Consider the following 72,089-nt stretch of genomic DNA (forward strand, 5'->3'; position numbering starts at 1 on the left):
TCAGAGGGACGACAAGGCCCAAGGCCCAGTAGGCCGGTTCGTATGATGGTGGGCCGGCTTAAGAGGAAAGGCATAAGGAATATTCTCCTACAAAGGAAGCAAGACTAGAACTCCACTTGTAATAGAGTAATCCTAATCCTACTAGGACTACTCATGTAACCCGCCCCTTCAACATATATAAGGAGGGGCAGGGCACCCCAAGGGGGACAAGAAACAATCTCTAGGGCTAGACACAACTAAAGGGGAGCCGGCTTATGCGGCGTCTCCCTGATGAGCGTAATGAGATCTAGTCACAAACAGCATGTAGGCTATTACCGGATGATGTTTCCCGGGGCCCGAAGCTGTCTAAATCCTTGTCTTGTGTGTTGATCCGTCATGCGTCTCTCGTCCCGATCAACCCCTCTCAAGTTACCACATAGATGCGTTGGCCTCACGACTAAGTCCTCACACTAGGACATCTGCCGTGACGTTTCCACGACAAAACCCATACCTCTTTAACGACGGCCCGACCGTGTCTTCGCCTGCCTTCCTCTTCGAAGGCTTGCCCGGTGTGGGAGCCGCTCTCTTTGGAGTCGCTCCTGGAGTAGCACGGTATGTCGAACGCCTCCCCTTCGAAGCATGAGACAGTGCGGTGGGTGAGGCGGAACGAGGGAATCCTTTCAGGGAAGATGTTTCCTGACTACTTACGTGTGAAGCGGGGAGAAGACCAGGGTAATCGGCGATGATGGCCACTTCGGTGTCGTCGTACCTCGCCTGGTAAAACACGCCATTCTCCAGCACCACAAATATATCCGGATCCTCTTCGAATCCGGGGTCAAGGTCCCGATTGTGGCCCTCGGGCTGCGGGGCGGGGCTGTAAAGCCCCTCGAAAGTCTTACGCCAGTGCTGTTATAAATGGGCGGGTTAATAAAGCTCAGGGAGAGGAATGAGTGGAGCAAAAAAGTTGGGGGCTCACCCAGCTAGGAGGATTGTACAAGGAATATCCTTCTCTGTGCGTGATGCGCAGGAACTCCTCTTCCTCACCCTTGAACAGTTCGACCAATATTTTGGCTAGGGCGGCGGGGGTGTCTGGACCTTTCCTGCTATAGCGGGAGGCGTCATCTTCCCCATTGTAATTCCACATGGGAAGTCCTCTGTATTAGAGTGGCTGAACTCCCCGTACTATGGAGGTCGCCATCACTTCAACTATCGTATACACGGACTGGGCAAGCGTCTTGATCTTGCTTAGGAGTTGGCGAACTTCTGCACTATCTTCCTCCTCGGGGCTTCGAGGGCGCCAGTTGTGGCGCTTCTTCAGAGGAACACTCGCAAACTCGGGGAGACCTCTCCAGACTGGATCTGGAAGTACGACGTCATCTATGTAGAACCACTCGGAGGTCCACTCTTCGGAAGCTTTCTCCGGTGTGTCGGATAGTTATCCGGTCTCAGCAATACGCCATATTTCGGCCCCGCCCACTTCGAATATCGATCCCTCGTGGTTGCGTGGGACAAGGCAAAACAACTTTCTCCACAGATCAAAATGGGCCTCACAACCCAGGAATAGTTCGCATAAAGCGACATAACCCGCAATGTGCAGGATGGAGGCTGGGTAAAATTGTGCAGCTGGAGGCCATAATACTCCAGAAGCCCTCGGAGGAATGGGTGAATGGGAAATCCCACGCCCCTCAGCAGATAGGGGACGAAGCACACTCATTCCCCCGCGGATGGATTGGGAAAATCCTCCACCTGGGTCTTGCCGTTGAAGGAATCCAACCCTGCCCGAATAGGGACCAGATCTGCAGGAGGGAGAAACCCTTGCGTTTGCAGCTTCTCCAACTGGCCATGAGATACGGAACACCTCTCCTACTCGCCTTTCTCTGGGCTGGAACGGGAGGAGGAGCGGGGGATGCTAGCCATGTTGGAATGGTCTTTCCTAGCAATCTCCGAGGATTCTCTCCGCGTGGTGCCGAATGGGTCTGAGATCCAATCCCTTTAAATAGACGCTCTTCCTTGCATGTTCGGGGTGTTATTTGCAAAAAATACCCTGACCGTCCGCATTCGCCCGACACATGGAAGCTGAAGACATAGATGCACAAAAGCCGAGGGGTGCGGCATTGAATTATAAGCCGAATACATTAATTGGAAGTCGTCAAAGGAGGAACCCGTCTTGCAATGTCGAAGACAATCTGCGCGCCGAACACCTCGTCATTGAAGCCCGGTTCGGGGGCTACTGAGGGAGTCCTGGACTAAGGGGTCCTCGAGCGTCCGGCCTGTTAGTCATGGGCCGGACTTATGGGCTGTGAAGACATGAAGACCGAAGACTGCACCCGTGTACGGATGGGACTCTCCTTGGCGTGGAAGGCAAGCTTGGCGACCGGATATATAGATTCCTTTCTTTGTAACCGACCTTGTGTAACCCTAGATCCTCCCAGTGTCTATATAAATCGGAGGACTTAGTCCGGAAAGGACAGATACTCATTACCATAGTCATAGAGGCTAGACTTCTAGGGTTTAGCCATTACGATCTCGTGGTAGATCAACTCTTGTAATACTCATATCCATCAAGATCGATCAAGCAGGAAGTAGGGTATTACCTCCATAGAGAGGGATCAAACCTGGGTAAACATCGTGTCCCCTGTCTCCTGTTACCATCGACCTTAAACGCACAGTTCGGGACCCCCTACCCGAGATCCGCCGGTTTTGACACCGACACATGGTTATTGGCATTTGTTTTTCTTGTGATGATATTGATATGCTCCATTTGCATCATTTATCTCATATACCATGCCAAGAACGCCTAGCTTCGAACATGCATTGTTTGCCATGTTATAAATTTTCTCCATATTATGCTTCCGCTATTGCACATGAGGAGACCCCCATAGTTTCCTCATACATTTTAGGAGATTTTGATCCATTCCATCCATTGCATGATCCTCACACTTGTGTGCACAATATGCTTCCCATGAATGATGTGCCATATCATTGCGTGATCAATTCGTGTCCCCATCATGTTATACATAACAACTATTCTTTCATGATGGATGACATGTTCTTATACCATGCATCAAATTTCTTTGAGCGATGTTTATGTTGTGCTACACGCACACATGCACATCATGATGGATGATGTGTACAATTACCACATGCTTCCTCATCAACCTCGCAATCCCATGAGTTGACGAAACGAGCTCTAGAGAGCAATGATGATTTGGGATCTCGTGGCTTGTCCTTACCACCACTCCCTTCATGCAAACACTACGTGCATTTCTTCTACATGGCCCTCACATGGTTATGGGTTATTGTCCATTATGTCTCATTTGCCCATATTGCCATGTTCACTTTGCAAGATATGCTCATTTCTATGCTCTTGCCATGCATTTGTGACCCATGCTTTGCATCTCACATGACACTTGATTCTAGTACTTGTATGTGTATTTTGCAAGCTTGGTGGAGATATTTCTTGTTATTGCCATGTTCCTTTAATGGATTCCTCTAGTATGTTGCATCTTTGAGCTACTAGTTTGCATGCTATGATTTCTATGCTTGCCTATGTTGCATCACCAATGATTCATACTTGCTCTTTTCATGCGGTTGATGGCATCCAGTTCCATGCTTTGCACATGATTGCTATTACATGTCGTCATATGTCTCCATATGTTGCCTCTCTCAGGCTAGATGATTTGTCATGTATTGAGTGCAACAATGCTTTTAGTCTTACTAATGAGATTGCGCCCATAGCTTTCTCGCATATGTTTGGAGCTTTTGACATATTTCTTGTGAAGCATGCTTGTCTTCCTTCTTTGCACCATATACCTAGTGTCATGAATATAGCCATTGTTGCATCATATTATTCGTGCACTTTTGCTACTAATGGTTATGTGCAAGAGAAGAGAACCATCATGATGGCTGATGTGTTCATCTACCATGTGCATACATTCTTTGCTTTCATTTGTGTATGTATAGGATACTTGGACTTTGTGTCAACTTCCACGTCACGTGAGTTGACAATCCGAGCTCTTGAGAGCGAACCACCTTCTACCACGATGAGTCTACATCACACTTGCTTGTACTTCGGTATTGTGAAGGACGCACGAGGACATGCTTTTGAGGTGATATCCTTCTCTTTCGAGAAACACAAAACCATGAGCATGGATATTATGGATCATACTACTTGTGTTGCTTGCACCATGAAACTTATTGTTCATCTTGGACCACTTGATTGCGCACATGTTAAAGATATTGCTTCGACTTGCCATTTTCACATTTCCATGCCTCATTATATATGCCTTGTGTTTTGCATCCAGTTCTTGGATAACTTGCTCCTCTCATATGCTTGGTTGCAACAATGTCATTTCTTCACATATACGCCATGTCCCATTGATTGCAACATGCTTACATTGATTGCCTCACACATGATGAACAATTGATCTTTCTATTGTGTTGAGTGCCACTAGATTTTCACTACACCCTATGCACATTATTCTTGGATTGACTTGCCCCGTGTGTTTAGACATTTCATCTTCTTTGGTGTTGTGAATTTATCATATGCCTACCATAGACCTTTCATTGATAGCTTTGTGCACGCTTGTTATGCCCTTGAGGTAGATGCTTACTCTCTTGTCACACATCTTTGCAGCTCTACCTCCCATTTGCATCCTTGTTTCCATGATGACCTTGATTGTGCTCAACTTATATGCTTAAATGACATGCCACACTTCTTTGCCAAACCATATGCTATGCTTGATGACGACACTTGTTGGGTGAATCACCTCTTGAATGCTTGATTTTGCACTAACGCTAACCACATTTGTTTTTCCAAGTGTTTGTTATCTTTGCTCCTTTTAAAGGAACCACACGATGGTGCGACATTGGAGAGTGCCCATTTCGAGCTTCACGATGAAGAACGCTTGGTGATCGTCCACTTCTACACGGCGACAACATCTCTTTCCCATGGTGATTTGGATTTTGATCCGAGGATGGATCTTTCCCAAGGGGAAGGGGATGATGCAGAGCATCCTACGGACTTAACCATGTCAAGATTCTGTTTGGCAAGTGACACCTACCACATCTACTTCACATACATAAAGGTGAATCATCTCCTTTACACATGTTCACTTGTGCCCTTCGAGGATGGTATACTACTTGGCCCCTTTCTCATGTGCATACATAGGTGTGAGCGGAGCTACACATTCACCGAGGAGGAGTCCAAGCTCAAGAGAACAACTACACCATCCAAGAGGGAAGCCTGGAAGCGGAGAAGGAACCGCCAAGAAAGAAGGCAGCAGCTCCCAGGCGACCCCTTGTGCACGGGCCTCCCCAACCCCGTGCCCATGGGCCTCCCAGGTTGCATGGTCCTGAAGACCCCGTGCACACGGGCGTGTACCACGCCCACGGGACCCCCGTGTCCATGGGCCTCACTGACTCAGTTCTCACGGGCTAAGTGTGTCAGGTTGCTGGATACCCCGTGCGCACGAGCTCCACTTAACCCGTGCACACAGGGGCCCCTGTGTGTAGCTGCGGGCTTTGCCCATGTAATGTCCATTTCGCCCCTGCTCATCCCTTCATCACCTATGTCTATATATACTTCTCCATCTCCTCCATTTATACTTAACTAAGAATAGATCTAGACATTAGAGCTTAGCTTGTGTACCTCCCCTTTTGGGATTCCACTTGAGAGAGAGAAGATCCCTAGTGGATATGAAGACCCCATCTAGGGAAGGATCTATCTAGATCATCAAGACCTCACCTCCTTCATAGGATTTGGGATGAACTCTACCATGTACCTTGTTTGCCTTTGATTGTTCTTGTACCTTGTGAATCTCATGTGTTTGTTGGTCTAGTGGATGTGTTATTGGACTTGTTCTTGAGTGTTCCTCTTGTGATTTCCCCTCTTGTTCTTCATGTTCTTCACGTTCTTCGTGGATCCCCCTCCAATTCGTGAAAGATCTCCACTTAGGGTCTCCACCCTACAACACCCTAGAAGATCATCCATCTTCATTACCCCCTTGTGTACGCGACGATTCACTATTCTTGACTATGGTGAAGCCCAAGGAACTGTTAGCAGATCGTCGATAGCCAGAGTTGGTCGATTGTCAGAACCTTGTGAAAAGAGACACCATGCCGTCAATGAATTGCACTGAAGCAACACTCAAGGGAAGCATAGCAAGAATATCACCCTCACATCCACATATGATCTAGATCGCAACCTGCATCTACTCATAGAACTGCTCATGATGCCACTGTTGGGAACGTAGTAGAAAACAAAACAAAAATCGGCCTACGATCACCCAGGAATAATATGAAGATGCAAAACGGGTCGTAATCAATGATCTTTACCGAATCTGGGAGTGCATCAGAAGTAGACGAGTCGGTGTAGATCGTACTTGGAGTCCCTCGAACATCGATGATGATCCTGCGAACGTCCCACGAATGATCCCTCAAACGGAAGACCGATAGCACGGCCTCTCTACTTGGTTGCAAGCGTACGGTCTTCACGGTCTGGCAGCGCTTCGCTGTCCAGAGCTAATCGTTGCCAGACAATTAGAGGGAGGAGATTAGAACCACATGGGGCTTCTAATTATGAGGATTAAAGGTGGCTAGGGCTGGCTCTAATTAGTCAACTAGGACCAACTAGAACATGCACTAGATCAACTAGAGGAGGCTCCAAAACTTGTGTTTTCTATTGGGAACCAAACCTCCACTATATATAGGTGAGAGGGGAGGAGGGCTACCACCAAGGAGGGAAATCCTCCTTGGGACATCCAACCAAGGGGAAGAGGAGTCGAACTCCTCCCCTTGTCCAATTCGGGGCCCCCGCAAGGAAAGGGGGCGCCTTCCCACTTGGGCCCTTGTGGGCCCAAGTCGCCTTCCACCACTTGGCATTTTTAGGCCCATTGATATTAACTTAAATATATATTTGTTCTAAAAAAATTCAGAGCATCATATATATAATTTAACATCCCCGGAAACATTTTCCACCTATATATATATATATATATATATATATATATATATATATATATATATATATTAATCGGTAATACCCGTATTACCCGATATTCACCGAAACCCTTCCGGTGACCCTGAAACACTTCCGGAACCTCTCGGAACTATTCTGGATATTAATGACACAATTCCACAAATATATTCTCATCACTCCCGTCCTACTAACACTCAGCAGATCATGATTACCTTAAGCTTGTGACCTCGTAGGTTCGGTAACCATAGACATGAACGAAACCCCTTCGATTCAATGACCGATAGCGGAACCATGGATATCCATATTGATCCCTATGATTACAGGAATGACATTCGATTGAACCTTTGGTTATCATGTGATGTTCCCTTTGCTTTGCGATACTTCACAAAACCCGGTGTGCATCCGTATCCTCCAGAGTCATCACCATGCTCACTGTACCGTTGCTCCTGTTACTAGTTTTGTTCTTCTTTCTCGTTGACGTGTTCCGGCATCCCCGTGACGTAGTCACCTGTGTCTGGCCAGACGATGATGGATGCCATCACACTGAGAGGGCCCTAAGAATATCTCTCCATCATTGGAGTAGCCAATCCCACTCTCGAGTTGCCCGGTCACTTGTCAAAATTTTCGGTGAGCCTGAAAGTTGTCGTTATGATCACCTTGTTACAAATGACGTTTGAGCAACCCCAAATCCCATCATATAGTAGGAAGTGACCGATACACTCTCATGGTCTGAGGCACTAAAACACATGGTGACACTTCGTCTTATAACAGATGATTTTAGACAATGTAATCACATAGTATAACAAACAAGTATTGGGTCGATTCAATATGATCGTCCTTCTAACATCGTACCCTCAATGTTGTTGTAGGACTATCATTACACTTAATGATATCCATAGATCCAGAAAACGTGATCACCAACAACACTTGAGCCGGTCTTAGAGGCAAGACTGGGAACCTATTGTTTACCATTTATCATTTCACATGTGCATATGAGTTTTCCATTGAATCGCATATTCCAGGAACATAGCAGTTATAGCATGGAATATAAACTCTTAACTATGAATAATGGAAACATAATAATACAATATTACTACCTATAGGACATATTTCCAACAAAAAAGGGTCTACCAAGGATAATCAACATCTTGTCGTCCTCGAGCATATCAAGTATAACAAAGTCTGTCAAGATAATAACATTTGCAACTATAACAGGCACATCCTCACAAATACCGATAGGTATGGCAGTTGATTTATCAGCCAATTGCAAAGCTATTTTTTGTAGGTGTGATTTTATTCAAATTAAGTCTTCTAGATAAATAGAAAGGCATAACACTAACACCGGCTCTCAGATCACATAAAGCAGTTTTGGCATAACTATTTAATGGGGCATGGTATAGTGGGTATTCCTGGATCTCCTAGCTTCTTAGGTACTCCACCCTTAAATGAATAATTTGCAAGTATGGCGGAAATTTCAGCTTCAGGTATCTTTCTTTTATTAGTGACAATATCTTTCATACTTAGCATCTGGAGGCATTTTCAAAATATCAGTTAAGCGAGTGCGCAAAAAACAGGTCTAAGCATTTCAACAAAGTGCTCAAAGTGCTCTTCATCCTTGTTTTTTTGGAGGCTTAGTAGCAAAAGGCATGGGTTTCTGAACCCATGGTTCTCTTTCTTTAGCATGTTTTCTAGCAATGAAATCTCTTTTATCATATCTTTTGTTTTTAGGAGGTGGGTTATCAAGACCAACAGCACGTTCTGTTTCTACATCATTATCAGGTTCTTTATCATTATCTGGTTGAGCATCAACATGAACATCATTATTATCATTATCACTAGCTGGATGTTCATTACCAGATTGTGCCTCGGCATCAGAAAAAGAAACATCATTATGATTCCCGGAAGGTTTTTCTACCACAGGTTCACTAGAAGCATGCACGGTTCTATCATTTTTCTTTTTCTTCTTAGATGAATTACGTGCATCAATATTAATTCTATGAGAATGTTTGCTCAATTCTTTTAGGATGAACTTCACGATAAAGTGGTTCCTGAGTCATTCTACCTCCTCTAGTCATTACTCTAACAGCATGATCATTCATTTTATTATTCATCTCATTAAGAAATCATTTTATGACTTAGCAACTTGGTCTAACTGAGTATGAACCATGGATGCATGTTTACCTAAACCTTTAACATCATTAGCAATTCTAAACATCAAGTCACTCAAGCGAACGATCATGATAGCATTTCGTTTCAATTGATTCTTAACATACATATTGAAGTGTTCTTTCTTAACAATGTAATTATTAAATTCATCCAGGCATTGACTAGCAAATTTATTATAAAGGTATATCACCTTCATTGAATCTATAAAGAGAATTTACCTCTACTACCTGTATCGGGGTATCGAGTCCATGTATTTCTTCAATAGGTGGTAAATTTTTAATATCTTCAACTCTAATACCCTTTTCTTTCATAGATTTTTTTGCATCTTGCATATCTTCTGGACTGAGGAATAGGATACCTTTCTTCTTCGCATTTGGTTTAGGTGGTAGTTCAGGAAGTGTCCAATCATTTTCATTTCTGAATATATTGTTCAATAGTTCTTCAGGCTTTTCAACAGTTCGTTCCCTGAAAACACAACTGGCATAACTATCTAGGTAGTCCCTAGAAGCATCGGTTAGTCCATTATAAAAGATATCAAGTATTTCATCTTTCTTAAGAGGATGATCAGGCAAAGCATTAAGTAACTAGAGAAGCCTCCCCCAAGCTTGAGGGAGATTCTCTTCTTCAATTTGCACAAAGTTAAATATTTCCTGTAAGGCAGCTTGTTTCTTATGAGCAGGAAAATATTTTCCAGAGAAGCAATATATCATATCCTAGGGACTACGCACACAACCAGGAGCAAGAGTATTAAACCATTTCTTAGCATGGCCCTTTAATGAGAAAGGAAACAACTTAAGGATATAGTAATAGCGAATTTTTTTTCCTCATGAGAAAATAGCGTGGCTATATCATTTAATTTAGTAAGATGTGCCACAATAGTTTCAGTTTCATAACCATGAAAAGGATCATATTCAACCAAGGTAATTAACTCAGGATCAATAAAGAATTCATAATCCTTATCGGTAACAAAGATAGGAGAAGTAGCAAACTTAGGATCATATTTCATTCTCCCCATCATAGATTTTCCTTTTAGCTTACTCAATAGTTTCTTAACATTATCTCTATCATTACAAGCAAGAAATTCTCTAGCTATCTCCCCATCCATAACATAACCCTCGGGTATCTTAGCCATTTCGGTTCTAGGAGAGCTAGGCCTAATAGGTGAATCATAATTTTCATAGTTTCAATAGTTTCAAGTTCTTTAGCTTAGGAAGTTGTTCATCAAGAAATTCACCTAGTGGCACCGTTTCATTAAGCAGAGTACTAGCATCATCAATAACATCTTTCATAACAGAAGTAGCATCATCAATAACTTGTGACATATCAGATTGTATAGCAGGTGTTGGTGTCGCAAGCCTACTCAAAATAGAAGGTGAATCAAGTGCAGAGTGTGATGGCAGTTCCTTACCTCCCCTCGTTTTAGAGGGTAGAATCTTGGTTGTAGCGTCTTTCAGATTCTTCATAGTGATCAAAAGATATAATTCCCAAGTGACTCAACAAATAGAGTTATGCTCCCCAACAACTGCGCTAGAAAAAGGTCTTGATAACCCACAAGTATAGGAGATCGCAATAGTTTTTAGGGTAGTATTTCACCCAAATTTATTGATTCAACACAAGGGGAGCCAAAGAATATTTGCAAGTATTAGTAGTTAAGTTGTCAATTCAACCACACCTAGAGAACTAAATATCTGCAGCAAAATGTTAAGTAGCAAAGTAGTATGATAGTTTTGATAACAGTAGTAACAATAGCAATAGCAACGGTAATAGTAACAATAGCAGTTTTATAGTGATTGTAACAGTAGCAACAACAAAAATAACTTAGCAAAGATCAATATGCAAAAAGCATAGACATTGGATCAATGATGGATATTTGTGTTGGATTATATTCATCATATAACAGTCACAACCTAGAGCGATGCACAATAGCTCCAATTCATTAATGTAATGTAGGCATGTATTCCGCATATAGTCATATGTGCTTATAATAAGAACTTTCATGACATCTTTTGTCCTGCCCTCCTGTGGCAGTGGGGTCCATAAGGAAATCTAAGGGATATTAAGGCCTCCTTTTAATATAGAACTGGAACAAAGCATTAACATATAGTGAATATATGAACTCCTCAAACTATGGTAATCACCGGAAAGAATCCCAATTATTGTCACTTTGGGGTATGCGGATCATAACACGTAGTGACTTGCAAGATCGGATCAAGAACGCAAATATATTCATGAAAACATAAAGGGTTCAGATCTGAAATCATGGCACTCGGACCTTAGTGACAAGTATTAAGCATAGCAAAGTCATATCAACATCAACCTCGGAACATATTGGATACTAGGGATCAAGTCCTAACAAATTGACTCGATTACATGACAAATCTCATCCAACCCCATCACCGTTCAGCAAGCCTACGAAGAAATTACTCACTCCCGGTGATGAGCATCATGAAATTGGTGATGAAGAAGGGTTGGTGATGATCGGACTCGAGATCTGACCTCCCGATGAAGAATAGGAGGTGGCGGTGGCTCCGTATCGTAAAACGCAATGAAACTTCTTCTCTTATTTTTTTCTCGGGGGAAAGGAATTTATAGGCTTGAGATTGGTGTCATCGGAGCCACGTGGGCCCCACAAGGTAATAGGGTGCGCCCAGGGGGTGGGCGCACCCTGTTGCCTTGTGGGCAACTATTGGGCCCCTTCGGTGGATCTTCGCTCCAGTATTTTTTATTATTCCATAAAAAGTCTCCAAAAAATTTCGTGCGATTTTGAGAACTTCTATTTCTGCACAAAAATAACATCATGGTAGTTCAGCTGAAAATAGCGTCAACCCGGGTTAGTTTCATTCAAATCGTGCAAATTAGAGTCTAAAACAAGAGCAAAAGTGTCTGGAAAAGTAGATACAATGGAGACATATCAATGTTAGTGACTGGAGAACTCTGTTAATCGCTACTTCATCTGAAAGATTAACTCTCAACTGATGCAAGTGGTTGAGGTACCCAGACATTAAGAGTACGTGCTCACTAGGAGTTGTTCTCCTCTATCTTGCATCTAAAGAACTTGTCGGAGGTGCCATACCTCTCAACTCGGCCGTGAGCCCGAAATATCAATTTCAGCTCCTAGAACATCTCATATGCTCTATGGTGCTCAAAACGTCTTTGGAGCCCTAGTTCTAAGCCGTAAAGCATAGCACACTAAACTATCGTCTAAGTGTAACATGATCCAAATCAACTACCCATGTCCGATCATCACGTGAGATGGGGTCGTCATCAATGGTGAACATCTCCATGTTGATCATATCTACTATATGACTCATGTTCGACCTTTCGGTCCTCCGTATTCTGAGGCCATGTCTGTACATGCTAGGCTTGTCAAGTTTAACCCAAGTATTTCGCATGTGTAAAACTGACTTACACCTGTTGTATACGAACGTAGAGTCTATCGCACCTGATCATCACAAGATGCGTCGAAACGATGAACTTTCGCAACAGTGCATACTTAGGGAGAACACATTTTATCTTGAAATAAAGTGAAGGGGTCATCTTATAATGCTACCATTGTCCTAAGAAAAATAAGATGCATGAAAGATAAACATCACATGCAATCAATATGTGACATGATATGGTCATTATCATCTTGTGCTTTTGATCTCCATCTTCAAAGCACTCGCATGATCTCCATCATCACCGGCATGGCACTATGATCTTCGTCTTCATGATCTCCATTATCATGATGTCATGTGGTTGTCTCCGCCAACTATTGCTTCTACGACTATTGCTAACTCATAGCGATAAAGTAAAGCAATTACATAACATTTAAATATTGACAAGTCATACAATAAATTAAATACAGCCATATGGCTCCTGCCGGTTGCCGTACTCATCCACATGCAAGTCATGAACCTATTACAAAAGATGATCATCTTATACATCAACATATATCACATAACGATTTGGCCATACCATATCACAACATGCCTTACCGTAAACCAGCTTGTAGGGTGACATACCCATGGGGTTTTTGCAAGCGGTGCGATAGGTCCAAACTGTTTCATTCAGCTTCCTTGCCCAGTCTTTCCTGGACTTTGCACCATCTTCTGTATATTGTCTTTATTTCTCGGTTTGAGAGTTCAACTTGACACGGACATATGTGCTTAGTATACACTTAAGAGCATCTCCAGCCACGCCCCCAACAGACCCCCCAGGCCATTTTTTTAGCGCCGGCGCCTAAAAATCGGCCCAGTCGCGCCCCCAGGAGCCCGTTTTCCCTGGTTTGGGCCAAAACTGGCACCGGCGGACCCAGGCCGAACCCGGTGCGCTGGGGGCGCCCGCGGGCGCCGGGGAAACTGATTTTTGCGCGAACAGGAATGGGCCCGCCGAGTCAGAGACACGCCGCTTCGTCGTCCTCATCGCCTCGGTTCCCGCAGGAATCAATGCCAAGGTTGTCGCTCTGCCGTGCCGGCCAGCCTTCCATTGATGCGTCACGGGCAGCGCAGAGAAGGCGCCACGACACGCATCCCGCCCGCTCCCGCCACGCGGCACCCGGCGGGCAGCTTCTCACCGCCCCGCTTCGGATATAAAAGCCGACCTCCCCGCTGGTGAACGCCACAGTCGCCACAACTCGCCACCTATCTCGCCTTGTCTCGCCAGAGAAGCCACTCTCCCCTTCATCCCCCGCCAACGAGCAATGGCTGAGCGTTACCCAGGCGACGCCGCGGCGGCGAATGGCTTCGGCCGACGCCATCTGCGCGAGGACGAGGCGCGCCACGAGGCCGACTACCTGGTGCCCCCAGACATGCGGGTGCCAGGCTCGTGGAGGCTGAGCGTCGGCGGCGTCCCGGTGCCCCCGGTGCCCATCGGGGCTGAACGGCGTGCCGAGATCGCGTGCATCCGTTCGTCGCTGTCGAAGGCACAGCGGAACGAGCCGAGGTACGCCGCCGACAGCCTCACGCTGTGGACGATGTATTTCGACCGCCGCCACGCCGACCAAGTCGCCTCTGCAAACAGCGCCATCCCCCGCGGCCGCCTCAATGCCGACGGGCGGCGCGAATGGTGGGGCGTGCCCGGCCGCACCCTCGAAGCCGTCCTCGACCACATCGAGACCGGCAACACGCTGCGCCTCGAGTACCCGGCGCCCCCGTCCTTCTCTCGTCGTCGGGTTCCGGTTCGCTCTCCTCCGGGTCACTGGCGCTCTGCCCCGTCAAGCCGGAGCCGCAGGAGACGCCGCTTGGGCGTCGCACCCGCAGCGGCGCCCTCGTCATCAACGAGGGCGGCCGCCCCTTCCCTCGATCCCTCCATCTCGTCTGGCCGAAGACCGAGCCGGGGTTGCTCCCCGTCAAGAAGGAGCACGCGGAGATGGCCGCCGCCGACGAGACCGTCCTCAAGTGGGCGAAGGCGGACTACGTCTACGAGCAGGTGGAGCGCCAGCGCCGGGCCTATGAGGAGATCATAGCTCGGCGCCACGGACGCAACGAGGGCGTCGTCGTCGTCCTCGATAGTGACGACTACGAGGACGCGCCCGGGCCGTCCAACCCCCTGCGCGTCGTCGGCGACCCTGGTCAAGGGTGCAGCAGGGATGACGGCGGCTCCGGCGGGACGCAGGGCGACGACGATGACGACGGCGGCAGCGACTACACCCGGTTCTACAGGCTCCTCAGCATGTAGAAGGCGGGCAGCGGCGTAGTAGGGCTAGGCGTAGTTGTTTTCTGTTTTTTTTTTACAAATTTGAATGAAATCGTCGGGTTTGTGCCGTGTTCGTACAAATTTGAATCAAATCGCCGAGTTTGTGCCGTGTTTCCGCCGATTTGGGGGCGACCTGGGGGCGGCGACTGGAAACACAATCGCCCCCACACCGAAATTAAACGCCGGTTCGGCCCCAGATGGCGCTTTTTCGGCGTCCTGAGGGGCCGAACGGCTGGAGATGCTCTAAGTGGCTTGCCATCCTCCAGCAGAGTCTGTGCCATCCAGCGTCCATCGAACAGCTTTCTATTCTTGCACCATAGATTCAGATTCTATCCTAGTCGTTCCCGTTTCAAGTACTTGTTGCAGGTTTAAACCTTTGTAATCCATAGATCGACGTGTGTTGACAGAAACAAAAATGTTAATTCATAACCGTAGCAAATCTTGGTACAGCTAGTTTTTCGCTGCTCTACGTACCACGCGCGGTGCATGCGCTGCTGAAGGAATTGTGTCTCCCCGCCGGACGTTAGGATTCTGTGCGCACGCTATCTTAGATTTTCCCATTAATCTTTCAGCAATTCTTTTTTTACAGTAATCTTTCAGCAATTCGTTACGTTATATTCTCACTTGTAGGGTGCTGATACGAGTTATTTCAGCAACCTAAAACCTTATTAGTGCACGCACACTTTCTGGTCGAATCGAGCGGCCGAACGCTCGCCGCTCGATCAACTCAGATCATGTGGCCCGCGACGTCAGGCGTTACTTGGTCGGGGAGGTGGTTGCGACCGCGTACGACAAACGACCCATCCTCTCCTCCACCTCCTCTTCAGCCGCCCCATCCTCTCCCATCATTCCCCTCCTCCACCCGCCTGCGCTGCGCACAGGCACCTGCGCTATGTCGCCATGGATGGCTCGCCCCAAGCAGCAAGGAGCACCGACGCATGTGCTGCGTCGCCATGCCCGCCCGAGCAGCAGCTGATGTGAGACCAGGAGGTTGTCTCCTCCCCAGATCCTGGTGACGGTGAGATCCAGCAGATGCGGACCAGGTTGTCTTCGCCACGGCACGCCGCCCTCCTCTCCGGTGACAGAGCTGGTCCTTTCCAACGCGCATCTGGATGGGTTCATCATCGTCGCCCCGGCCTCTTCCTTCCCCTGCGTCTGACAAGATGTTGATTGAAGTATTCTGTAGACGCGTACTACTTGATTGAGGTATCTGCAACAGTTCCGAGCAGTGAAGAAAAGAAGCATAGTTCAAGCCGGTAGTATAGCATAAAGAACGTCAGATTACTTTGACTTGCCTCGGTTGACCAATCCATGTGGACGGTGGAATAATGCAAAAGCAAAAGCTTAAACGGGATGATTTGACGCATATTTAATCCCTTTCTTCGGCCGTGAATTTCTGCATGTCAGTCTAGATCATCTTGCTATATTCTTGTCTTTTTTCATATGCTCTTTCAGAAGTCACCCGAGAATGTTTTTAGTGCACAACTAAGAATTCAGTCTTGGTTGAATATCACCATCTTATATTTTGTGATGCTTTTTTGCTTGAGTAAATTGTCAAATAGTTATAGTTACACACATAGTAGTTTTTAGTTGTATATATGGTTTAGAAAGTTGCACAACACGACAATACTAAGTTGGCTAGATGATATTTTCGCATTTTAGTTGGCATCCGCGATAGTTGTAGTTGCACACATAGTACTTCTCGGTTGGATACGATCATTAAAAAGTTGCACAACACACAATACAAAGATGGTTAGATGCTCTCTCGCGCTTGCATTGCTTACTCAAGTATAGCTAGACGGACGACATTGTAACCTCGATCAACTACTGCTGCACACTGGAAGACTGTTGAACGCATGAGCATGGAGTTGTACAGTCTAGTCGGCATAGTCGCACACGCATTTGCCGCGAAGATGCATACTCTCGTTGGCATGATAGCTCACGCATGACTACAGGAGTTGCAGACATGTGGCGGCATAGTCGCGTACGCACGACCGCTAAATTGCACACTTTCGTCGGCGTAATAGCTCACGTATGACTATGGAGTTGTACACTCTTGTCGGCATAGTCGCACGCGCGTGACAACGGAGTTGCACAATCTCGCTTGCATAGTCACACACGCACGGCCGCAGAGTTGCACACTTTCGTCGGCATAGGTGCCCACTCTCTTTCGCTGCGGGAATTGTACACTCCCGTTGGTATAGTAGTTCACGCAAGATTGCGGGAGTTGCACACATGCGGCGACATAGTGGCACACGTAGGACCACAGAGATGCAAACTCTCGTCGGGGTAGTAGCTCACGCACGACCGCCGAGTTGCACATGCATGGCAACAGAGTTGCACAATCTGGTCCGAATAGTCGCACATGAATTATCGTGGGAGGTTCTCACACCCGGCTACGGAGTTGCACACTCTCGCCGGCATAGCCGCACACGCATGGACACAGAGTTGCACAATCTCATCCGCATAGTCGCACATGAATTGTCGTGGGAGGTGCTCACGCATGGCCGCGGAGTTGCACACTTTTATCGGCACAGTCGCATATGAATGGGCATAGAGTTGCATGATCTCATCTGCATAGTTGCACATGAATTGTCTTGGGAGGTGCTCACGCCCGGATGCGGAGTTGCACACTCTCGTCGGTATAGTCGCACATGCATGGCCACAGAGTTGCACAATCTCGTGCACATAGTTGCACATAAATTGTCGTGGGAGGTGCTCACGCATGGCCGCGGGGTTGCACACTCTCGTCAGCACAGTCGCACATGCACGGACACAGAGTTGCACAATTTCGTCCGCATAGTCGCACATGAATTGTCGTGGGAGGTGCTCATGCATGGCCGCGGAGTTGCACACTCTCGTCGGCACAGTCGCATATGCATGGCCACAGACTTACACAACCTCGTCAGCATAGTCGCACATGAGTTGTTGTGGGAGGTGCTCATGCCCGGCCGCGGAGTTGCACACTCTCATCGGCATAGTCGCACATGCATGGCCATAGAGTTACACAATCTCGTCCGGATAGTCGCACATGAATTGCCGGATGAGGTGCTCATGCCCGGCCGCGGAGTTGCACACTCTCCTCGGTATAGTCGCACATGCATGGCCACAGAGTTGCACAATCTCGTTCGCATAGTCGCACATAAATTGCCGTGGGAGGTGCTCACGCATGGTCGTGGAGTTGCACACTCTCGTCGGTGCAGTCGCACATGTATGGACACATAGTTGCACAATCTCGTCCACATAGTCACACATGAATTATCATGGGAGGTGCTCATGCATGGCCGCAGAGTTCACACTCTCGTCGGCACAGTCGCACATACATGGTCATGGAGTTGCACAACCTTGTCCGCATAGTCGCACATGAGTTTTTGTGGGAGGTGCTCATGCCCGGCCACGGAGTTGCACACTCTCGTCGGCATAGTCGCACATGCACGGCCACACAATTGCACAATCTCATCTGCATAGTCGCACATGAATTGCTATGGAAGGCGCCCACGTCCGACCATGGAGTTGCACACTCTTGTGTGCATAGTCACGCATGCGTGGCTGTGGACTTGGGACATTCTTATAGGATAGTCCCTCAAACGCGGTTGTGGGGGCTGCACACGCATGGCGACTACCAGGCAGTTGGCCAGGGCACCGGGGCAGTAGATGAAATTGCACATTTCACTGTTAGAGAGTAGTATGAGGTGGTGCCACTAGTGAAAACTGCATGGCCTGGGCAACCAACGAAGTTGCACATCTTACTAGAAGGAGGCAGTTTGGGGGTGGAGGTATCATAGAGGAAAACTGCACGTCTATGGTGTACAGAAAAAGTTGCACATCCCTGTCAGCTAGTTGCACAAAAAAGTTTGTCAAAACATATCCATGCGGGATCTAGTTTCGAAGAGTCCATCGCGAGGATTTCAGCGGTGAAAGCAGATCTTAATTTCGATATTTGATTCAAAAGTTATGGCCTTTTTAAAAAACAAAAATTGAAAAGCAAACTAGATTGTCAACTTCCTTTTGTGTACAAGGGGACACGTACTTTCCTTTTCCACCGGCCGCTCCGAAGCTCTACCTGGCGCTTGAGCGCCCACTAGACGGGTCCTTTCAGCAATTCAGCAATTTGGTTTGGTTTGATTATTACTCCCTCCGTTCCTAAATATAAGTCTTTGAAGAGATTTCACTATACTTTAAAATGCATCTACATACATCCGTATGTGGTCCATAATGAAATCTCTACAAAGACTTATATTTAGGAACAGAGGGAGTATTATTCTTGGAAGATATTCAGTGAGAGCAGATATGGAACCGCTCGGCAAGGGATGCATGATATTTCAATGTTTCCGATCTTAAAAATTAAATTGCTCACCAAAATTTATTGATTCCTTTCATTTGACCTACACTATATAAGGGGTGGCTAGGTAAATGGTACAAGTAATGGATTCTCAAAAACAAAACTAAATCTGAAAGAAAAATACTTTGTGCAGACAAACAGTTCACCAATTGCCTACAGGCACCAGATAATCCATCAAACACTTCACCTTTTTCTTGCCTCTCAGTTTCCGAAATGCACCCGATTCGATCTGCCGAATCCTCTCCCTGCTGACACCCATGATGTTGCCAATCTCCTGCAAAGTTCTTATCCTACCATCATCGATTCCAAACCTAAGCTTGACAACTTGTCTCTCACGTGGGCTCAGAGTATCCAGTGCCTGATGCACATCTTTCTTCATTGACATTCTATTCAGCATTTCTTCAGCTGTCTCGGCGCTGGGATCAGCTGTGACCTCCTGAAAATGGGAGCACGTTCTTGTTTGAGTTCTATATACAGCAAGCACGGGTGAGATACAAAATACAAACGAGACAGCACCTGGTAGGTCATGTCTGTGCTTCCAATTTTGCTATCAAGGGATACACTATACTTCGGGAGGTTCACTGCTGCTTCGACACGTTTGACTGGCATACCAGTGTCCACTGCTATTTCCTCATTAGAGGGTCGCCTTTTAAGTTTACGGCGAAGTCGTTTTGTGCACTCCTTCACACGATAACTTGCCTCAACCATGTGAGCCTGGTAATCAGAATAAACCAGTGTAAGAAATATTGCAGCTAAGAGAACCAGCATTGATAAAATACAAGTATCAAATACAAATTGGCATTCATTCCTACCGTCTGGTAAGATCCATGCCTACTGTCTGGTAAGTTGAAGCAAATGAACTGAGACGGTCTCGGAGAATCATACACAAATCGTAGTAAACCGGAATCATCAATTAACAGAGAATATTAAAAGAGAAAGTCAACAGGAGTAATATTGCAGTAATGTGCAATGTCTTTTCACTATATGAAAAGAAAAAAGACAACACTGACTGCCAAAAGTACCAAAGACGTCTGACCCAAGTAATACCCGTAATCATCGTATGAATCATTCTTTCTCCTGCTCCCACGACCTAAGCGACAGGCGGTAGCCGGTCTACCCTACTCCCTCCCCGGTGAGACTATAGGGCTTCGGTCCGGTGGTGGTGGTAGGGTTACGAAAAAATTTAGGGTTTGTCTCCGATCGGATGTGATGAGACGATGGCATCATTGTCAGCATGGATAAGGTCTCCACGCCTCGCTGTCATTCTGGCGGTTCTTCTTTGTGGCATGTGGGAGAGTAGAACCAGATCTGCTTCTTTTGCTTTTCTTCTGCAGTTTTGTCTCAGTCGTGCTGTCCTGCGGAGTGGAGAACGTAGTTGTGCATCTTGGTCCTCCAGCTCCAATTCTGACCTTTTCGAAAAAAATAGCTCCAGTTCTGACCGACGAAGGTTGGCTAGCCTTGGCCTCAGCAGGGAGCGTGTGAGATTTGTGTTCCCCGACTCTATGAGCCAGGGCCTGGGGCATTCTACAGGCCGTTTCCGGTGTGTTCTTCTCCAGGTCGGTGATTTGCTGCGCAGATCGCGGCCGACGGCGTCTTCTAGTCTACATCAACGACTTCCCGGCCGTTGCTTATACAAGCTTGTGGGCTTCAACAAGTTTGCTCCATTGAGACAGAAGCCCAGAGGCGGCAACGAACTTTGCTTAAGGCGCGCGGCCGATGGATGCAGGAGGAAGAAGACTTTGGCAACCCCAGGGACCTGGATGGATATTTCAATTTCTGGAAAGGTGCTTTTGTAAGGGTCTGTTCAACTTAATATGTGGCCTTTGGCCTTTCCGGAAAAAAACCCGTCAACTGTACCATGTGTCTCATTGCACCAAGAAACTAGCATCAATGCGTTATGCTACAAAATAAATTGTTATCTCGCATTTGCACATAGACTAGCAGTTTCACCAATTTGAATGGGTTCACTCGTACTGCAGAATCTCAGAAATTGTCTAACTTAATTCAGCTTGCACTCATGCATGATAGTATTATTAGGCACCAAGTCACAATCAGTATGACCACAGCAGCCAGCAGGTGGGTACACAGAATAGTGCAACAAAACATAAAATAACTAAAAGGACAAGGATGGCCAACATACTGGTAAGCGAAATATCTGGGTTTGCTCAGAGACAGATTTTCGCATAGCTTGTTTGATCCACCAGTGAGAATATGTAGAGAACCGAAAACCCTTTGATGCATCAAACTTTTCAGCACCTCTTATAAGGCCCTGCATTCCTTCCTGTAATGAAGACCTAGAAATAAAATATCCATGCTAAATACAGCATAGAAGTAACCATACTTATTAACCACAACAGCTAAAGAAAAGTCCATGTACCTGAATAAGATCATAAAGCTCCAACCCTGGACCTTCAAATTCTCTGGCAATAGAGATTACAAGTCGCACATTAGATGTTACCATTCTGTTTTTGCAATGAATACCATGATCAAGACGTTTCCGCAAAGTGTTCTCATCAGTTCCAGCTGCAGCTGCCCACTGTGGGAAGGTTGGTTGACCACCATTGTACTCTGCAAGCTCACCTTGAATTGCCTCCAGCTTCAAGAGATCCTGCACCAATTCAAGGTAATGTTGCATATTTAGCTCCAAAACTGGCTCTAAATGAAAAGAACAATACTACATCCACGTAAGCACTCCATCTCACGAGGATTTCGATTACTAGGTCCAGCAATATCTCGAGTACAAGCAACGCGGCATTGGTGTTCGTCGAGCTCTCGCCTAAACCCACGCCTCTCTCCTTTGCTCTCGGTTTCTGGCCAGCAGTTTCACCACCGCCACCTACTCTCCAGCGCACACACGCACTTAGTTCACCAGGTTGTGCACCAGCTCGGATGGTGCGTTGCTCCATTGAACGAGAACTTAAACAAGAGAATTGGCACTGCGGCGAAGAACTCATTGCCGAAGCACCTTTCCAGGGACCAGCAAATGAGCATCAGGTGAAGGCAACTGAGGTAATACTTGATAGTCCGGCTTTAGAACCTTGCGGAGCAAGGAAACCTGAAAACAGGATAAACTTTGGTTGACGCTGGCAGGGCTAGCCAATAGGCCACTTCGCTGACGCTCTCGAGCACCTCAAAGGGGCCGAAGAACTTGAAAACCAATTTGTAATTTGCTCAGGGAGCGACAGAGGCCTAAATATAGGGTTGGAGCTTCAAGAAGACCTCATCACCAACAGCAAAAAATCTATCAATGTGATGTTTGTTGGCCTGGCTCTTCATCCGCTGCTACGCGCGCAAGAGGTGCTGACCAACCGAGTCCATAATGAGGAGGAAACGTTCAAGCCACTGCTGAAGATCAGGAATAACAATGGTGTCATCAGGAGCAATGCCGAAGTGTCGCGGATGATGCCCATAGATGACCTCAAAGGGGGTTTTGCCCATTGCAGAGTGCAATTGCTATTTTACCAAAATTCACAAAGAGGGGGCGACTGAGACCAACCAACGAGTTGGATGGGCACTGACACAACAACGGAGATAACCCTCCACATGTTGATTTACACACTCTGTTTGACCATCTGGTTAGAGGTGGCGAGGCAGGATCATACGTAGCAGGTGCCAGTGCATTGAAACAACTCTTTCCAAAAGGCAGTGGTAAAGATGCGATCACGTTCAGAGACAATAGAAGAGGCATAGCATACAATTTGTAAATCATGTCGAGAAAGGCGTCAGCGAGAGGTATAGTAGTAAAAGGGTGATGCAAGGAAATAAAATGGCCGTATTTGGACAGCTTGTCAATAACAATCAGGATATAGTCGAAACAACCCAAAGCTGGCAACCTTCGATGAAGTCAATAGTCAGGTCGTGCCCATGTACGTGAACCTATACGGTCGGGCACTTAAGTGGGCAGAAACCCACTCAGATGAGACCCGGGTGGACCATTCGGACTCAGGTTAGTCCACAAGGGCAAGGGGAAGACTACCAACTCTGGCGAGGGCCTATCATCACACTCTGGCGGGGGTGGTTCAGCCCCTCGCCCTGCTGCTCTCGCACCAGCGCCCTGGACCGGCATGGTCCACGCTTGGCCCATGCCCTGGCGGCCCCATGCTCCTGGTGCAGGCATCCTCATCCCGTGCCCCGGGGGCTCCACTCTGTTCCCCAGCATGGCGGTGCACCATGGGGTCGTCCACCGGCGCTCGGCTCGGCTCCACCTATTGTCTGGCACACCAGCCGTGCTCCTGCCCACCCCCTCTACGGTGCGGTGGCTGGCGGATCTCCCAATGCCACCCATCCGACTTGGGACCAGACAGCCCTCATCCACGCCTTGAACAGTATGAGAGTGCAGCAAGGTCAGGCTTCCTCGCCAAGCACGGAGTGGTACCTCGATACTGGAGCTTCCACTCACATGGCGTCCTTGTCTGATACTCCCTCCGTCCCAAAATTCTTGTCTTAGATTTGTCTAAATACGGATGTATCAAGTCGATACATCCATATCTAGACAAATCTAAGACAAGAATTTTGGGACGGAGGGAGTATAATCTCTTCATGTCATCCTTGCTACTCTTCCCGCATTGTAGTTGGCAATGGTTCCTCGCTAGCAGTCACACACACTAGCTACCACAACATCCCGACAAAAACCAACGCCCTCTCCCTTCATAATGTTTTAGTCTCACCTAATCTAATCAAAATATCCGTACCAGCCAAAGCCCCAGCTTGTGACAACCCCATTAATGTTGAATTTGATGATCATGGACTATCTGTTAAGGATCAAAGAACGAAGGTGGTGACCCTCCGATGTGATTCTCCTGACGATCTTTACCCACTGGAACCCACGACCAAGCCTCAACGTCATCACACCCTCACCACCGTCTCCAGCGACACCTGGCATCGTCGACTCGGGCACCCTGTCGATGATGCCCTCGATCAAACCCTCCGACGCTCATCTCTCGCCATCACCGAGAGCTCCTGCCCGACATGCCACGCATGTCAATCAGGGAAGAGTGTTAGGTTACCTTTTAGTTCATCGGATAATGTCTCTTATTTTCAATTTCAGCTCTCCGGTTTTCAATACTACCGTTATCGTTGATGATCAGTCACTTTGTATGGACTTCCCCCTTGCGACAAAAATCTGATGTTCTCCCATCCTACGCACGTTCATCTCCCTTGTACAAAACCACTTCAACCTCTCTATTCTCATAATCCAATCTAACAATGCGCGTGAATACGAAAATCTCGCCACCCGCACCCTTTTTTCATCCCTCGACATTGTTCTTTGCATGTCATGCCCGTACACATCGCCACAAATTGGTTGTGCCGAACGATCTCTTCGCACACTCAATGACATCACCCACTCCCTACTCATCAACGCAGCCATGCCCTACCCGTACTGGGCTGAGGCCCTACAGACCGTCACCTTCCTGCTTAATCGACACCCATGCCGTCCATGCCGCGACCAAACACCCTTCTTCCTTCTCTATGGCATTCACCCAGACTACACTGCCCTACGAGTATTTGGCTGCCTCTATTAACCTAATCTCCGCCACCAACACACAAACTAGCACCAGTCACCCCATGTGTATTCCTTGGTTATTCCCAAGATCACAAAAATCGAGCCCACCGACCACGTCATCCTCTCTCGCTACGTTGTCTTCGACGAAACACAATATCCATTCAGCACGACACCACCAGACCCCACCCCTGACCTCCTCGAGCTCACCAATCCACCACAGTCCCTCAGCGGCAGCGCATTAATCACCCCCGCCCCGCCGCCCCAACATCTCCCACCCCACCCAATTCTCCTGCCATGGCAGCCGAGAGCCCACCCAACCAAACTCCTGCCATGGCAGCCAAATCCCCAGCCGCCAGCCCCACATACAGAAAACCCCTGCCATGGCAGCCAACCCCCCCCCCCCCCCCCCTTCACCCGCCAGCCCACACCCCCAAATCCCTGCCATGGCAACCGAATCTCCTGCCATGGCAGCAAACCAGGAAACCTGCAAAGCCCTTCACCCAACCATGTGATCTCTGATTCACCGGCCACACCAGCCCCACCCCTTCCTTCCCCAATTTCGGCACCTCATCGTCATGTCCCGCCTATCCCCACCCACACCATGACCGCACGCGGCCAGGCAGGGAAATTCCTACTCAACAAAAAATACGATCTATCTCTCACCGCCACCACAGACCCCTCAACGTCCCCATTTCCCAAAACCGTGTGCTGCTTTGCATGATCCCCATTGGCTAGCTGCTGTGCAGATTGCGTACAAGGCTCTGATCAAAACCGGAACCGGACGTGGAGCCTTGTTCCCTGGCCCGATGCCGCCAATATCGTTACCGGCAAATGGTTGTTCTGCCAGAAGTTCAAGGCCGATGGCATCTTGGAGAGGTTCAAAGCGCGCTGGGTTGTGCGCAGCTTCCCTCGGCGTCCTGGCGTTTACTTCAATGAGACATTCTCGCCGGTCGTCAAGGCGGCCACCATTCACGTTATGTTATACATTGCTGCTTCGCGCCAATGGCATGTACACCAAATGGACTTCAACAATGCGTTGCTACATAGACATCTCTCCGAGCGCGTCTACTTCCAACAGCCGTCCGCCTTCGTCGACGCACCCACCCCGACCATGTCTGCCTCCTCGACAAGTCTCTAGACCTAAAATAAGCGCCACACGCCTGGTTCGCTCGGTTCGCCGCGTTTGTCCACAACATCGGCTCACAGTCGAATCCCTCGCTGTTTGTCTTGCACAATAGCTCAGGAACCGCCTATCTTCTACTCTACGTCGACGACATATTCCTCGCTGCCTCTACTACAACTCTTCTTCACCATCTCCAACAACAGCTGTTCACCGAATTCTCGATGAAGGATGTCAGACCGCTACACTACTTCCTCGGCATTGCCATGACGTAAAACAAAGCCGGCTTCTTCCTGTCCCAGCGCACCTACCGCCGAGGTGCTTCTGGACCATGCCAACATGCAGGACTGCAAGCCCGTGTCCACGTCAGTCTGACACACACTCCAAGCTCTCGGCATCTGACGGCGCCCCGGTACCGACGCCTCCGAGTACCGCAGCCTCGCCAGCACCCTCCAATACACGACAATGAAGCGCCCCGACATAGCCTATGTCGTCCAGCAATGTTGCCTCGTCATGCACGACCCTCACACCGCTCACCTTGCTCTCTGAAGCGGATTGCACACTATCTACGCGGGACAACCACTCATGGTCTGCATCTACACCGCTCGGCATCCTTCGACCTGGTGGCCTACTTCGACGCGGACTGGGCCGGCTGCCCGAACACACGACGATCCACCTTCGGCACGTCATATTCCTCGGCGACTCCCTGTATCCTGGTCCAGCAAACACCAGGCCACGGTCTGCCTTTCAAGCGCGGAGGCAGAGTACCGCATTGTCACAAATACGGTGGCTGAGTGTTGCTGGCTCAGACAACTTCTCGGCAAACTTCACGTTCCCCTGCCCAAGGCCACCGTCGTCTTCTGTGATAGCATTTCCTCGGTGTATATAGCTGCAAATCCCATCAATCACCGACGGTCGAAGCACGTCAAGTTCGACATACACTTCGTCCAGGAAGAGGTAGACCTCGGCAAGCTCCGTGTGCTGCATGTCCCTATGAAGCAGCAATTCGACGACGTCCTGACAATGGGTCTTCCGATGCTGGCGTTTCAGGATTTCCGGTCCAGCTTGTGCATCCGGCTACCAGATGCTTCAGCTGCGGCAGGGTGTTAGCAAACCTCCCTCCCTCCCTCTCCCACTCTCACTGTTGCACATGTACTATATATCTTGAATAGATGAGCAGCACCCAAGGTACATTGTGTTCTCTCGTCACATGTCTCCAATGTTCAGTGTGTGCTTTCAGAGTTACACCCAAGGTACATTGTGTTCTCTCGTCACATGTCTCCAATGTTCAGTGTGTGCTTTCAGAGTTACAGTAGGCTGATTTGTTCTCGATGGGCCAGACTAGAGCACAACACGGTTTTTCCTCTCCAAGCTCAGTGTTGTTGATTCACCATGAGTATGGGAGCGGTGTTACAGTTGTATATATTAGCCGTGTAATAGTCCCATTATGTAAGGGATTTTCTGCATGTTGTATCACACATGTATTTGTATACATACTGGCCTATGGCCTCATAGGAATACAAGTTGCTATTTCCCTAACAACAAATCCAATAGTTCATACAAATTAATTGTAAAACGGTAGCCTCACCTGAATACCATTCGAGAGCTCAACCTCTTCCTTTGCTGTAAGAAGTTTTCGGCCAGTCATCTTCCATAAGGAACCTAAAGGATTCATGGTCGATGGACCCTTGGATCGCTTCTTCTTCGATGACGCTGCTAGTTTTGGGGAACTACGGACTATTGTAGCTGCCTTCATTGTTGCTCTTGTTCTCCGAGCTCTTCTCTCGGATTGACGTGCAGACTTAACAGCTATGTTATCAGCGTCCTGTGTATCATCATCTAGTTCTGCTTCATCACTCGGAATGCCATATGGTTCACCATCACTATATTCATTTGCCCTGCTCGATAACATTTCTGTGCGAAGGATTTCTTTCGCCAAGTAATTTTCCACTTCCCCTTTTTTTCTGAACACGGGCTGGGAACTACTCTTCTGTACCATGTGAACAACTTCTTGGGCAGCTTCAGCTGCTGCTCTTGCAAGGGCAACTGCCTCTGCAGCTGCAGCAGTTACAACAGCCTCTTTGTTCAGAACTGTTTCTGATGCCAGAGTTGACTCAAAATTTCTCTGTTGAAATTTTTACAAGATAAACGAATGAAAAGCATGATCTGACATAACTAGTAAGAGTTGCTAATGCTACAAGTCCTATAATTAGTGCCAGATTACAGTATTCGAAAGTAAATTAACAATCCTGACAGTAGAAGTAGCTACAGACGCGTGCATACGTAATGTGAAATACAATCTACCTGTAGGGATATAATATGCTATTTCAAATCAAATTCCACCAAGAGTATCATTACTCCATGTCCATCACATTTGTTGACCATAATAGGCCAACTGATTAGCTCACATTCTCACTCAGAAACAACTTAGTGCAAGTGAACAACAACATTCGGCCAATCACGCCCACTCCTAGCTCAACCAAACCTTCTTTATCAGTTGAATGTAAAACGCAATGCAAAAAACAACCGAGCAGACTACGTCACCTGGAGAACCGGCGCCGAGTCCGGAGACGAGTAAACGAGGTGGAGCGGCCCACCAGCCGCGTGGTCAGCGTCGACGACTGCTGCAGCAGCAGAAGTGACAGCGCACTGGACACGGAAGGGGCGGCGGCCGGAGCACCTGCCTGAGTTGGAGGATGAGGACGACGAGGAAGGGTGCTGGTACGCGTGGGTGGTGGAGAACGAAGACGGGGCCCACTTGAAGTGCGGCGCCAGACACGCCATTGTGCAGCCCGGGCTGATCGAGAGCTCACCTCGGGTCGGTGATCTCCGCGGTAGGGAGGAAGCGGGGGGGCGGAGGTGGAGAGACAAGGCGACGGCGCGGATGGATTCTGGGATTTGTTTGGTCTCTTCGGATAAGGGCAAAGTGATCAGGTCGGCTGAGGCGCGCTCCACGATATCACAGAGGCTGTCCAAACTTAGTTTCAGCAAAAAAAAAAGTCTAAATTATTATTATTATTGAAATTCCTTTTTCCGATAAAGGGAATATATCGCGAAGATATCAATTACACGCAGCCTCTGCACCAACAAGACATCGAAAGACATCAAGGATGCACACAGCCAAGAACAAAAATTAAAAAGGAAAAGAAATATAAAAACAAAGACCCCGTCGCAGTGATGAAACACTCACAACAGCAACACTATAACCACCACCAAAGACAACACCCGTACTACATAAGAGGTTCTCCAAAAGCGACGCCTCCAAGAAGGAAACAATGCACAAGCGTTGTCGTCGCCCGATCAAGGATCTTGAGTTTTCACCCTGGAGAGAGTCGGAGATCCAAAAACAATGCCTTCGCAAGACCATTGTCACGTACAACCAATGAAGGCCAGACCTTGGGCTTTCACCCTGGAGAACACGGCTCGGTGCTCGAGAACCACCCCCAAAAATGTTGTCCACCTGTGTTGCCGCCCTCTCCTGCAAAGGTCGCCGCTGCAAGTCTTCAACACCCGACACACAGGAAAAAACCTGTGTCGCCATTCTTCAATGGAACCAAAACTCCTCTCTGCCGTTACAAGTCTCCAGTCGCAGCCACCATGACTTTCTTCACCACTGTCAACGTCGCGAAATCTATACTTAGACATGTCCCATGGCACTGGCAAGGCAGCGAAGCTTCGCGCCATGCCCTCATGAAGCCTCTCTGGCCGAAGACAAGGGCACGTCCGACCGGATCAATTCGGATCTAGATAACCAGTGGCGCCATGCGCCGAAAGTTGAGATCTCCGAGCAAAAGACCGGAACCCGTCGGTGTCCAGATCGAAGAGGCCAGCATGAAGCAGATCAAAATTTTGGAGCATGAAGAACAACAGGGCCAACCACTGCAGGACTTCCCTGGATCCCGGCGGGCCGGATCTGGGGCAGTACCGGCACCGCCAACCCAGGCGAGAGCCGCCACCGCGACCAGCCCTCCACAGCTAGGACGAAGAATCGAAGACCGGTCGCCTCCAAGCTCTGCCCAGTGCCGCCGCGCCCCCGCCCGGGATCGCCGGCCCGCGCCGAGCCCCCACGTGCGGAGAGGAGAGAGGGCCCCGCCGCCGCCAACACCAGCCAGGCTTTGCCCGGCGGCGTGGACCGGCAGCGGTGAGGGTAGAGAACGAAGGAGGGGGCGTTGCTCCGGCCGCGATTGGATAACCTCCCGTGACATGCTCGCCAGGCGCGTCGCAGGAGCGATCCATTTTTCACGCTCGCGTGACGGGAGCCACCCCCTTGTTACTTGTTAGGAGTGACGGGCAGACATGCAAAATACAACAGTTTCAATAAAACCATTTTTAAGGTATTTGGATCAAATTAATGTGTTCTTCAAATTAATCCAGTTTGTGAGCTAGTTCAAATTCATGTGTGCTTCAAATTAATCCAGTTTGTGAGCTAGTTCAGACCTAGAGATGGAGGTACCTTACAATTGGTATCGAAGACAACAAGTCCTAGAGATTCCGTGACAACGCCATGGTACTCGATGGCAAGAACGGCGGCGAGCAGAAGCCATGGAGAAGTTATCGGTTGGGGGCAGTAGCGTGTATGAACTTCTTCAAGTGGAGTTCGCCAACGATTTGGACCATAAGTTCAAGGATCATGGTGAGTTACTTCTCACATCCATGGGCAGGTTATTGGAGACGAACACTGGCCTCATCGTGACTTGACGTTGTTCGGGAGGAGGTAGTGCTTGTCGTCGAGCAAATCTGAACAAGGAGAGCTCGCCCTCTGGAGATGGTTCTTCCTCATCGCGGAATGTTGGGAACGGTAGCAACAACGCTATCATCGACACCCTTGCCTTCGACCCCAACCACTGGGAAAGACACATAATGTTTATGTCCCTCCTCCAGTTGGAGGTGCGCATGAATCAATTCCGTCCCCATTTTTTTCATTCGCATGACCTGCCTGGTGCGGATACTGCTGATGATTCCACTTTTGGTTTGCGTCTGGATGTTCCTCCTTGCGATGGCACTAATCTGTGTCTCTGACAACCTTGATGTGACTATGAATTCCGCCTCTGGAGCACACCTAGTTATCATCGGATTTCACTTGCTACAACACAGTTTCAAATAGCAACATCACGTTGGTTGGAGTCTGCTCAGCACCATCTATCGCAGGCGACATTGATGAGTCCAATTTATGTGATGATTTTGATAGTTTTCTTGTGCCTACATGGTAGGTTTTATGGTCGCGCACCTCCTTTTGTTGATAACCCCCAGGTAACCCTTTTTGGACCATTTAGCACTTTATGGAAGGAATCCCAGGAAATGGCAGTGGAATCTTGTATATAATGTGATAATCACCTACCATATAAGAATCAAGCAAGGAGGCCAAAGGAGGAGCCGTCGTGGCCCTTCTAGAGCAAAAGAAGGCGTTCCATATGAGCGTGACCGCTCGTATGGGTGGTTGTATGAGGTGTCAACGCCACCGCCTCATCGACTACTTTCACCCCGTGAAATCGGATCGGGGATCAGACGCCCAGAGACACAGAAACTCATCCAGAAGACAGAACCCTAGCCTCTGGAGATCATCCAGAGGAGGGATTGGCAACGAGAAGAGGGTCATCTTCATCACCAAGCATAAGGAGGGTACACCATCATCACCACTGTCATCGTCATCAACATCATCACCATTGTCATCGTCATCATCATCCACATTCTTATCATTACACTAGTACAGCGAGGTGCTATACAAACAATTTTTAACCCCTTTTCGCGACGACAATTGGAACCGTCGCCAAGTGAGTGTGGGCGATAGGGGGGTGTTGAGGATATAGACCTGAGAGTCACCCGCCAGGAGGGCCGGGTTACACTAAGGGTCATTGCCAGAAGCCCGGAGCTAAGTTTCAAGATAATGGGCCAGAGATGGGCTGAGACCCGGCGATGGCTTAAAGCCCGTAGTACAATCTTTATTGTTATAGTAGACTTGTAGTGTAAGGCAAGTATTGTTTAGAGTCCGAGCCGGACACTCTTATGAGCCGGCCGGGACTCTAAGGGCCACTGGGCGTCAGCCTCCCTATATAAAGGGACGACCCGGCAGCGGTTTAGGGGCGACAACGATCTGATCGAGAGCCGGGCATAGTTGTTTAGCTCCCTGGCGATCGTAACCCTAATCAATAACACCTCGAACTGGACGTAGGCCTTTACCTTCACCGTAAGGGGCCGAACCAGTATAAACCCTCGTGTTTCTTGTCCCGCATAACCCCTTCAAGCTTCCTAGTTGCGATGGCTCCACGACTAAGTCCTAGCTCAAGGACATCTGCCGTGACAATTCCACGACAGTTGGCACCCACCGTGGGGCTGGCGCACGGTGGATTTGAGTTCTTGAAGGGCAGCTTCGAAGGGCTCAAGGGATACGCTGTGGGCCGGATGACCAAGAGTCGTCGCGGCAAGCTCTACGTCGACGATGCGGACTGGGGCCCCGACGCCGGCTCAGTGGAGTACGGGTACCGGGTCCCCTTCGGTGGAATTCATGTCTTCATCGGCAAGATTGGTGAGCCGGGCCCCGAGCCGGATCCCCGCGCCGATCTCATCGAAACGGCTCAGCGCGCACGACCCGCCCGGGCCCGGCCTGCCTTAAGGCGCGCTTTTGTGGGATGCATCCACGGAGGGCCCTCTGATCCATCCGGGTCTGGTGATGAGGCGGCCGCCGGCTCTGACGGCGAGTCGGCCGCTGATGAGTCAAACTCGTTGTACCAACTTCAAGATGGCAGGCTCATGAGTTTTTCCGATGGCGACAGTATTCCGGACCTTTTTGAGCCGCCAAGTCAGGTTGGAGTTTTTATGGCCGGCGCGCAGCCTGTTCAGGACCCCGTTGCCGGATCAGGAAACCCGGTGCCTTCCCCGGCTCAGGTGCTGATGGATCTCACGGACAAGATAACAGCCCTGTTAACTGCCACGGTTGACCCGGCAGATCAAGCTCAGCATGATGCGGAGGTGACACAGTTAAAATTGGATCTGAGGAAAGCTAACGAAGATCTTGCAGCAGAAGGGATCAGGCTGGCGGCAGAGCGGGCGGCTCTCGATGCCCGGACTCAGTTGATTCAGGCGCAGTCCTTTCGACTCACGATGGATCAAAACGCGGCCAACGAGGTCATGAGAAGGAGGCATCAGAAGGCCCAGTCTCGACTCCCGCCGGTTTACGATCCGCGCAATCTCTTCAACACGCCGGGTGCGGGATCCAGTAACCCACCAGGGGTCATTGCGCCCGGGTCAGGACCCCTTATTCAGCCACGAGTGATGGGGCCTCCCCAGGTGCCCCCTGCCCTGCCTCAATATGTGCCAATACCCCCGGGCCATTATAATAACCCGCTGGAGAACATGGTCGCCGCGGCGGCACGGCTGGCGGCTCTGCCCGTTGATGGCGACTCTCCGACGGCTATTGAGACCCGCCGGGTCAGAGAACTCCTTCATACAGCACTGGCGCAACAAGAGGCGTACTCCTACAGCCGGGATAGGATCCACTCAACCCCTCGTCCAGGGCAGAGCCCGAGTTACAGCCGGCACATGGTCTCGGCGACCGGCTCAAGTAATGTCCAACGCCATGACCCGCCCCCTGGTCATGGCCCGGCTCATAAGGGAGCCTTCTACGTAGCAGACCAAGCACGCCAAGAGGCGGAGCAGGCGCCTCAATTGACGGCTTACCAGACCCCCCCGGCTTATCCGACGACGTCCGTTGATGCGGGTATCCCTACCAGAACCGGGGGTGTCCCTTGTTTGGTGCCAGCTATCCGTAATGAACGTCTACCCAAGGACTTCAAAGGACCTAGGAAGGTGCCTAACTATACAGCAGACTTACAGCCTGCAGCCTGGATTGAGAGTTATGAGATGGCTATGGAATTACTGGAAGTCAGTGAGGCGGCCATGGCCAAATATTTCACCATGATGTTAGATGGAACTGCCCGCACGTGGTTGAAAGGGTTACCGCCGAACTCCATTGGGTCTTGGGCTGAGCTGAAAGCCCGGTTCATTCAAAACTTCAAAGATACCTACAGGCAATCTATGTCAATCGTGGATCTGACTAACTGTAAGCAGCAGGAGGGTGAATCCACGACCCATTGGGTTCGCCGGGTCAAGGAGATCATACATTCATCAAATAAGATGGATGCCGGCTCTGCAGTCTTAATGTTGGAACAAAACTGTCGCTTTGTGCCCCTAAAGATGAAACTCGGGCGGCTTAAGCGTGACTGTACTGATATGGGTACACTGATGGCGGCTCTTGTCAAGTACGCCGATTCTGATGGTACCAAGGATCCCCCTTCAGATGATGAAAGGACAGGGAAGGGAAAGAAGAACGGCAACGGCAAGAGTCCTCAGTTTAACCCGGGGAATCAAGGAGGAGGCAAGCGCAAGGCCGATGGCAGCCTAGAGTTTGTAGCCAACACCAACTCTCAAGGTAATAACCAACGACGCAAGGGGAGGCCCCCTCCCCGAGGCGGCGGGTCAGGACCTTCTCTGGAACAGCTGTTGAATGAACCTTGTCCGAGACACGGTTCTAGAGAGAAGCCAGCGACTCATCTGTGGAAGGATTGTGCTATCATGAAGGCCTTTAAAAACTACAATGGTCCGGGTGGCGGCTCAGGCTCCGGCGGCTTCCATGGCCCGGGCGGCGGGTCAAATTCCGGTCCTCAGAACGGTCAAGGGGGCTTTAATCAACAGTCTGGTCAGGGTCATCAACAGCAACAGGGGGGCTATCAGACCAACCCAAAGCAGCTTAGCGGTGGACAGTATCACGTGTTCACCACTAGTTTGTGCAAACGAGACGAGAAGCTTCACAAGAGGGCTGTTAATGCTGTTGAGCCGGCGGTTCCACGCTACTTACGGTGGTCGGAGCAGCCCATAGTGTGGAGTAGGGAGGATCACCCTCCCCGGGTGGATAACCCGGGCCACCTGGCCTTAGTGGTGGCTCCTCAAGTGGGAGGCTATAAGTTCACAAAGGTACTCATGGATGGAGGCAGCAGCATCAACATCCTCTATTATGAGACTTTCCGTCGTATGGGACTAGTTGATAAGAACCTCAGCCAGTCAAATACTATCTTCCATGGTGTGGTACCCGGTAAATCGGCTTATCCAGTCGGCAAGATCGAACTGGAAGTGGCCTTCGGTGATGAGAACAACTACAGGGTGGAGAAGTTGACCTTTGAGGTGGTCAAGATAAGAAGTCCTTACCATGCCATATTTGGACGGCCGGCTTACGCCAAGTTCATGGCACGGCCGTGCTATGTGTACTTACAACTCAAGATGCCGGGTCACAACGGGACCATTACGGTTCACGGCAGCCGGAAAGTGGCTCTGGAGTGTGAGGAAGGTGACGCGGCTTATGCAGAGTCTGTTTGTGCCACAGAAGAGTTGAAATTTTATAAAGACAATGTCGACCCAACAGATATGACCTCTCTGAAAAAGCCAACCACGGAGAATGAACCAGCAATGAAGTTTAAATCAGCTGATGAGACTAAACTTGTTGATTTTGTTCCAGGTGACTCGTCTCAGCAGTTCAGCATCAGTGCAAATCTGGACCCGAAATAGGAAGGCGCGCTCATCAAGTTCATCCGTGAGAATAGGGACATCTTCGCATGGAAACCTTCTGACATGCCAGGTGTACCTAGAGAACTCGCTGAGCACACTCTCAATGTTGATCCGAAATTTAAGCCGGTCAGACAGTTCCTTCGACGGTTTAACGAAGAGAGGCGGAAGGCTATTGGTGAAGAAGTGGCCCGGCTTTTGGCGGCTGGGTTCATTGTTGAGGTTTTTCACCCGAGTGGTTGGCTAACCCGGTGCTTGTACTTAAGAAGAACGGCACCTGGTGGATGTGTGTGGACTACACGGACTTGAACAAGGCGTGTCCGGCTGATCCTTTTTCTCTCCCCCGTATTGATCAGATCATTGATGCTACAGCAGGTTGTGCACGCTTAAGTTTCTTGGATGCCTATTCCGGGTATCATCAGATTAAGATGGCAGTTAAGGACCAGGAGAAGACGACGTTCATCACTCCCTTTGGAGCCTTCTGCTATGTCTCTATGCCCTTTGGGCTCAAGTGTGCGCAGGCGACTTACCAGCGTTGTGTACAGAATTGTCTCCATAAACAGATCGGGCGCAATGTTCACGCTTACGTGGACGATATTGTGGTTAAGTCCATCAAGGAGGAAACCCTGATAGATGACTTAAGGGAAACCTTCGATAATCTCCGGGTCTACAAGATGATGCTTAACCCGGCCAAATGTGTTTTTGGTGTTCCTGCAGGCAAGCTATTGGGCTTCTTGGTTTCTGACAGAGGAATTGAAGCTAACCCGGAGAAGATCAAAGCTATCACTTCTCTAGCTAAGCCGGCATGTATAAACGATGTTCAACGTTTGGCAGGTCGCATCGTTGCTTTAAGCCGGTTCATAAGCCGCTTGGGTGAGAAGGCTATGCCCTTATATCAGTTGATGAAGAAAACTGACAACTTTGTCTGGAATGATGCAGCTAATACCGCTTTTGAGGATTTGAAAAAGCAACTGGCGGAGCCCCCCGTCCTTGCTGCTCCGGTTGATAAGGAGCCCTTGCTACTGTATGTGGCGGCAAACGCACGAGCCGTCAGCGTGGCCATTGTGGTGGAGCGCAAGGAGGCGGGTAAGGAGCATCCGGTTCAGCGACCGGTTTATTATGTCAGTGAGGTGCTCATTGAGTCCAAGCAGCGGTATCCGCATTGGCAGAAGCTCGTATATGGGGTGTTTATGGCAAGCCGGAAGCTTAAGCATTATTTTCAGGGTCATCCCATCACTGTGGTCAGTTCCGCCCCTCTCGGTGATATTATCCAGAACAGAGAGGCTACAGGGAGAATTGCTAAGTGGGCTATAGAACTTGGACCTCATGACCTTAAATATGTGCCACGCACTGCTGTTAAGTCTCAGGCCTTGGTAGATTTCATCAATGATTGGACAGAGTCGCAAGTACCTGAGCAAAAGCCGGATAACACTTATTGGACTATTCACTTTGATGGGTCCAGGCAGCTGGAGGGCTCGGGAGCTGGTGTTGTCTTGGCTTCCCCTAAAGGTGACAAATTCCATTATGTGCTACGGTTGATGTTTCCTTGCACTAACAATGCGGCTGAATACGAGGCTTTGCTCCACGGTCTTCGGGTGGCTAAGGAGATGAGCTTAAGCCGGGTGAGGTGCTTTGGTGACTCAGACTTGGTGGCTCAACAAGTATCAGGCACCTGGGATTCTAAGGATCCTCTAATGGCGGCTTATCGCCGCGAGGTTGATGCCATTGCTGGGCACTTCCAGGGGTACCAAGTGGAGCATATTGATCGCCGGAGGAACGAGGCGGCGGATGCGTTAAGCCGGCTAGGCTCTCAGCGAAAGCCGGTGCCGCCTAACACTTTCCTGGATGTCCTGTATAATCCTTCGGTCAAGTTGCCTACAGAAGAAGATTTGGCCGTCCCTGACCCGGAGGCGCAACTGGTGGCAGCTCTTCATGTCATACCAGACTGGACAATGCCATATCTGGCTTATATAACCCGGGGAGAATTGCCTGAAGAGGAAATTCTGGCCAGGCAAATAACCCGGCGGGCTAAGTCATTGATTGTTATCGATGGCGAGTTGTATCATCGCAGTGTTTCAGGGGCATTTCAGCGTTGTATCTCCCCTGAGGAAGGTCAAGAGATCTTGCGCGAGATTCATGAAGGGGATTGTGGCCATCATGCCGGTTCAAAATCTCTTGTGGCCAAGGCTTTCCGTCATGGTTTTTACTGGCTGACGGCTCACGCTGATGCAGAGGACTTGGTCAGTAAATGTGATGGCTGCCAAAGGTTCTCACGACGGGCTCATGTGCCGGCTCAGGAGTTGAGGATGATTCCAATCGCCTGGCCCTTTGCGGTCTGGGGGCTTGATATGGTTGGGCCTTTTAAACGGTCCAAGGATAAGAAGACCCACCTCTTGGTGGCAGTGGACAAATTCATGAAGTGGGTGGAAGCTGAGCCAGTTAGCAAGTGTGATGCAGCCACGGCGGTTCAATTTATGAAAAAGGTGATCTTCCGCTTCGGCTTTCCGCACAGCATCATAACAGACAATGGCACTAATCTGTCCAAAGGCGCTATGGAGGAGTTTTGTCAACGAGAGCATATCCGGCTTGATGTTTCTTCAGTAGCTCATCCCCAGTCTAATGGTCAAGCTGAGAGAGCTAACCAGGAGATTCTGAAGGGCATCAAACCCCGGCTTTTGGTCCCTTTGCAACGGACGCCGGGTTGTTGGGTGGAGGAATTGCCCTCCGTCTTATGGAGCATCAACACTACTCCTAACAGGTCTACAGGCTTCACGCCTTTCTTCATGGTTTATGGAGCAGAAGCGGTTCTCCCCAGCGACATCCGTCATGATTCACCTCGTGTGGCGGCTTATGCTGAGACGGATAATGAACAGGCGCGCCAAGATGCTCTGGACTTGTTGGACGAACAGCGTGATGTGGCAGCCGCCCGTTCAGCGATTTACCAACAAGACCTGCGCCGTTATCATAGCCGCCGGGTCAAGTCACGGGTCTTTCAGGAAGGCGACCTGGTGCTCCGGCTCATCCAGGATCAAACAGATGCACACAAGTTATCCCCACCTTGGGAAGGGCCTTTTGTGGTCAGTAAGAACTTGCACAACGGGTCATATTACCTCATTGATATCCGGGAGCATAAAGACTCGCGTAAATCTGAGGAGGAGACCCGTCGGCCGTGGAACATAGCTCAGCTTCGGCCTTACTACACTTGAGCTACCGGCTCTTGTGGTGAATATATTTATCTCAGCCATGTATATATTATGATAAGCAATAAAGCAAGACCTCTGTCCTTTTTTTTTCTCCTCCAAATATACGTGTCATACTAATTTGAAAGGAGGATCCGGCTTATGATCGCATTCGAGTCTAGCCGTAAGCAGTAAGATCACTTGGGGGCTTCCTGTTCAAACATGGGTCGTATTCGAACCAAAGAGAACATAGTTGTCGATACCCATTTGATTGGCAAAGTGCCGAGCTCATTGGGAGGTTGCCTTTGGTCATATTTGAATCATAGTGTAACCCCTCTGAGAACCGACGTGGATCGTATTTGAATCAGCGTCGTTAAACAATTTTCAGAATCACTTGGGGGCTTCCTGTTCAAACATGGGTCGTATTCGAACCCAAGAGAACATAGCTGTCGGTACCCTCTTGATTGGCATCGCCACACCCATTGGGGGCTATATGATCGTATCCGAATCTTGGCTTAAACCCCTTTCGGGCCGGGTCTTTGTTCGTATTCAAACTGGAAGCCCCTAAGTTCTGATTTATCGCAAAGTCTACTCTGATTATGACAACGTGTGCATGGCCAGGTTTCACTTGCCGGCTTAATTTTGGTTTATCTTGTTAGTTGAGCATCATGGATGTCATCAAGACAAGTAAATTCGAGTTAAGATACCAACCGTGCTACCCGGGTTATTTAACCCGGAAGTATGCTTACAGGCTGTTGAGTGTGTTATCACGACTGTGTTCAGAATATAGTTAAGGACCAGTCTTTTTGGTTTGTATTCCGGGTTATCCATCTCAAACACCTGATTCTCAGGGCGGTAAGCCGCCTTGCGACTTGTGATTTGCCTTTCTATGCAGATACTTAAAGGCACTTTTTAAGGTTGAGAAGGACAAAGGGATAATTACGACCCGGAGGAACACAAAGGATAATTTCAAGAGTTTCCAGCATTCATTACGTGCACGATGGCACGACAGAGATAAAATGTTGCACCTAGTCTATTACAAAATTCTTCAAGTCTCAAGGTTGGAGCGTTGTTCGGTGAACCGCCAGCCGCTTTACGATGCCTGCTGGGTTGAAGTCCCCGGCTCGTCTTTTGCTCCGGTTGATCCCAAGACCTCGAAGGTTGACGACTTCCAGTCGATGCCGCTGAGAGCTTCGAACTGGGCTTCTTCGTCAATTAACCCGGCCGGGTCAATCTCGGGGGCGAAGGTGTGCTGACGAGCCGGAGGAATCAGACTAAGAGCTTCATAGCGAGGGGTTGGAATCCTCTGATTCTCCGCGTTGTACCCCGGCTGATACTTGGTTAAGTCGGTGTCGTTCCCGATGATGGTGGCCACCGGGCATACAGCCTTAACACATGCCGCGAAGTCCTTCTGGTCGAAGGCGGAGCCGTCTTCTTTCAAGCTCGGGTAACCCAGTGCGATGTCTGCCGGGTCTAGCTCCGGCAGGAATGCTTTGGCCCGGCTCAGCGCGGCAATTGCTCCGGATCTTGCGGAGGCTCGGCGTAGCTCCTGGATCCGCTGTGGCAGAACAACAAGCCGGCGCAGGACTTCGGCCAGATGGGTTGGCACCTCGTTGGATAGGGCCACCACAGCTAAAGCGCGCTGTGACCCGGTGTAGAGTTGTTCCACCAGGGTGTACACGGCCTTTAGCTTGGTGACCATGCTCTGGTTCAAGTTGGCGCTTCTGGAACCTGTTTAACAACATCAGATGACCCGGTGACAAGGATGAATCAGGAGATGTAAACATTCTAACATGAATGAAAGCCGGTGAGGCGACTTACCGAAGATGGCAGCTACTATTTGGGACACTTGGCGCTTTAGGCTGGAGAGTTCGGCGGTTTTTTCAGAGAGTGCCTTCTCCGCCTGTTCCGCCCGGGTCATCAGTGCGGCTTTCTCCTCAGCCCAGGCCTTCCGCTCAGCGTCGAATTCAGTCTTCAATTTCTCCTGAGCGGCGATGCTGGAGACAAACTTGGCATTCGCCTTCTGGGTCTCCATCTCTTGAGTCTTTAACCGGCTCTTGAGATCCGCCAGGTCCGACTCTAATTTCTTGCCAACAGCCTGCATATATTTCTGGGTTATTGACAGTCATTCTATAAAGTCCCAAGCGCTTTCCAAGCAAAGACACTTGGCACTTGGGGGCTAATGCATATTGAACGTATCTATCTATGAACGGCCGGCTCAGTTCAGTAAGCCGGAATCTAAGTCTACAACATATTCAAGTATAAGTGCTAGACTTGGGGGCTAGGATGACAAGGATCACTATGCAGAAATAAGAAAACAGCAGAAGGTTACCTCAGATTTCTGTTGGATCTGGTTGACCATGGCGATCTCGGCGTCTCGGCTCTTGTGAACTTGGCTGATGTAGCCTGAGACAAGCTCTCCAATGCTTAAATCGGTGTAGCTGGAGAGGTCCAGATTCACCCGATGGGGTTGCAGCAACTCCCCCTTCGCGGAGCATTTGGCCAGTGCGGTCGGCCTCCCCGGCTCAACATACTCCGTCCGGGTAATTACCACGTCCGGGTCGTTAGCTGGTGGGGCTGAGCCGGACGCCTCCGGATTAGCTGACGCTTCGGTCGTTGTCTTGGTGGTCGGGGCAGGGGCTTCAGGCGCCGTATCCATGGGAATGGTGGCCTCGGAGGCGGCTGGCGGATCTTGAGCCGTCGTCTCCGGCTCAGGCAAGTCCGGCACTCCGGCTGACCTGGTCTTCTTTGTTCTTTTGGTGAGCTTTGCCTGGGCACTGAAAAGACAGAAGTGTTAGGCATACAAAGAGTAAATACAGACAGATAATGTAAGGTGATTGTTATTACCCGGGTGCAGTCTTGAAGGCCGGCAGACTTGATTGCAGGGAGTCACCCGAAGAGGGGGAGGTCTCCTGGTAATTGGAGTCAGAAGAATTAAGTGGTTGACGGATAACACCCGCCAACGGATGAAAAGGGTACAAGTGAGAAAAGACCTCGGTGCGACGTTTCTTTGTCGCGTCGGGTAACCCGGCGGAGAGGTCGGTGTCCTTGCAGGCCCGGGTGAGACGCCGGCTTTCGTGAACCTGCTGCTTCAAAAGAAATTGAGGGTCTTGATGAGCTAATGGATGAGAAAAGCTTACTTTCCGGATTACCCTTCGGACTTTCAGCTGTGGCAAAGGCTCCGAGTCGGAGGGGAGTAATGTTACCTCTTCAATCACCGGGTTACTGGCGCCGGTGTCATCCTGTCAATAAGCAAAATGATGGTAAAGTGGACAGCAGCAACCAGTAAATACGGCAAGAGTTTAAAGGTTTAAGGGTTACCTCTGACTCGGAGCTATCGCTTAATTGCAGCAGCTCCGAAGCAGTGGGTCTGTTTCCCTTTTTGCGAGGGGCGGCTCTCTTGGCGGCTTTCTTCGCCTTCCTGGCCTTCTTGGCCGCCTCATGGTCATACTTGACCCGCCAGAATTTATCATCAGCCTGAAAAATACAGTAATGAGTTCTTAGTAAGATGACAGGTAAAAAATGGAAAGGTTAAAGTCAGCGGCTTACCGCTGGGGCTGGATTGGTCTTGCAGAACGGGGCTAGCCCGGTTCTTCCACAGTCTGCCAGGCTCTCGTTTAACAGAGCCTTGGTCTCTTCTTCCGCAACGTCTTCTGGAAGATCATTGCGACTGTGCCTCTGCGGGTCATCCTTTCGCCCGGTGTACTCACACATTAAGCCGGGGCGGCGGCTCAATGGGATCACCCGCCATGAGATCCAGACCCGGACCAGATCAATTCCGTTCAGGCCATTGCCTAGCAGGGCCTTGATCTTGTTGATCGTTGGAAGCAAAGGTTGGCGTTCCGCGGCAGTAAGTTTGTCGGATAACGGGTGAGTCGGCTCCAGGCGTGTTGGGCGAAAGCCGGGCAGTGGATTCTCGTCAGCCGGGGATGTATCTTGGCAGTAGAACCAAGTCATATTCCAGTCCTTAGGGTGGCTCGGCGGCTCTGCGTAAGGGAACAGACAGTCCCTACGTCGCTGGATGGAGATGCCGCCTAACTCTAGACTTGGCCCGTTGGCACACTCATTTTGGCGGTTCAAATAAAACAGCTCTCTGAAGAGCAGTAGACTCGGCTCTTCTCCAAGATATACTTCACAAAAGACTTGGAAGTTGCAGATGTTGGATATGGAATTGGGTCCTATATCCTGAGGTCGAAGGTCAAAGAAGTTGAGCACATCCCGGAAGAATTTTGAGCCGGGCGGTGCAAAGCCCCGGCTCATATGGTCCGCAAAGATCACTACCTCCCCCTCCCTCGGCTGTGGTCTTTCTTCGGACGGATCAGGGGCACGGTAGGACATCACTTCCTTCCTGGGCAGATATCCGGACTTAACAAAGTTGGCCAGGGTCTCATCAGTGACGTTGGATCTCATCCAGTTGCAAGTGATGGGAGCTTTGGGAGGCATGGTGACGGTTGGTGATCTATGATAAAGAAGAAGGTGTCCGGGTTAATTATAAGCCGGAGTTTATCATTCAAACTACAATGACGGCTTATGAAGGGGACTAATGGTATGTATTGATACGGTGGGTTATCTAAGTCGTCGGGGCATTCAGGATGAGTTGGTCATCTACGGATTACTGCGGTTAAGTCGGAAGATACTACAGAGCATGGTTCTCTTTAAACCGGAAAGTTCTACGGCGCGTGTTTTCTTTAAGTCGGAAACATAAGCCGCCAAGATTCAAGGGCTGCAGTTTTTACTAAGTGTGGTAAAACAGATTTCATATATTACAGTAACTTTTTCGGATCAAAATGGTCGGGCAAGATGAAAATTTTCTAGACCTAAAGAAACAGAAACAGGAGAAGTTCTTAAGGTGGAACATGGTCTTTAAGCAGTAAAAAGAGGATTTTTGCAGATGGAATGGATCTCGAACATTTACCGCAAAGGTTCTACGAAGAGTTAAGATCAACGGGGGCAGTGACTACAGGGGTTACTGAAACTTGCGGCAATGGTGAAGAACGCGAAGAACACAAGATGAACCCTACCACAGATTTGTTCTAGCAAGGCAGGGAAGACTCACCGGAGTTGAGGAAGAGCGAAGGTCGCCGCCGTTATCTGGTCCGGGTCAGGGTGATGCAGCGGCCGGGTCGATGAAGATCAGGGGCGCGACGGCGGCGGCGGCGGCAGAAGCTCGGGCAGAGGAACCACAGCGCGAGGAAGAAGAAGGAGAGTGTGAGAAGAGAGTGCCGGGCCGGCCTATTTATAAGGCAAGTCATAAGTGGGCGCGATATTCAAGGAGACTACGGCGTGGTTATCTCCCCCTCACGGCGCCTCGATTTTCGGAAAGACAGTAACAGCAGAGATCCGTTGCGGATCTGGCGGAGTAAAAAACGGACTTAATGGAGGATGACGTCGCGGCGGATTATCCGGAGTCCGGAGAATGACGTCACACCGGGTTATGGCCTTCACACGAACGGTAAGCCGGAGATTTTTTCTGTCGGCAGAGTTGAAGATTGACACGAGCCGGCTCAAGTCAATCTGGGGCCTAATGTTGAGGATATAGACCTGAGAGTCACCCGCCAGGAGGGCCGGGTTACACTAAGGGTCATTGCCAGAAGCCCGGAGCTAAGTTTCAAGATAATGGGCCAGAGATGGGCTGAGACCCGGCGATGGCTTAAAGCCCGTAGTACAATCTTTATTGTTATAGTAGACTTGTAGTGTAAGGCAAGTATTGTTTAGAGTCCGAGCCGGACACTCTTATGAGCCGGCCGGGACTCTAAGGGCCACTGGGCGTCAGCCTCCCTATATAAAGGGACGACCCGGCAGCGGTTTAGGGGCGACAACGATCTGATCGAGAGCCGGGCATAGCTGTTTAGCTCCCTGGCGATCGTAACCCTAATCAATAACACCTCGAACTGGACGTAGGCCTTTACCTTCACCGTAAGGGGCCGAACCAGTATAAACCCTCGTGTTTCTTGTCCCGCATAACCCCTTCAAGCTTCCTAGTTGCGATGGCTCCACGACTAAGTCCTAGCTCAAGGACATCTGCCGTGACAATTCCACGACAGGGGGTCCTTCCCACATGACCCAGAAACCGTCGGGGATATGCCCTCCTGGCACACACACTCGGCAAAATGAGGTCGTGTGCGACCGACGAGTGCTCAAATACGGAAATACGTACAGTAGCTCTCAAAAGAATACAATTATACAGGTGAAATCATTTCCGGTCGCAAGTACATCCCACACAGTCAGTCACCGCTAAACGTTTACGTTCGTATATACATCCCACACAGTCGCTCCAAGGAAAACGTTTTCTGTTCGCAAGTACATCACACACAATTTTCCCTGTTAAATCGTTTGTGATAGCGTTTCCATTGCACACGGTATTAACAATTTTATCGTGTGCGTTATTGAATGCATCACACACGGTGCATAGAAGAAACTGTGTGTCAAGGGCTGTCCATCACACACGGTTTTTATATGGTAAACGTGTGCGCCAGGTGGCCTAATACAAACAGTTTTCAAGAGGATGTCGTGTGTTATTGTTCATTAATCTAACACGGTTTATTCCTAGAAACTGTGTGCGTTATTGAATGCATCGCACACAGTGTTTTTTCAATAACCGTTTGCAATAGAAAAACCCAATTAGCAGGCTAATTATCCAATTATTAATAATCCATTTATTAATCTAATTTACATTTCATATTAAGCACACAATATATTTCATTTTCATAATTGAAATACATCAGAGTACAACATCATATAGCTTCAGCACTCAACTACCCCATTACACAACTACACCAGCACCAAGTTTCACATGCAACATCTATAACCTTTCGAAATTAGCATCATAGATGGTACATAGACAGATGTATCTCATCTGGAAAACTGCTGAAGCAGAAGGCGAATATTGAGCCTTCATTGATGTTGAAGGTCTTTGTAACTTTAGGCCAGTGCCTGTGGATGATTGACCGTCCATCCTTCGTCCTCTTCAGGAACACTTCAATATTGAACCGTGGGTGTTGTATGAATACCTTCCTCACCTCTTGACCATACAGGTGGTTTGAGAGGTAATCATCCGTGAATTGCTTTGGAAAGGCCTGAAAACAAGGATGTGCATAAATATCTTCTCTATATTGGAAATGGGGCAAAGGAATAAAAACCATCCTGTAGTGAACTGATGTCTTCTTCATTGTGCAGACAAAGATCTTGTTGTTTTTTGTCGCTAATTTCTTTATCCTAACAATCTTTCTGAGTTTCTTGACTTGACTGATATTCATGGATAACTCATTTCTCCATATGCAAAAAGGGTCGAACAGTGGGTCAAACCTCTGACAACAGGACCTACAGGTGCAAGACCAAATTGTGAAAAACCTAAATATTAGAATGGTTCCTGCAATTGCACAATAATGTGCTATTAGACAACGGACCATGCAGGTGCTAACCTCGATTGTAAACCTCAGTGCTTCCCATTGTTTCCCTGCAACACATATAAGGTAGGTAGTCATCAGGTTAAGTAAGGGTTCGCATGCTATCGGTAAAATATGTTGATGAAAAATAAGCACATTGCAGATTCATCAGATTAATTCAAGCCACATGGAAAACCCATTTATCCAAACCAAGCATGATTAAGAACTAGCAAATATAGCACTTGTATATGTTTCTCATGTATTAAGTGCAGCCAAATTCGATTTATTCCTCACATGCACAACATTACAAAATTCTACCCACGACAATTGGACATCGCATTGCAGAATTGAACCAAGCAGTTAACTAAACACCACAACAAATGAACCAAACATTAACTGAGCACCACATTGCACAATATAACATACTCCTAATAGAAGATCAGACAGTTAACCAAACCAAGCATGCTTAACAACTTGGAAATATAGCAATTGTATTTGTTTCTCATGTATTTAGTACAGCCAAATTCGATTTATTTCTCACATGGTATACAATAACAGAATGCAGCCACAACAATTGGACATCGCATTGCAGAATTGAACTAAACACCACAACACAAATGAACCAAACGTTAACTGAGCACCACATTGCACAATGTATAACCAAACCAAGCATGGTTGACAACTTGGAAATATAGCAATTGTATTCGTTTCTCATGTATTTTGTAAAGGTAAATTCGATTTATTTCTCACATGGAAGACAATACAAAATTGCAGCCTGAAGAATTGAACATCACATTTGCAGAATTGAACCAAACAGTTAACTAAAGACGACAACTAATTAACAAAACAGTTAATAAGTGACCACCACACTGCACGACATATAGAACATATACACTGGAGTAACCGATTGCATGGTAAAATTAGATAGCACAATTCATTAGAATTTGTGAAGGAAAGGCAGGAGTAGCACACGCAACGGGTAAACCGAGCATGCTTAACCGGCGTAGCTAGAAAATGGCAAGGTGTCCTCCAAGATCTGGGGGTCGGCATGAATGGAAGCCATCGCAACCTCATCCGCACGTGCGGCCGCGATTTGCTTCTCCGTTGCAAATGCTCCTTGAGATCCTGGCTATACTGCGTGCACCATCGCTTAGGGCGGCGCTTATTTGGTGGAGGGGTCGGTGATTTGGGTGGAAGGTGTCGTGCTCGCGCCGGTGGTCGGGGCATGTGGGATGTGGAAGGAGGAGGAGGATGGGGGTCGGGTGTGGATTACCTACCTGGATAGGCGAGGCCGAGCAGCGTGAAGGAGGGGCACCGGCGAGGAGGCGGCACTACAATCAAGGAGTGAAGGATTCAACTTGGAAAGGAAGGCAGAAATAGGGAAAATGTGGCTTTTGGTAAGGGGGAGGGGGCGGGGAGGTAGACATTTCCGGGGAAGCCAAAAATTTGGAATCGCTTCAGCGAAAAAACTGGTGCGCAAAGTGTCATCAGACACGGTCCCTTATTCAGAACAGTGTAGGATATGTCAACATCACAAACGATTTAGATAGCTTAACCCGTGTGTGATGAGTTTGAACGTCAAAAATTTTGGTTCAAATTTCCCTGGTTACAGTGGTCATCCACGTCCTTGCATAATTTGGGTAGACTACAGCACACCCACACTTCTTAATCGAGCAAGTTCGGCAATTAAACAGAGCTAGCTGACCTAAACATTACTCTAATAAATTAAAGACCGACGCTCTTAATTAAACAAAACAAAGAGTACTAGTACCACGACAGGTGCTCGTCGATCTCCATCGTTGCCTCCATGTCCAGCTCGCGCCCGACGATCTCCTGGGGAAGGGGCTCCATGGCATCAATCGCACCATACTCCGCAAGCATCTCGCCATCCGCGTCCGCCATATCTTTGGAATAGGCCGCCACGAGCTGGGCGTGGGCGGCCGCGATCTGGGCTTTGGAGGGCTCCGTCGTGGCAAGGTATGCCGCGCAGGAACGGACGGCTGCTCGAACTCTCTCGGTGATTGCCAACTCTTCGGCTGTGGGTTGCCGACCGTTGTCGGAGAAGCATCCTTTGATTTGTGCGGTGACCACCACGAGCTGGGCATGGACGGCCTCGACATGGGCGTGGGCGGCCTCCATCAGGGCTAAGGCCGCCGCTGCGAAACAAACAGCTGCTGTGCCGCTCTCGCCAGTTGCTATCCCCGAGGCAGATGCTGCTGCCGCCGCCTGAGAAGCAACAACGGCCGTTTGGGCTGCCTTGGCCGCCCGGACGTAGATTGCGGTCGCCCTCACGAAGCTTGTTAGCACGCGCCTGGCGGCTGCGGCCGCGCTCTCGCCGGAGTGGGCCGCCGAAGTTGCCCTCACGACGCAGGTCCACGTCCCCATCTTTCACCGGCGACGATTGAACAGTGAAATGATATTTGGGGAGTGAGCTAGTGTGCTTGACACGCCGGTTGTGGACTGTAGCCGATGCACCTTCTCGCGTAAGCCATAGGCATACTATACACCGACGGTGCTCGAAGATATTTTGTGTTGCATCTCACACGGTTGGTGATAATAAACTGTGTGCGATTTACTTGATTTTTCGTCTTGATTTGAATTACGTAATGGGGTCACAGCTGCAAATGATGGTGTTTGAATTGCTAGAACTTTTATCTACAGTGAACATGCAACTATAGGTGCGTCGTCAAAAAATTGGAACTATTCAGGGTTTGCTTGGACGTTTTTATACATTAACTTGGTTTTGTAGGCATTTCAGGTGCATATTTCAAATTTGAACTACATGCACATGCTCCGGTGCATATAAACGGGTTGAAAAATCAAATCTGTGTCCTTGGTTGCATGCTTAGGTCCCATGCAAGAAATAGGAGTGAATGTCAAACACCCCACCACCGTCACTCGGCCGCAAACATTGAGATACCTGGTTTTTAAATTCTAGTAAATCCAAAACTTGTCTGAAATTCATGAAACTTGGCATGCTATCATGGAGCGGCATCAACATGTCGTGGTAAATTTTTTGTCCCATTTGGGGCAGGTTTGGGTATAAGCTTCTCACAAACGAGAGCTTCTTACAACAAGCGTGATGGTTTCGGTAGGGAATGTGCCACCGTTAGGGACGAAACGATATCCGTTGCCTCTTATTGCTTTCAAAAAAATTCCAGTGAACAACAGGAGTGTTGTGTTTGATTTGGGAATTTTTTGGGGTTCATTTGGATATTTTTATACATTAACTGGGTTTTCCAAGCATTTTATGTGCATAATTCAAATTTGAACTACATACACATGCTCCAGTGCATATAAACTGGTTGAAAAATCAAATATGTGTCCTTGGTTGCATGCTTAGGTCCCATGCAAGAAATGAGAATGAATTTCAAACACCCCGCCATCGTCACTCGGCCGCAAACATTGAGATACCTGGTTTTTAAATTCTAGTAAATCCAAAACTCGTCTGAAATTCATGAAACTTGGCATGCTATCATGGAGCGGCATCAACATGCCATGGTAAATTTTTTGTCCCATTTGGGGCAGGTTTGGGCATAAGCTTCTCACAAACGAGAGCTTCTCACAACAAGCGTGATGGTTTCGATAGGGAACGTGCCACCTTTGGGGACGAAACGATATCCGTTGCCTCTTATTGCTTTCAAAAAAATTCCAGTGTCAACATAGAACAACAGGAGTGTTGTGTTTGATTTTGGAATTTTTCGGGCTTCGTTTGGACATTTTTATACATTAACTGGGTTTTCCAGGCATTTTATGTGCATAATTCAAATTTGAACTACATGCACATGCTCCAGTGCATATAAACTGGTTGAAAAAAAATCAAATATGTGTCCTTGGTTGCATGATTAGGTCCCATGCAAGAAATGGGAATGAATTTCAAACACCCCGCCACCGTCACTCGGGCGCAAACACTGAGATACCTGGTTTTTAAATTCTAGTAAATCCAAAACTCGTCTGAAATTCATGAAACTTGGCATGCTATCATGGAGCGGCATCAACATGTCGTGGTAAAATTTTTGTCCCATTTGGGGCAGGTTTGGGTATAAGCTTCTCACAAACCAGAGCTTCTCACAACAAGCGTGATGGTTTCGGTAGGGAACGTGCCACCTTTGGGGACGAAACGATATCCGTTGCCTCCTATTGCTTTCAAAAATTTCCAGTGTCAACATAGAACAACAGGAGTGTTGTGTTTGATTTTGGAATTTTTCGGGCTTCGTTTGGACATTTTTATACATTAACTGGGTTTTTCAGGCATTTTATGTGCATAATTCAAATTTGAACTACATGCACATGCTCCAGTGCATATAAACTGGTTGAAAAATCAAATATGTGTCCTTGGTTGCATGCTTAGTGTCACGCCCAATATGCGATACTATCCTAAAGAGACTCGAAGGCCCCACCAAGGATAGAACCGCATATTGAAACGCTTTTGCAAGGTGGATATCATTACATCAACATTACATAATATTTGGGGATACATACAAGGCATACAGATGCCGCAAAAATACATCAATGCATCATACATAAGATCAACATCCGACTACGGATGAAACACAAACAGAAGATCAAACGACATCCACCCTGCTAGCCCAGGCTGCCGACCTGGAACCTATCCCCTGATCGAAGAAGAAGCAGAAGAAGAACTCCAAAACAAGTAAACATCGCTCTCGCGTCATGATCATCGCATAACCTGAACCTGCAACTGGTGATGTAGTAATCTGTGAGCCACGAGGACTCAGCAATCCCATTACCATGGGTATCAAGACTAGCAAAGCTTAACGGGAAAGGAAGGGGTAAAGTGGTGAGGTTGCAGCAGCGACTAAGCAAGTATGGTGGCTAACTTATGCAAATAAGAGCGAGAAGAGAAGCAAAGGAACGGTCGTGAACTAGCAATGATCAAGAAGTGATCCTGAACTCCTACTTACGTCAAACATAACCCAGAAACCGTGTTCACTTCCCGGACTCCGCCGAGAAGAGACCATCACGGCTACACACACGGTTGATGCGTTTTAATTAAGCTCAAGTGTCAAGTTCTCTACAACCGGATATTAACAAATTCCCATCTGCCACATAATCGCGGGCACGGCTTTCGAAAGATAAAACCCTGCAGGGGTGTCCCAACTTAGCCCATGATAAGCTCTCACGGTCAACGAAGGATATTCCTTCTCCCGGGAAGACCCGATCAGTCTCGGAATCCCGGTTACAAGACATTTCGACAATGGTAAAACAAGACCAGCAAAGCCGCCCGATGCGCCGACATCCCGATAGGAGCTGCACATATCTCGTTCTCAGGGCAACACCGGATGAGACATCCTACGAGTAAAACCAGACCTCGAGTTTCCCCGAGGTGGCCCCGCAGTCTACTCAGTTCGGACCAACACTTAGAGAAGCACTGGCCCGGGGGGGTTAAAATAAGATGACCCTCGAGAGAGCGACTCCCTAGGGAAAAGAAATAGGCTGGACAAATGGTAAAACCAAGGTTGGGCCTTGCTGGAAGAGTTTTATTCAAGGCGAACTGTCAAGGGGGTCCCATAAATCACCCAACCGTGTAAGGAACGCAAAATCCGGGAACATAACACCGGTATGACGGAAACTAGGGCGGCAAGAGTGGAACAAAACACCAGGCATAAGGCCGAGCCTTCCACCCTTTACCAAATATATAGATGCATTAATAATATAAGAGATATTGTGATATCCCAACATAAACATAATCCAACATGGAGCAATCTTCATCTTCACCTGCAGCTAGCAACGCTATAAGAGGGGCTGAGCAAAGCGGTAACATAGCCAAACAATGGTTTGCTAGGAAGGGAGACAAAGGTTAGAGGTTCATGGCAATTTGGGAGGCTTGAGGAACAAGTGAATAGGTAGCGCAGCAAAGCGATAGAGCGAAGCAACTAGCATAGCAATGATAGTAATGAGATCCAAGGTGACGGTCATCTTGCCTGAAATCCCGCTAGGAAGAAGAACGAATCCATGAAGAAGATGAAGCCACGAAGACGAACAAATCCTCACGATCGCAACGACACGGGAACTATCGAGAAGAAGCACACAACAAGGTAAACACACCACACAAGAACAAGGCATGATGCTCAACCAAATATGATGCATGACAAGGCTATATGAAGCTACTCATGACAAGAGATGATGCATACAAGAACAACACATCAAAGCAAGTTTAAATGAGGCCGGAAACAACATATAACAAATCCGGTAAGTCCTCATATGCAAATTTCGAAATAGGTCCAGAACTGAACAAGCATTAAGTTGAAGTTGTTAAACAGCAAGTTAAAGAGCACCATGATGATCTACACGAAATTCTAGTCGAGTTACATATAAAGTTCATTAGATTCGGAGCTACGGCCTAGAAGATATGAGCAAGACAAGATAAGCATGGCATTGATGCAAAATGCATACAAACATCAAGCAAACACCTCAAAACAAGGATGCAACATGATAATATGAGACTACATGCAAAACTAAGCAAATTTCATATAGAGCATGCTCAAAACGGAGCAACGGTGCAACACATACACTCCAAACAAGACATAGCAACAATCTGACGAAAACAGCAACTAGGCATATAGCAAGCATCAAAACAATATGCTACAGCAACCCAACATGAGAACAAAAGGCATGGACATGATGTACAGGTAAAGCACAACAAAACATGAACACTGAGATATCTCCAGAAATCACTAGAACATGCTAAAAAGGACATGGCAAGATTGCAAAATAATAACAGGTTCACAGACACAGTGAAATTACTGGACATGGCAGAAATAGCATCAGGTTGTAATGTTCAGAGCACGAAATAAACATGCTACAGGAACTTAACATGGCAAAACAAGGCATGACATGAATCTACTCAACGCATATGACAAAAGTCCCTTACTGACCATAAGCCAAAAAGGACCAGAAGATATGATGGCAAGCATGTGAACATAGCAAGTTTCGTTATCAGGTTTCAGACTTAGCAGAAAACAGAGCATGGCAGAAATAATGATATGTAGGCCTCTTTGTGAGCTTGATGCACTCACTACAGAGCAATGCATGACAAAACGAGCATACCTAAAGCAAGATGGCAAGTTTATGAAGCTAACCATGGTAAGAACAATATCATAGCATGTATGGATCAACTATAACAAGCTTGGCAAAATTGCATATCATGTTAAGAATCTGCCAGAAATATTTTATAGCAAAAGTAGAGCAAGAATGAGTCATGCTATAGCACTCCATAATTGCAAACAAGGGCAGTAATGGATCAATTACAACAATATCTACAAAACATCCTTACTGAACATCACCAAAATATGCATGGATATCTCTGTAGCATCAAGTTTACATGGCAACAAAATTACAGCAGACAAGGACTTAGAGAAATCACTGTCCCTGAAATCAGAAATATTACGGGGCCTACTTTCCATGCTTGTGCTAGTCACCACAGAGATCACAAAAATACATGGACTACACCACTGGAAAGATGGCATGGCATACTTCAAAACACATGTAGAGCTCATGCCCAAAAGATGCATAGATTAAATGATACAAAAATGACAAATCTCCAAGTTCTGATAAGAACCAGAGAATAACAGCAACTAGCCCTCTTCCAACAGAGATTTGGGCTTCAAGATGACCTCTAATGAACATGGTGCAATTGAACAAAATGAAGAGCATCACGAAGCGAACAATTTGACATATTACACGCGTGAATCAGAGCTACATGCACGGAGTTACACACAGTTGAACATGCACACATATTAGCAAAATCTGGGGACTCAGAGATATTTCGACCTCGAGGGGGGGATGAAGTCAACGCCGGGTCGGCAGTGCAGATCGGGCTCGGGGTCGGGCTCGACTCGCCGGAGAGAGGATGGGGCGGCGCGCTCCGGCGAGGGGAGGTGCCGGCGGCGGAGGTCGGAGGGAGGAGCTGCGGCGGCGGGGCCCACGGGGCACGCCGGCGGGGCGGGGCGCCGGCGGCTGGAGGCTGCGGGGAGCGCCGGGCGGCGGCGGCGCCATGGCCGGGCGGCGAGGCCACGACGGCGGCGGGGACGCCCAGGCGGCGGCGGGATCTCAGGGCAGCGACGGGAGGCGCGGGGCGGCGCGAGCCCGCGGCGACCGGCGGCGGGGTCGAAGCGGACGGGCGGCGGGGCTCGGGCGGGGCACGGCCCAGATGCGGCCCGGGGCGGGCCGGCCTCGGGCCCCGGCGGGCCGCGGCGGCGGGAGGAGAGAGGAGGCGCGGGGAGCTGACGTGTCGCCTCCGGATTGGCTGGGAGCGGCGGCGGACGGCGTCCGGCGGCGGGCGGACATGTCCGGTGCGGTGAGGGAGGAAAAACTTAGGGTTTCGTCAGCGGATTTCGGGGGAGAGGGCAAATATATAGGCAGAGGGAGCTAGGAGAGTCCAAACGAGGTGCTGTTTTCGCCCACGCGATCGTGATCGAACGACCGAGAGCATGGCAGGGACTTAGAGGGGTTTTGGGACTGTTTGGAGGGGGGTTTTGCTGCAATGCCAAAACGGACTTCGCGGTTACCCGGTTAACCGTTGGAGTACCAAACGACCTCCAAATGGAACGAAACTTGACCGGTGGTCTCCGGGTGGTATACTAGGACCACTTGACAAGCCTCGGTCCATTTCGAGAAAGTTTGACACCCGCACACGAAAGAAAACAAGAGGGGTGCACCGGAGGAGATAGGAGCGCCGGATTGCAAAACGGACAACGGGGAAAATGCTCGGATGCATGAGACAAACACATATGCGAATGCAATGCACAAGATGACATGGTATGAAATGCAGATGATGACATGGAAAAATGCAACACGCAAGCAAATGACATGGCAACGACAGCGAATAACTGGCAGACACCTGGCGCATCGGATCCGGGGCGTTACACTTAGGTCCCATGCAAGAAATGGGAATGAATTTCAAACACCCTACCACCATCACTCGGCCGCAAACATTGAGATACTTGGTTTTAAATTCTAGTAAATCCAAAACTCGTCTGAAATTCATGAAACTTGGCATGCTATCATGGAGCGGCATCAACATGCTGTGGTAAATTTTTTGTCCCATTTGGGGCAGGTTTGGGTATAAGCTTCTCACAAACCAGAGCTTCTCCCAACAAGCGTGATGGTTTCGGTAGGGAACGTGCCACCTTTGGGGACGAAACGATACCCGTTGCCTCTTATTGCTTTCAAAATTTTCCAGTGTCAACATAGAATAAGAGGAGTGTTGTGTTTGATTTTGGAATTTTTTGGGGTTTGTTTGGACATTTTTATGCATTAACTGGGTTTTCCAGGCATTTTATGTGCATAATTCAAATTTGAACTACATGCGTATGCTCCAGTGCAAATAAACTAGTTGAAAAAACAAATATGTGTCCTTGGTTGCATGCTTAGGTCCCAAGCAAGAAATGGGAATGAATTTCAAACTCCAGGGCATTGTTGAATGCCGGCAAAACGTTGAGATACTCTTTTTTTAAATTCTAGTAAATCCAAAACTCGTCTGGAATTCATGAAACTTGGCATGCTACCATGGAATGGCACCCGACATGCTGTGGTATTTTTCATGTCCATTTTGAGAGAAGGCGCACTCGAATAACAGCCAACAAAGGCATTTTGAAACAAATAGCTGCCACTGTAACATCTCAAACATTTTGAATAATTTAAATTGTGTGTGTTCTGTTAACCATTCACGTGACGCCACGCCTCACTCTTTTAATGGCTAGGAGGTTCCGTGCGGACAGGTGCTTGAGTGCTTGACTAAACGGGAGGCATGCGAGCTGTACTCCAATGCGGAGGCTCACCAAGAAGCATGCGAGCTGTACGCCGCGCAGGCTCACCGGGAAGCGAGCCCTTTGACTTCCATGGCTGCCTGCCTTGCTCGTATCCTCTACATTAATGGTGCCCAAGCCGTAGTTTAATACGGGTTTTAAATAAAACACTCATCGCAAACGTTTTAGTTAGAACACCCGTATGGAAATCCGACAACTTCCCCACGAAGCCAAGGGAAAATGTCCCTAGCAGGATTTGTGCAGCTCTTGATCGCAAACGTTTTAGTTAGAACACCCGTATGCAAACCGACAGCTTCCCCAGGAAGCCAAGAGAAAATGTGTCGAGCAGGATTTCTGCAGCTCTTGATCACAAACGTTTTAGATAGAGCACCCGTATGCAAAGTGAGAGCTATGGTCTTCCCCCATAAGTCGAGGGAAAATTCGCAGCGCGGGATTTGTGCATCCCTTCAACGCAAACGGTTGTTTTGGATGACCCGTGTGCAACCACGTACAAACAATTTGGTAAGATTTGCATTTGTCATATTGGGTATGTTGCCATTTGTCAAACTGGAAAGATTGACATTTGTTGATCTAGTAACATTGCCATTTTTCATTCCTTGTAACACCGTGATTTGTCAAAATATGCAGCTAAAAATCACTAGCACTATCTAATTTTTGCAACTAAAATTCAGTAATCAAGCATCGATTTCATTCATAGATTAAGCAGTCGTTCTTAATTTATACAAACAGTTCAACTCAACAGCTGAACCGACCAAACTTTTCCCCAATTGTTGCCAACCACGTACTGAAATGGCTAGTTCAACTATATATACTAGCTAATTTTAAGTACGTTGTGCAGTTCCACCACACATCTATAGTCAGATGAACTGAACAAAATAGCCCTAAATACTACTACTACTACTGCGGTGGGGCTTTGTGCTACTTTCGGCAGCCCCTCCTCTGCCGAGCGCGCTCAGTAAGAGGCAGAGGAGGAGGAGCCTACCGATGAGCTAGACAAATGCAATACGGTGCTGCCGTTGCTGCAAGTTCAGCGACGCTCGCCAACTCGAACACCCACTACCGCTCCAGACGATCCCTCTCGAAGCGGCCGGATTGCTCGTAGGTCTCCTGATTCCTCACCTCTGCGTCGGCGTGTGCTACGGCCACAGCTGCAGTAAGGCTCTTTGCGTGCTCGATGAGGCGCTCCTCCTCATCCCGCAGGAACTCGATGTAGCGCGCAAGGTCGCTGATGCATGTGCGGGCCTCCACCTCCGCCTCCCTCCTTCGGGCGGCGGTGGCGGAGCGGGTGATGATCCCGGCGGTCGACTGTGGGCTGGCAGCCACGGCAGCCGACGATGGGGTGGCGGCCACGACCACCACCTCCCGCCTGCGGGCCGCGGTGGTGGAGCGGGTGATGGCCACGGTGGCCGGGAGTGGGGTGGCGACCACGGGCCACCACCCGCCTTCGGGCCGCGGCGGCGGAGCAGGAGATGGCCCTGGCTTTCGACGGTGGTGTGGTAGCAACGGCGGCTGGAAACAGCTGCCGACGGGCAGCGGCGGTAGAGCGTGTGGTGGGTGTTTCGCGCACGCCCAACAGGTACGCCACGCGCACTACACTAGGCCGGGGACTGCGCCGCCGCCGCGGTGTAGCCTCCCAGCTGGAGCTGTCCTCTGATGACGGCGGAGTGGCTGAGCGACGGCGATGGACCGGTGCCATTGGCGATAGTGGGAGAAGCAGACGAGATAAGCTTCAGGGAGCGAGGGGAAAATGCGATGCCGGACTCACCGGTCATGAGGGTTTATATAGCAGGCCGGTAAGCATTGGGATTTTGGGGGATTTCACTAAGTCGGGCGGGAAGCTTGCGCGGGAACCTACGAGGTTGCGCGGGAACGGGCTCACTGATGATTCATTGGCGCCACTTTGAGCCACCGTTTGGCCAAAAGAACGCTCCCGCGCGCTGCGCAAGCTTGCGCTGTAAGCCGTCTACGGCAGCGGGGTGATAGGACGTGCGAGAGGAGGACGAAAGGCCACATACACATACAATTAGTAAAAGAACATTTGCGATTTGATTACCTACTATACCCCCGTCCTGGTTTATAAGTATGATTTAACTAATAATATACGAATGCATGTCGCCAAAGATTATATCGTTGGAGTCATATTTGAACATAGTTTCCAGCTATACAATTTTTGTAACATGCATTAACACTTTTTTGGTTAAATTTAAGGTTATATACCAGCAAGCATTTACCCGCAACACACACGCCTTATTCCATCACAAACAGCTCGGATGGATCAACTGTATGCCATGTATCGCACACAACTCTAATCTGATTCGTGCTTGATGTCTCCGACATCGCTCGCATAGTTCGTCTTATTTGCCACCTATCACTGTGCCGGCCTCTGCTCGTGTCCCTCGGCGCGCTCTGCTCGCCGTTAGGCGCCACGGCACGCTCTGCTCACGTCCATCGGCGCGCTGGGCTTGTGGACACCTTTTCCTTGCGTGTTCAACTGCTATATGCATATATATATGGTTTCTCGCCGTTGAGGCGACCACAGAGCGCTCTGCTCGCGTCCCTCCGCGCGCGCTCTACCAGCGGTTGGGCGTGCGCACGATCACGTTGGGGGCCCCATATGCATACGGTTGCGCCGCGCGCGTTGCCACGTGATGCAGTTACGTGCGGCACGATGGAGTTACGCGCTGCAAATTAGAACTGCCATCAGGGCCTGCTGATATTCCTGGCCGTCCGGCTTCCCCTTTAATTCCAGCGGCCATTATAACCTTAGTCTCTTCAACCTTTCGATCGCGCCCCGCAACACAACAAGCACACCCACGACGACACATAGAGAGGGGATGTCTAGCGGCGCTCCAATGGAGTTCGGCAAGCATAGAGTGGAGACCCACACGAGGGAGACGGATCTCTCGGTGGTGTACACCATCGGCCCGACCATGGTGGACGAATACATCAACAGCGTTGAGCAGTTGCTTGCTCGAGACAAGTACAAGGTTGTCGGCATCGACGTCCAGTACACCGCCGGTCGTCCCGGCATAGATCAGAAGGTCGCCGTCGCCCAGTTGTGCGTGCGCCATCATGTCCTCATCTACCACTACTGCATGGCCACAGAGCCTTACGACCATTTCAACAGGTTTGTCAACAGCACCGACTACAAGTTCGCCATGGTGGAAACCAAAGATGATGTAAAAGCGCTCAGTGTTACGGGTTTGGCCTGCAAGAACCTTGTCAAAATCCATGACCACTACAGGGTCTGGGGCAGCACGAAGAGGGACTCCCTGGTCGAACTCGCCTCGGCCATCATCGACCCCTACTACGAAAAGATGAAGCAGGATGCCCAGAGAACAAGTCTTGTATCCTAGCACTGGGCCTGGATGCGGCAACTGGATGAACCTCACCTCAGGTTCGCGGCCAAGAGCGTGTACGCATGCTACGAGATGCACAGGCGGATCGTTGACATGAGGAAGTGCCTCGTTACCCAAATCGACAAGCCCGGATCGAGCCACAAGCAGAGCAAGCGTCACAAGAAGTAGATGATGATCAGATGATCGTTTATGCTAGTTAATCATGCATGTAATATATAGTTTACTTTATTGGTGTGTGGAAATGTCATGTGTGTAGTAGCCACCTATGTAATTATGCATGTAATAATTTAATTTGGTGTGTGCAAATGCCATGGTTATAGTAGCCACCTATGTAAGTGGATGTTTAATTTGGTTATGCAACGATGTCCTTATAAGTGTGTATATAATGTTGTTGTTCTGTATGCAATCCCATCGCACAACACACACGTCTTATTAGCAGCAACCGCCTGTGTTATTATCGGTCTTCGCACACATTTCTGATTATAGACCTATTTGCCGCGTATCACACACATCTTGTTATATTGAACCGTTTCTGTTCACTTGTGTCAACATAAACAGTTCATCCAAGTGAACCGCATGCCGTATATCGCACACACCTCGATCTGGCTGGCCGTTTCTTTTGTGTTGCCTAATCACAAACAGTTCATCCGAGTGAACCGTATGCTGTATATCACACACACCTCCATCTGGCTGCCGGTTTCTTTTGTTCCTCCTCATCGCAAATAGTTATTTGAACTGAACCGTATGCCCTGCATCGCACACGCAAATAAAATCTGAACCGTGTTTGATGCATCCTCCATCGCAAACGTTTTGCACCTTTTTTGACGGGTTTTTTACACCGCCGTTTGCTATTATTGCATCGCACACAGCTTCATCGAAGGGTCTCTGATCGTAGTGTTGCATTAGCAGCATCTTGCAGTAGTGTTATGACATCAGGAACCCTAGTGGATCATCTTGTGTGTTACTTGTATCATTCACTCATGTTTGCCATCACCCTCATCATTGTGACGCCCCCGATTCAATCGTACACTAATCATGCACGCAAACGTGTACGATCAAGATCAGGGACTCACGGGAAGATATCACAACACAACTCTAGAAACATAAATAAGTCATACAAGCATCATAATACAAGCTAGGGGCCTCGAGGGCTCGAATACAAGTGCTCGATCATAGACGAGTCAGCGGAAGCAATAATATCTGAGTACAGACATAAGTAAACAAGTTTTCCTTAAGAAGGCTAGCACAAACTGGGATACAGATCGAAAGAGGCACAGGCCTCCTGCCTGGGATCCTCCTAAACTACTCCTGGTCGTCGTTAGCAGCCTACACGTAGTAGTAGGCACCTCCGGTGTAGTAGGAGTCGTCGTCGACGGTGGCGTCTGGCTCCTGGGCTCCAGCATCTGGTTGCGACAACCAGGTAGAAGGGAAAGGGGGAAAAGAGGGAGAAAAGCAACCGTGAGTACTCATCCAAAGTACTCGCAAGCAAGGATCTACACTACATATGCATGGGTATATGTGTAAAGGGGCCATATCGGTGGACTGAACTGCAAAATGCCAGAATAAGAGGGGGATAGCTAATCCTGTCGAAGACTACGCTTCTGGCAGCCTCCATCTTGCAGCATGTAGAAGAGAGTAGATGGTAAGTTCACCAAGTAGCATCGTATAGCATAAATCCTACCTGGTGATCCTCTCCTCGCCGACCTGTGAGAGAGCGATCACCGGGCTGTATCTGGCACTTGGAAAGGTGTGTTTTATTAAGTATCCGGTTCTAGTTGTCATAAGGTCAAGGTACAACTCCGGGTCGTCCTTTTACCGAGGGACACGGCTATTCGAATAGATAAACTTCCCTGCAGGGGTGCACCACATAACCCAACACGCTCGATCCCATTTGGCCGGACACACTTTCCTGGGTCATGCCCGGCCTCGAAAGATCAACACGTCGCAGCCCTACCTAGGCACAACAGAGAGGCCAGCACGCCGGTCTAATTAAATCCTATGGCGCAGGGGTCTGGGCCCATCGCCCTTTGCACACCTGCATGTTGCGTGGGCGGCCGGAAGCAGACCTAGCCCCCTTAATACAAGAGCAGGCTTACGGTCCAATCCGACCCGCACTGCTCAGTCGCTGACGTCACGAAGGCTCGGCTGATACGACGACGTCGAGTGCCCATAACTGTTCCTGCGTAGTTGGTTAGTGCGTATAGGCCAGTGGCCGGACTCAGATCAAATACCAAGATCTCGTTAAGCGTGTTATTTGAAGTAACCGCGAACGCCGACCAGGGCCAGGCCCACCTCTCACCTAGGCGGTCTATACCTGCCATGTCGCTCCGCCACAAAGATCCACCCAGAGGGCCGTCGGGACAAAGGTCCTTTCAACCCCCAATCCGTGAATCACTCGCGGGTGCTCCACGAGCCGACCTGACTTTATTCACCACATGTATCATGTATAAAGTATATAGTATAAACCCGTGATCACCTCCCAAGTGATCACGGCCCGATAGTATAGCACAGCAGACGGACAAGAATGTAGGGCCATAGATGGAATACTAGCATCCTATACTAAGCATGTAGGATTGCAGGTAAAGGTAACAACAGTAGTGGCAAAGACAGTCTATGCAGCAGAATAGGATTAACGGAAAGCAGTAACATGCTACACTATTCTAATGCAAGCAGTATAGAGAAGAAGGGGTCGTGTGGAAGCTTAGCCGAGAAGGAGGGGTCGTCAACAACGTAGTCGATCGGGGCACCAGCAGCGGCGTCAGTCTCGTAGTCTACCGAAGAGAAGAGGGGGAAGAAACAATGAATACAATGCAAACATATGCATAGTGATGCATGACATGTCAAGTAACTGTGCTAGGAGTGCCCTAACGCGGTAGGAGGTGATACCGGCGAAGGGGAAAACATCCGGGAAAGTATCCCAGGTGTTTCGCGTTTTCGGACAGGTGAACCAAAGGGGGGAAGTTGTGTGTTCGCTATGCTAGGGATGCGTGGCAGACGAACGAGCTGCGTATCCGGATTCGTCTCGTCGTTCTGAGCAACTTTCATGTAGAAAACATTTTCATCTGAGCTACGGTTTATTTTATATGATTTTCTGAAGTTTTAATTATTTTTAGAATTTTATTTAATTACTTTAAATCAACATTATCCAGAATAGTGTACGCTGACGTCATCATGACATCAGCATTCAACAGGGCGTTAACTGGTCAAACTGATGTGCGGGACCCACCTGTCATACTCTGTTTAGGTTAATTAGGGTTTAGCTAAACTAATTACTATTTGACTAAACTAACAAATTAATTAGATTAATTAAATAGGATTAATTAACTTAATTAATTCACTAACTAATTATTAATTTTATTAATTCATTTTTCTTTTCTTTTCTCATTTTTTTAAACGTTCTGGGGCTGGGCCCCGTTTGTCATAGGCCCCAGGGGCCTTTGCGGCCGTGCGGGTTACGGGCGCAGCCCAAACGGGCGATGGCCCTCGCGGGTGCACCCGACTGGGCGCGGGTGCCGGCGCGCCGGCGTGAAGCCGCGACAGCAGGCGAGGGGCGGACCCGGGCGGCGGCCAACGAGGGGGCCATGGCCGCGGCGAGGCCGGCCGCCAGTGGCTGGCGCGGGAGGGACGGGAGGAGCGCCGAGCGGCACCGGAGCAGGGCGCGGGGAGCGGCGGCCGCCGACAAGCGCGAGGGAAGGCCCGGAGCCGTGGGCGCGCGGGGCAGCGGTGGAGCAGCAGCAACGGTGGCAGGCTCGGCGGCAGGTGCAGGCGGAGTTGCCGCGGGGCTCGGGGGCGCGCGAGACGCGGCAGACCGGAGCGGTGGGGAGGGGCAGCGCGTGCGGGCAGCAGCAGGGGAAGCGGGCGGCAAGGCGGAGCAGGGCCACACGGGCGGGGCGGCGGAGCGCTGAGCGCGGGAGGCTTGGGTGCGGCCTCGCGCGAGCGGGCGCGGTGCGCGAGCGGCAGGAGGAGGGGCAGTACGGTAGCCGCAGGCGCAGCGCGCGGCGCGTGTAGGCGCATCGTGCGGGGCGAGGCGCGCATGTGCGGCGGAGCAGGGCAGAGGAGAAGGAGGGGGGCCTCACAAGGGGTTGCAGGGCACAGGCAGTGGGGGTTGAGGAGGTCGACGGGGACGACGGCGATGGGGAGGCAGTCCGGCGACGCAACTCCGGGCGACGTGGATCAGCGTCGGCGCGGTTCGGTTCCAGGTGCGCGGCGGGGCGCACGAGCCCCGATCCGACCTGGATCGGGAGGGGGAGCGAGTCGGGGGGGAGTGGGTGTGTGGGGGTGAGTTAGGTCACGGGGGTGAGGGGATATGGGGAGTGGGGGTGGCCGGCTGGCTGGTTGGGCAAGGTGGGCCGGCCGGGCGGCCCGGTGGCCTGCTAGGCCGTGGCCCGGGGGTGTTTTCCTTTCCTTTTATTTCTATTTTCTTTGTTTTGTTTTGTTTTTATTTATTACTTTACTGTTTTAATTCGTTTTAAAGTATTTAGACACTTTGTAAAAGCATGATTTCTTCACCATAAATATCTAGGCATTAATTGGCACAGTCCGAACATTTTTGTTTTAATGTTTGAAATTTTTTGTTGTTTGACAAAAAATCAAATTTGAATTTGAATAGTTTTGATCCTACGCGAGATTAGTAACAGTAATCGAAGTGACGTGGCATCATTAGCGGAGAATTACTGTAGCTTAATTATCCGGGCATCACAATCATGATGTTTGTGTTCATGTGTGAGTAGACCCCTAGTTCTCGGGGATATGGATGAACCTCTGGGATATATGATCTAAATCATTATTTTGGATATGAGATCCTTTATTGAATGCTTAGTTTAATAACTTCGTGAATGTTGTGAAGGGACCCAACTCAGCATTATTGCCTTATGGCCACAAAGTATATCACTGTCATTGTAAAGGGGTAGGACGTGAAGGTAATTCAAGGTGACAGTAAAAGCCTTTACTCCTAACATTTGTAATTGATAGGGGAATTACGGAGAACCCTTAGAGAGGCCGCTTCCATGGGTTAAACCATTAATTATCATAGTTATAACCCTATAGGGGAACTATGGTGGCACGAAGTCTACTTTGAGTAGAACGTGTTTTGTACTCGGCTGGGCGACTGATACGTCCATTTTGCATCATGTTTTCCTATTGTTATTTATAATGTTTTATGCATAACAATGTTGTATGGAGTGATTCTAATGCCTTTTCTCTCGTAATATGCAAGGTTTACACAAAGAGGCAGAATGCCGGCAGCTGGAATTCTGGACATGAAAAAGCTACGTCAGAGTCACCTATTCTGCACATCTCCAAATGAGCTGAAAATTTACGGAGAATTGTTTGGAAATATATGAAGAATATTGGAGCAAATAACTACTAGAGGGGGCCCACCAGGTGGGCACAACCCACCTGGGCACGCTAGGTAGCCCAGGCGCGCCCTGGTGGGTTGTGCCCTCCTCGGCCCACCTTCAGTGCCCCTCTTCTGGTATATAAGTCATTTTGACCTAGAAAAATAAGGGGAGGACTTTCGGGATGGAGCACCGTTGTTTCGAGGCAGAACTTGGGCAAGAGCACTTTTGCCCTCTGGCAGAGCGATTCCGCCGGGGGAACTTCCCTCCTGAAGGGGGAAATCATCGTCATCGTCATCATGATCACCAACAACCCTCTCATCTTTGGGACGCCAATATTCATTAACATCTTCAACAGCACCATCTCCTCTCAAACATTAGTTCATCTCTTGCGTTTGATCTTTGTACCGAAACCTCGTATTGGTACTTGTGGGTGACTAGTAGTGTTGATTACATCTTGTAGTTCATTACTATATGGTTTATTTGGTGGAAGATTATATGTTCAGATCCATTATGCTATTTAATACCCCTCTGATCTTGAGTATGATTATCACTTTTGTTCTTGAGGTCACGGGAGAAGTCATGTTGCAAGTAATCATGTGAACTTGATATGTGTTTGATATTTTGATGATATGTATGTTTTGATTCCCTTAGTGGTGTCATGTGAACGTCGACTACATGGCACTTCATTATATTTGGGCCTAACGGAATGCATTGTGGAGTAGTTATTAGATGATGGGTTGCTAGAGTGACAAAAGCTTAAACCCTAGTTTATGCGCTACTTCATAAGGGACCAATTTGGATCCAAAAGTTTAATGCTATGGTTAGATTTTATCTTAGTACTTTTCTCGTAGTTGCGGATGCTTGCGAGGGGGTTAATCATAAGTAGGAGGCTTGTTCAAGTAAGAACAACACCTAAGCACCGGTCCGCCCACATATCAAATTATCAAAGTAGCGAATACGAATCAAACCAACATGGTGAAAGTGACTAGATGAAATTCCCGTGTACCCTCAAAACGCTTTGCTTATTATAAGAGACCGTTTTGTCCTGTCCTTTGCCACATAAGGATTGGGCTACCTTGTTGCACTTTATTTACCATTACCGTTACTTGCTTGTTACAAATTATCTTGCTATCAAACTACCTGTTACCGACAATTTCAGTGCTTGCAGAAATTACCTAGTTGAAAACCACTTGTCATTTCCTTCTGCTCCTCGTTAGGTTTAACACTCTTACTTATCGAAAGGAGTACCCCCTATACTTGTGGGTCATTAAGGCTGTTTTCTGGCGCCGTTGCCGGGGAGTGAAGCGCTCTTGGTAAGTGGAAATTGGTAAGGAAAAATTATTACTACGTGTTGAAATTTATTATTACTTGTTACTATGGAGAACCATCCTTTGAGGGGTTTGTTCGGGGTATCTTCACCTCGACAAGAACCAAAATTAGTTGCCCCTCAACCTACTGCACCTACTGAAATATTGGTTATGAAATTCCTTCGGGTATGATAGAACAACTGCTAGCTAATCCTTATGCAGGAGATGGAACTGAACATCCTGATATGCACTTGATATATGTGGATGAAATTTGTGGATTATTTAAGCTTGCAGGTTTATCCGGAGATGAAACTAAGAAGAAGGTTTTCCCTTTATCTTTGAAGGTAAAATCATTGATATGGTATAGGTTATGCGATGATATTGGATCTTGGAATTGGAATCGATTGAAATTGGAATTTCACCAAAAAAAATTATCCTATGCATCTAGTTCATCGTGATCGGAATTACATATATAATTTTTGGCCTCGTGACGGAGAAAGTCAATGTTATATTCATTCCCCAATCATGAGTTCTGAAGAGAAATTATTATCCAGAATTTTTGTGCTCGGCTTTCTCATGATGATCGATCCATGCTCGATACTTCTTGTACTGGTTCTTATATGAAGAAGACTATTGAATTCAGGTGGAATCTTTTAGAAAGAATTAAATGCAGCTCTGAAGATTGGGAACTCGACGAAGGTAAAGAGTCAGGTATTAAGCTTAAGTTTGATTGTGTTAAATCTTTTATGAATACCAATGCATTTAAAAAGTTTATCACTAAATATGGACTTGACTCTGAGATAGTAGCCTCTTTTTGTGAATCTTTTGCTACTCATGTTGATCTTCCTAAGGAGAAGTGGTTTAAATATCATCCCCCTATTAAAGAAGAAATTAAGGAACTAGTTGTGGTTAAAGATGAAACTATTATTTACAGTGTTGATCCAGTTGTGCCTACTGCTTATATTGGAAAAACCACCTTTCCCTGTTAGGATAAAGGAACATGCTAAGGTTTCAACTATGGTTCGCAAAATTAAAATTAGAGCACCTAAACCTGCTGAACAAATCAAAGTAGAACCTAGTGTTGCTATGGTTGAAGAACCTAGTTGTGCCTACTGCTTATATTGAAAAAAACACCTTTCCCTGTTAGGATAAAGGAACATGCTAAGGTTTCAACTGTGGTTCGCAAAAGTAATATTAGAGCACCTAAACCTGCTGAACAAATCAAAGTAGAACCTAGTGTTGCTATGGTTAAAGATCTCCTGGTAGAAAACATAGATGGGCATGTTATTTATTTCTGTGATGAAGCTGCTAGAATTGCCAAACCCGGCAAGAAAGATAAACATAGACCTGTTGTTGTCTCAGTCAAAAGAGGAGATCATTGTTATCATGGTTTATGTGATTTAGGTGCTAGTGTGAGTGCTATTACTTTTACCTTATACCAAGAAATTATGAATGACATAGCACCCGCTGAAATAAAAGACATAGATGTTACTATTAAACTTGCTAATAGAGACACCATCACACCACTTGGGGTTGTTAGAGATGTTGAAGCCTTGTGTGGGAAAATAAAATATCCTACTGATTTTCTAGTTCTTGGTTCCCCACAAGATGACTTTTGTCCCATTATCTTTGGTAGACCTTTCTTGAACACTATCAATGCTACTATAGATTGTCATAAACAAACTGGCAGTGTTAGCTTTGGTGATGAGTCTCATGAATTAAATTTCTCCAAGTTTAATAGACAACCTCATAAGAAAGAATTACCTAGTAAGGATGAAATAATTGGTCTTGCTTCTATTACCGTGCCTCCTACTGATCCACTAGAACAATATTTGCTAGGCCATAAAAATGATATGCATATGCATGAAATAAATGAAATAGATAATATTTTCTTTGAACAACGACCTCTGCTTAAACACAATTTGCCTATTGAAACTCTAGGAGGTCCTCCTCCACCTAAAGGTGATCCTGTGTTTGAATTAAAACAATTGCCTGACACTTTGGAATATGCTTATCTTGATGAGAAAAAGACATATCTTGTTATTATTAGTGCTAACATTTCAGAACATGAAGAAGAAAGATTATTGAAAATTCTAAAGAAGCATCGAGCTACTATTGGATATACTCTTGATGATCTTAAGGGCATTAGTCCCACTCTCTGTCAGCACAAGTTTAATATGTCGCCTGATGCTAAACCCATTGTTGATCATCAACGACGTTTGAATCCTAAAATAAAAGAAGTGGTAAGAACTGAAATACTAAAACTTCTGGAAGCAGGTATAATATATCCCATAGCTGATAGTAGATGGGTAAGTCCCGTTCACTGTGTCCCCAAGAAGGGAGGTATTACTGTTTTTCCTAATGATAAAAATGAACTTATTCCACAAATAATTGTTACTTGCTATAGAATGGTAATTGATTTTAGAAAATTAAATAAAGCAACTAGAAAAGATCATTACCCTTTGCCTTTTATTGATCAAATGCTAGAAAGACTATCTAAGCACACACACTTTTGTTTTCTTGATGGATATTCTAGTTTTTCTCAAATACCTGTTTCACAACTTGATCAAGAGAAAACCACCTTTACTTGTCCTTTTGGAACTTATGCTTATATACGTATGCCTTTTGGTTTATGCAACGCATGTGCTACCTTTCAAAGATGTATGACTGCTATATTCTCTGATTTTTATGAAAAGATTGTTGAGGTTTTCATGGATGATTTTTTCGTCCATGGAACTTCTTTTGATGATTGCTTAAGGAACCTTGATTGAGTTTTGCAGAGATGTGAGCAAACTAATCTTGTCTTGAATTGGGAAAAGTGCCACTTTATGGTTAATGAAGGATTGTCTTGGGACATAAAATTTTTGAACGAGGTATTGAGGTGGATAAAGCTAAAATTGATGCAATTGAGAAAATGTCATGTCCTAGAGATATTAAAGTTATTCATAGTTTTCTCGGTCATGCTGATTTCTATAGGAGGCTTATTAAAGACTTCTCTAAAATTTCTAGGCCTCTTACAAATCTTTTACAAAAGGATGTTCCATTTGTTGTTATGATGATTGTGTAGAAACCTTTGAAACACTTAAGAAAGCCTTAACTTTTGCACCTATTGTTCAACCACCTGATTGGAACTTGCCTTATGAAATTATGTGTGCTGCTAGTGATTATGCTGTTGGTGCTGTTCTAGGACAAAGAGTCGATAAAAAATAAATGTTATTCATTATGCTAGTAAAACTCTAGACAGTGCCCAAAGAAATTATGCTACTACTGAAAAGGAATTTTTAGCAATTGTGTTTGCTTATGATAAATTCAGATCTTACATTATTAATTCCGAAGTAATTGTTCACACTGATCATGCTGCTATAAAGTATCTTATGGAAAGAAAGATGCTAAACCAAGACTCATCAGGTGGGTTCTCTTGCTACAAGAATTTGATTTACATATCACTGATAGGATAGGAGCTGAGAACCCTGTCGCTAACAACTGGTCTAGGTTAGAAAATATTCTTGATGACCCACTACATATTGATGATAGTTTTTGAAGGAAATATGCCCTAGAGGCAATAATAAAGTATTATTTATTTCCTTGTATCATGAAAAATGTTTATTATTCATGCTAGAATTGTATTAACCGGAAACATAATACATGTGTGAATATATAGACAAACAGAGTGTCACTAGTATGCCTCTACTTGACTAGCTCGTTAATCAAAGATGGTTATGTTTCCTAGCCATAGACATAAGTTGTCATTTGATTAACGAGATCACCTCATTAGGAGAATGACGTGATTGACTTGACCCATTCCGTTAGCTTAGCACTCGATCGTTTAGTATGTTGCTATTGCTTTCTTCATGACTTATACATGTTCCTATGACTATGAGATTATGCAACTCCCGTTTACCGGAGGAACACTTTGTGTGCTACCAAACGTCACAACGTAAATGGGTGATTATAAAGGTGCTCTACAGGTGTCTCCAAAGGTACTTGTTGGGTTGGCGTATTTCGAGATTAAGATTTGTCACTCCAATTGTCGGAGAGGTATCTCTGGGCCCACTCGGTAATGCACATCACTATAAGCCTTGCAAGCATTGTGACTAATGAGTTAGTTGCGGCATGATGTGTCACGGAACGAGTAAAGAGACTTTCCAGTAACGAGATTGAACTAGGTATTGAGATACCGACGATCAAATCTCCGGCAAGTAACATACCGGTGACAAAGGGAACAACGTATGTTGTTATGCGGTCTGACCGATAAAGATCTTCGTAGAATATGTGGGAGCCAATATGGGCATCCAGGACCCGCTATTGGTTATTGACCGGAGACGTGTCTCGGTCATGTCTACATAGTTCTCGAACCCGTAGGGTCCGCACGCTTAACGTTACGATGACAAGTTTATTGAGTTTTGATGTACCGAAGGAGTTCGGAGTCCCGGATGAGATCGGGGATATGACGAGGAGTCTCGAAATGGTCGAGACGTAAAAATCGATATATTGGACGACTATATTTGGACTTCGGAAAGGTTCCGAGTGATTCGGGTATTTTTCGGAGTACCGGAGAGTTACGGGAATTCGTATTGGGCCTTAATGGGCCATACGGGAAAGGAGAGAAAGGCCTCAAAAGGTGGCCGCACCCCTCCCCATGGTCTGGTCCGAATTGGACTAGGGAAGGGGGGCGCACCCTTCCTTCTTTCTCCTTCCCCTTCCCTTCTCCTACTCCCACAAGGAAAGGAGGAGTCCTACTCCCGGTGGGAGTAGGACTCCCCCCCTATGGCGCGCCTCTCCCCTTGGCCGTCTGCCTCCCCCTTGCTCCTTTATATACGGGGGCAGGGGGGCACCCCAGAGACACAACAATTGATCCTTGAGATCTCTTAGCCGTGTGCGGTGCCCCCCTCCACCATATTACACCTCGATAATACCGTTGCGGAGCTTAGGCGAAGCCCTGCGTCGGTGGAACATCATCATCGTCACCACGCCGTCGTGCTGACGAAACTCTCCCTCAACACTCGGCTGGATCGGAGTTCGAGGGACGTCATCGAGCTGAACGTGTGTAGAACTCGGAGGTGCCGTACGTTTGGTACTTGATCGATCGGATCCTGAATTCGTACGACTACATCAACCGCGTTGTGTTAACGCTTCCGCTGTCGGTCTACGAGGGTACACGGACAACACTCTCCCCTCTCGTTGCTATGCATCATCATGATTTTGCGTATGCGTAGGAATTTTTTTGAAATTACTACGTTCCCCAACAGTGGCATCCGAGCCAGGTTTTATGCGTTGATGCTATGCACGAGTAGAACACAAGTGAGTTGTGGGCGATATAAGTCATACTGCTTTCAGCATGTCATACTTTGGTTCAGCGGTATTGTGAGATGAAGCGGCCCGGACCGACATTACGCGTACGCTTACGCGAGACTGGTTTCACCGTTGCGAGCACTCGTTGCTTAAAGGTGACCGGCGGGTGTCTGTCTCTCTCACTTTAGTTGAACCGAGTGTGGCTACGCCCGGTCCTTGTGAAGGTTAAAACAGCACCAACTTGACAAACTATCGTTGTGGTTTTGATGCGTAGGTAAGAACGGTTCTTGCTAAGCCCGTAGCAGCCACGTAAAACATGCAACAACAAAGTAGAGGACGTCTAACTTGTTTTTGCAGGGCATGTTGTGATGTGATATGGTCAAGACATGATGTGATATAATTTGTTGTATGAGATGATCATGTTTTGTAACCGAGTTATCGGCAACTGGCAGGAGCCATATGGTTGTCGCTTTATTGTATGAGATGCAATCGCCATGTAATAGTTTTACTTTATCACTAAGCGGTAGCGATAGTCGTAAAAGGAAGTAGTTGGCGAGAAGACAACGATACTACGATGGAGATCAAGGTGTCGCGCCGGTGACGATGGTGATCATGACGGTGCTTCGGAGATGGAGATCAGAAGCACGGTGCTTCGGAGATGGAGATCACAAGCACAAGATGATGATGACCATATCATATCACTTATATTGATTGCATGTGATGTTAATCCTTTATGCATCTTATCTTGCTTTGTTTGACGGTATCATTATAAGATGATCCTTCACTAAATTATCAAAGTACAAGTGTTCTCCCTGAGTATGCACCGTTGCGAAAGTTCTTCGTGCTGAGACACCACGTGATGATCGGGTGTGATAGGCTCTACGTTCAAATACAACGGGTGCAAAACAGTTGCACACGCGGAATACTCAGGTTAAACTTGACGAGCCTAGCATATAACAGATATGGCCTCGGAACACGGAGACCGAAAGGTCGAGCGTGAATCATATAGTAGATATGATCAACATAGTGATGTTCACCATTGAAACTACTCCATCTCACGTGATGATCGGACATGGTTTAGTTGATATGGATCACGTGATCACTTAGAGGATTAGAGGGA

General features: G+C 48.1%; 1 protein-coding gene across 1 annotated transcript; it reads right to left on the minus strand.

The window, feature by feature from the left end:
- Window positions 1-19,118: 19,118 nt before the first annotated feature.
- LOC109756239 (RNA polymerase sigma factor sigB) lies at window positions 19,119-28,727 on the minus strand. The gene is made up of 6 exons (XM_020315095.4): window positions 28,310-28,727; window positions 27,354-27,890; window positions 21,520-21,750; window positions 21,283-21,423; window positions 19,659-19,856; window positions 19,119-19,578 (listed from the first exon to the last, which is right to left on the minus strand). Exons 1-6 carry the CDS (start codon window positions 28,547-28,549, stop codon window positions 19,285-19,287), a joined length of 1,641 nt encoding a protein of 546 aa, XP_020170684.1. The 5' UTR covers window positions 28,550-28,727; the 3' UTR covers window positions 19,119-19,284.
- Between the last annotated feature and the right edge of the window lie 43,362 nt (window positions 28,728-72,089).

This window comes from Aegilops tauschii, chromosome 4 (assembly GCF_002575655.3).
Source record: "Aegilops tauschii subsp. strangulata cultivar AL8/78 chromosome 4, Aet v6.0, whole genome shotgun sequence".
NCBI lineage: Eukaryota > Viridiplantae > Streptophyta > Magnoliopsida > Poales > Poaceae > Aegilops > Aegilops tauschii.

What these genes read in the sequence shown, in the direction of transcription:
- LOC109756239 (XM_020315095.4), bottom strand. Translation starts at nt 28,549, where the DNA reads ATGGCGTGTCTGGCGCCGCACTTCAAGTGGGCCCCGTCTTCGTTCTCC. An exon ending in ACTCGGCGCCGGTTCTCCAG is followed by an intron (nt 27,891 to 28,309) that starts GTGACGTAGTCT and finishes AAATTTCAACAG; the next exon opens with AGAAATTTTGAGTCAACTCT. An exon ending in CCCAGATATTTCGCTTACCA is followed by an intron (nt 19,857 to 21,282) that starts GTATGTTGGCCA and finishes TCTGATTACCAG; the next exon opens with GCTCACATGGTTGAGGCAAG.